This window comes from Struthio camelus, chromosome 1 (assembly GCF_040807025.1).
Source record: "Struthio camelus isolate bStrCam1 chromosome 1, bStrCam1.hap1, whole genome shotgun sequence".
NCBI classification, from domain to species: Eukaryota; Metazoa; Chordata; class Aves; order Struthioniformes; family Struthionidae; genus Struthio; species Struthio camelus.
In genome coordinates, this window is record NC_090942.1 from 84,306,649 (window position 1) to 84,377,534 (window position 70,886).

General features: G+C 44.3%; 2 protein-coding genes across 9 annotated transcripts in view; both read left to right on the forward strand.

Moving 5' to 3' along the window:
* Nucleotides 1–7,221: 7,221 nt before the first annotated feature.
* Nucleotides 7,222–45,889, forward strand: CCND2 (cyclin D2). Of its 5 annotated transcripts, none has more exons than XM_068954019.1 (6): nt 7,222–7,449; nt 8,450–8,670; nt 10,203–10,418; nt 13,138–13,297; nt 24,428–24,576; nt 45,328–45,889. In XM_068954019.1, the coding sequence occupies exons 2-6, from the start codon at nt 8,476–8,478 to the stop codon at nt 45,481–45,483; spliced, it is 876 nt and encodes a 291-aa protein (XP_068810120.1). In that variant the 5' UTR covers nt 7,222–7,449; nt 8,450–8,475; the 3' UTR covers nt 45,484–45,889. The 5 variants fall into 5 exon arrangements, with proteins under 5 accessions (XP_068810120.1, XP_068810140.1, XP_068810155.1 ...); XM_068954039.1 differs by having other exon boundaries at nt 7,436–7,645; XM_068954054.1 differs by lacking the exon at nt 7,222–7,449 and adding an exon at nt 7,769–7,897.
* A 16,448-nt stretch (nt 45,890–62,337) lies between these two features.
* TIGAR (TP53 induced glycolysis regulatory phosphatase) overlaps nt 62,338–70,886 on the forward strand; it is a 14,543-nt gene continuing 5,994 nt past the window's right edge. For all 4 annotated transcript variants that reach the window (XM_068954088.1, XM_068954065.1, XM_068954073.1 and 1 more), the window contains exons 1-3: nt 62,338–63,144; nt 64,943–64,980; nt 67,129–67,250. In XM_068954088.1, coding sequence (XP_068810189.1) covers nt 63,113–63,144; nt 64,943–64,980; nt 67,129–67,250 — 192 coding nt within the window. In that variant the 5' untranslated portion in view covers nt 62,338–63,112. The remainder of the gene's footprint in view (nt 63,145–64,942; nt 64,981–67,128; nt 67,251–70,886) is intronic.

The following is a 70,886-nucleotide window of genomic DNA, read 5'->3' on the forward strand; positions in this document are numbered from 1 at the left end:
TGAAGCAGCTGTTCTGAGGAGCGTGATTGCTGCCAATGAGCCTGTAAATAACAAAATTAAACCCAAGAAAGAAACCTTTGATGTTTGGACAGAGAAACAGCCTCTTAGGGTCAGGCCGAAGGCACTAGCCCAGTGCTTTCACTCTGACAGCAGACACTATGTAGGGAGAAATAAAAGAATGGGGCAAGAAGATTGCCCAAGAAACCCCCTGCTCAGAGTGGCCTTTGCCAAAGCACCTCCAAAGAGGTGAAAGCCCAGGTGAGAGTTTCAGCACACAGGGAAATGAGACAGTGGCACAGTAGCATTTTGCTGAGGGTACAGATTTGCAAGTACCAGGGATGAGGAAAGAGCATAGCTCACACTTAAGAGTGGACCCACGACAGGAGACAGAAGAAGAGCTCTGGAGTTTTCAGTGAAGCAGAGCAGAACCAGTGCTGGTGGTCACCTTAGCTAACATGGCCATTTAGTTCCATTTACTGATACGATCCACACCTACGGACTTTCCACACTACATCCTGAACTATGCATATGGAGTTGTGTCAGTGGACAGCATGTACCTGTCACCGCTTCTTGCTGTTTTTCAAACATTCAGGAACCTTTAAGGCAATGGACAGAAGTTGCAGCCGCACAAATTCTGACTGGACCCAAGGAGTAGATCCTTCCTCCCTGAGAGTGGTACAGTGCTGAAACGGGTGCCTAGAGAGGCTGGGGAATCTCTGTCCTCAGAGATTTTCAAAGCTCAGCTGGACAACCTGACGCAGCTTTGAAGTTGTTCCTGCAATGGATTGGGCTAGACAACTTCCAGAGGCCCCTTCCAACTAAAATCTTTCTATGAGTTAATGTTTCTTTCAGACCTGTGCATATTTATGTTCAGCAGGATAGTTTAAGTACTGCTGAAGAGCACCACACTTTTTAGGGGGCATTACGTCATGTATACAAAGTTGTACATGTCTCTGAACAGCAACTTCAGAATCAGAGAAAACAATGATTAAGAGAAAAAAGTTTCCTAGTCAAGAAGAAAAGAAACTCCTGCAGAGGCAAGGTAGCAGAGCTGCAGAGATAAGAGAAGGGGAATCCTTCTGATGTCCCTGAGGAGAAGGGGCTCTTGAGAAAGCCAGAGGAGACCACTCACCATTGTCTGGCTGCTACTGAGGTGTTTTGCCCCCATGGGGTGATGGAGGAGCTTTGGGTGCTCTCCAGGGACCAGCAGCAGTGGATTTGGCAAAAACTTACCTGTGAGAATGTCTTTTCACTTCAGCAGGAGGGCAGCTATCAATTCAGCTGCCTTCCTGTCTGAGACCCTACTCAAGGGACCCATGCCTGTGGGAGTTTTGCCCAACAGACTGAACAGCAACCTCCTTAGATTTTGGCTGTAACTCAGATGAGGCAGATATGACTTTCACCATGTCTACCAGACACTTCAGTTAGCCAAAAACTACCTGCATAAAAGCGCTAGGGGCTTAGATCTGAAGCTGGAGGATGGCATGCAGTGTGAGTACAGCTCACTGTTGCTGAAAGCATTACAAGAATAAAATACCACATTCCCAAAAGAGAAGGAGAGGAAAATTAAGCAAGTGACAGTATTGCATTCAGAGGGTCATTGATATTACATGCAGTGTTATTATTTTAGGCTGTTAATATTTTTGAAAATAATTAATTTTCCTAGGCATGGGTGTAATTGCCATTGATCAGTGAGTAAAATCTCTAAAATACTTCTCTGGGGAAAAAGCTTCTAATTCTTCACTTTTGCAAGAGGAAAATGACAAGTTAAACTGTTTAATGCAATAAAGGGCATTTAGTTAAGGTGTTTTATTTTGGTTACTTTTTTTCATTTTCTTTTTTTTTTTTTTTTTTTTTTTTTGCAATTAAACTTTCTTCATTCTGTTTGGTGTTTCACCATGTTAGGAAGACCTAAATCAATAGATTTGGGGAGAATTTCATAATCCCAGGAATGCAGAAGGGATATCCACAGTACTGTATCAATTATTTGAACCAGGATATTTGTGAAACTAGTATTTTCTTACAGATTTGATGCTTTTACAGAGGAAATAAGCAAAGCGCTGAGGGAAAACCTAGCTTTTCTTCCTTTTACAAATCCAGTTATTTTCACAATTCAAACGTGCTCTATACATCTGTATGAAACAAGACCAGCTGATCCCATAATGAGCCGTCCCATAACAGTTATTCTTGTGGCTTCCAAAAAAAAATCTCATACCGCTGCAGGTCCCTATAAAATATGTTGCCATTTGTGTGATGCTTCATTCATTTCAGCAGACTATTCAACGTGGGAACCTCTGTCAGAATAATTCTCTTAGTGCAGATTAACAGAACCATTACACTTGCCTTTAAAATACAGCTGCTTCTGGGGATAAATATCATGATTATTTAGTGCCTCCCAGCAATGAAGACAACCAAGGCATGCAGTAACCCTTCCTAGCTCCTTGCAAAAAAGTAAAGTGCTCTGAAGTGCTTCTCTGTTTATATACACCTGGGCACATGCCACACATACATTAAATTCAAAATCTTTACCTCAGTGTAAACAGATAGAAAATAAAACTAAATTAAAGTGTCACATTTGTTTTGATATGTGCAAAAACATAAGTATCTGAAGGGGGAGTGTCAAGAGGATGAGGCCAGTCTCTTCTCCGTGGTGCCCAGCGACAGGACAAGAGGCAACGGGCAGAAACTGAACCACAGGAAGTTCCACCTAAACCCGAGAAAAAACTTCTTCACTGTGAGGGTGACAGAGCACTGGAACAGGTGGCCCAGAGAGGTAGTGGAGTCTCTTTCCCTGGAGATATTCAAAACCCGTCTGGATATGATCCTGGGCAATATGCTCTAGAGGACCCTGCTTGACCAGGGAGGTTGGACTAGATGATCTCCAGAGGTCCCTTCCAACCTCAACCATTCTGTGATTCTGTGAAAAACATGTGTGTCAGATCAGGACTGAGAGACCCTAGAGAAAAGTCAGATCATTACTTTTGAAGGAAGGTATGTAACAGCAGGATGCTTCAAAAATTGGGCATCAGCTTAAGGTTTGGGAATAGAAAGTCTTTTTCAAATATCTCTGGAAAGAAAAAAAAATGCACATTTAATGTTGAAGCCATTTTGGACATAAAATCTCCAAACATCCCAGAGGGCAAGGAAATCACACAAGGGGATGCAAGAGGTTAGTAATAGTAAAGTAAATTTCAAGCAGAAAAATGCATGCTGATTTATAAGCAGAGCAAAAAAGGAAAAAAAAATATTATGTCATTGTGAGAGCCTGTCATATTATTATTATTAATGAGATATTAATTGTCTATACCTGTAATTTGTCAGAACTTGTTCAGGACCTTTCAAATATCTGCTCCGAGAGCCAACTTTTCCTCACATCACTTCTCAAAAAAGAATGATGAAGTTTATGTAAGGTTCTGCATACCAAGGGTCCGATCCTGTGCAAATGTCAAGTGCTCTCCGTTTCGGCTGATTTCCTAGCATGTGGGAGGCACCTGCTCCCTGTAAACGAATGGCAGCCTTATCTCTGAGTTCACCAAAGAGAGAATCAAGTGTGCAGCACTTGCTGGGAAGTACATGGCACCCCAGTAAGATAAGGCTGTGGCACCAAGAGAATTAAGAAAGATAGAAATTTTCGTGCCACCTGTGTAGTGAGAACAATCACAATTCCAGAGCTGTAGCTCATGCAGCAGCAATTTCTCATCAATTTCATTTGCTTTGGCTCCAGGAAAAGCTGTAAGATCTAGCCCTAATTCCGCATGTGCAAGTGTTACTGGAGATTATAGGTTCTGTATAGATTAACAGATCCCTTGGCTTTAAGGCCAGAAGATCTCACAGGGACTGTGTGTCTGATTTTTTGTCTAACACTGATCACAGAACCCCACATAGTAACTTCTTCTTCAGCTCTGCAACTTTAGTTTGCTGTGGAAAACACTTCTTAGATATTAACACCATCTAACTAAAAGATGCTGCCCTAAATGAACAATAGAGGAGTTAATAAACTTGCAGCTGAAAAGTTTATTGTCTGCCTAAATGCACCACTGCCACCTCTACCATCCTGAATCTCCCTGCGTTTCTCTGTGATTATGTTCATGTCAGCCTCTGAAGTGTCCTAGGGCTAACTGTGATGAATTTGCAAAGTCTTCCAGCACAGGACATGATTTTCAGGTGCTTGGTCATTCTCATAGCTCTTTTTTGAGCGCCTTCCAATCTCACCTAATACAGACATCTATGAGTGGAGTTGTATACTCCTTGCACAGGGCATTGCACAAACACAGGTTCTAAGTTACTTCTCTAAAGAAGTTAAAATTAAAGAATGAAAGAGGATAATGAAGAAATTTTACATAAAACAGAAAGGAGTAATTCATTAAAAACATATTAAGCAATCATCCCAAATTCTTTAGCTAATGCTGTAAGTGTTGTGCCTGCACAAAATCCCCCTCTCAAGGCAAGTACAGTTTTATTAGAGGATATATTTCACCTGCTCAGTCATTATGGTACTCAAGGTGGCTACCAATGATAAACCTCCTGCAACACAGATATTTAGAGTCAACAATTGTCAGCACAATTAGAAACAACTCATTGAAAATACATGTGCAGCATGAACTCCTTGAAAATACAGCAGTTTCTGTGGTATCCAAATCCTTTCCTAACCTTTAATTAGGAAAAACAGAGGAAAGAAAAGATATGTTTTATCACACTGTTCCTGTTCCTGTTGAATACATAGCTTGGAACCCAACTTTGAATAGCTAAAAATCAGATATTGAAAAACAAAACAAAACATCAAGATAGATTGTTTCCAGTGATTGAAGCTGGAATCATTTTCTTTTAAATCTAACATACACTGTATTATTCATGATGTTTGTTTGCTTTCAGTGCTTTCCTTAGCTTGGACAATGGAAATATGTTCATCTGTTTCTTTTTTGGCTTCCAGTCGGTTTCACTTTCAGATTCTCATGTTTCATGATCCAGTCTTCAGGTTTCAAGCACTGAAAGGGAATACTTATTTCATTTAAACAAACAAAAAAACCTGTGGCCACCAGGCTTTTAGGAAAATGCATGCACAACATGCTTAGTGGTCTGAGGTTCAAATGCAAAGCCTGATCTGAGATTGTCCCCTAAAGCATCTTCAGGATTGTTCTCTGTGATTTTCTTAAGGAAAGGAAATGAAATAAAAGGCAAGTGATGATGAATTAGGCATCTATTAAAAAATAAAAAAATTGCCCTATTTTGCAGAGCTATCTAACATCAGTAAAATATCATTGCATCTGACAGATTAAGTAATAACTGCGTGTCGCTTTAATAAATAAGAGCAGTGGCACGAGGCATCCTGACAAACTGAAGAAGGTGGGCTCCAAAAACATACCCAGGGATGGAGTTATTGCCTTCCCGGCAGCCGCGGCGGGGCTGGGATCAGGGCAGCACCCTGCAGCCGGGCCGCGCAGGGCGGCGGCAGCGCGGGGAAGCCGCGGCGCTGCTTTCCTGAGAAAATAGGTGCTCCGCGGCGCGGCAGTTCCGCGGAGCGCGCAGCTCCTCTCCGGGAACTGGCGTCCTGATGCCGGCGGAATTAAAGAGAGAAGAAAAAAAAAAACCCAAAAGCCAAAAAAAAAAAAACTACTGACGGTGTTTGATTTAATCATTTATGATTTTAGACGGCCGAAGCAGCTCATCAAAAGAAGGGGAGAGAGGGTGAAAAGTAATTTTTTTCCTTTTTTTTTTTTTTTCCCCGGAGGGAGGGTGGTATTTAACATATGGTACTCGGTAATCTCTACACGGAGGCTGTTAAAACATCTGCTCTCTCCACACGCACGCGGCACTGCCCGTGGGCACGGCGACAGCGCGAAGAGGCGGAGCGGGCGCGCGGCTTCCGCGGCCGGGGCTGGGGCCGGGGCCGGGGCCGGCGTGGGGAAACGGACACCGAGCATAAAAGCCATCGCACCGGGGAAGGGTTTTCTCACGGCGTCTCTGCAGGTCGATGGCACCTCCGCTTGCAGAATTGACGTGCTTCCATTTATTCCTTTGGAGGTTATTTCTTTTTAATAGGATCCTCCCTCCCCCTCCTCCGGCCGCAGAGAGCAAGCGGGGTGAACGGCCGGGGCCTAGGACTGTCCCCCGACGTCCGCCCCATTGCGGTCCCCCGCACGGCTGCCTCCGACACGGCGGCTCTCCGCCGCCCTCGGCCATGCCCTGCCCCAGACATCAGCCCACTTCGAAAAGTCGGTGTTGGGCAATTAAGACACCCGGTGTCCGCCCCCCCCCCCCCCGAAACCCTCGTAAATCACAATCGCGGCATTGTCGGGTTACAAAGCCAGACGGGAGCGCTTATGAATTTAAGTTTGGAGAAGGAAAACGTGCACCGACACAACACGCTCCCTGTTCACAGGAGTAGCCAGGAAGGGGAAATGAATAGTGGAAGTTAAAGAGCCTTTCATTACGGAGCACACCGCGCTGCCGCGGCTCCCGGCTCGTCGCCCTCGACGGGCGGCCAGGGGTGCCCCTCCTCTCTCCCTTCCTTCGCCGTCGTAAAAAGTGACCCATACCCGGCAAATCTCCCAGTGCCGCCTGCCGCGGGCTCGTCCCGATAAGCTCCTGCCCCGGGGGTGAGAGGGGCCACAAACGGTGCACGGGCGCTCCCCGACGGCGCCCGGCGCCCTGGCTCGCCGACGGCCAGCAGCCGCTCGCTTCGCGGAGGGGACAGGACGCGGTGCGGGGGGGGGGGAGGGAACGTATGAGGTGGGGGAATGCTGTTAGCAGCGCCTTGAGGGCTCGGCTGTCCCGGTGCGGGGCAAGTCCTGGTGGCTTTTTGATAGCGAAGTAGGGGCTGAAACGACCTGGCTAGGTGTGGGGCCGTCCCAGTCGCTGTTTGCACAGAGCCCTCGCAGCTGTACTCCGCGGAGATGCAAAGCATGGCAAAGCCGGCCCCATCGCTCCCTTCGGTTTGCTGCAGGGCTGGGGAGGGAGAGGGCGCGGTTGCCCGTTTGCTAGCGGCGCTGGCCCGGGGACCCGCCTTTCCCGGGGTCGGCGCGGCCCCCGAGGCCGGCGGTGCGGCCAGGTGAGGGGCTGCGCCCGGCCCCCCTCCACCTCCGGCTGCTTCCGACACCGGGAACCAGGCGTCCTTAAAATATAATCTGCCCGGTAACCATCAGCGCGCAGCGGCGAGAGCCCCAGAGCTATTGGCTATGCAAATCGCGGGAGGGGCGGTGGCACCCCAAACCCCGCGCCCGCGCGTTTAAGGCGGTATTGCGGCCCCGGGGACCCCCTCCGCGGCGCCGGGGCCGGGGGGGGGGGCTGCGCCCCTCGCAGGCACGGCGGGGCTATCTCCTCGCTATGCCCTGGGGCCTCCCGTGCCCGGCAGCTCCTTCCCCCGCGTGAGCCTCTCTGCATCTTAACGGGCTGCAGCAGAGACCACGCAAAGTTGTCACACTTTCCCGGCGGCTTTGCGCGGGCCAAGAGGTAGGCACGGAGTGGAGGTACGCCGCAGGGCACAGCCGAGCGGGAAGCCCTGCGCAGAAGGCAGCGGGGAACATGCCCGGCCGTTGGGGGGCCCCGGGCTCGCACCGCCGGCTTTGCGCCGTGCCCGCGGCCAGCCCCCTCCCCAAAGCGGCCGCGCAGTGAGGCAGCGCGCGGCGGCTACAGCGCACGCAGAGTGGCAAGTCACCGAGTGTGGGACAGACTCCCCTCCCTCCCCCCTTCAGTGTCTTCCCCCCTTCCCTCCCCCGCTGCGTTTCCTAGAAAGTTATATCAGTGTGACCATGCAGCGCTAAAACAGCGCGCCTGCTAGCAATACGCATATACACCGGGGGAAGCAGCGTTGCGGTTTTTGCTAGATTTCACCCTGAAAACACTGCAGAACGCAACCCGCAAGGAGCTTCGGGATCTTCGGGTTTGCTTTTAGTTCGCAGTGAGCTCTTTTCCCCCGGCTGTCCATTAAGGGAGGGGGGGGGGATGACACACGTCTTTGGCACCCCGCCGAGCCAGGACATTGCATTCGTAGCCCGCATAATCTCGAGGCGTACTGGGGGAACCCCTAGTTTCTTGCAATAAGAACGGGGAAAAAAAGATTCAGACTCGCCACCGCAGAAGGAAAGTTTGGTCGCTGTAAGAAAGAAAACGCTGTCATTTGTGTGTGTGTGTGTGTGTCCCTATACAAGGGCCTCCTGGTTCCTTGTTAGCTTATAGAGAGAGAGAAAAAAAAACGCGTTTGATGTTACGTCTGACCAGCTGCTGTTCTCCATAATAACAAGAGAGAGAACTGCCTGCCCTGGCGAGTTGCGTCACTTCGCTTCAACTTTAGGCTAGAAATCAAGAGAGGGAGAGACGAGTTTCAAGGGAGGCAGGAGCGAGCTAGAAAGCCCTGCCGTCCTCCTCCCACCCACCCACCTCCTCCTCCTTTACCCCTCTCCTTTCCCCACCCCCTTCCCCCCCCCCAAAAAAAAAAAAACTTTTCCATCAGAGAAAGAGGGAGATCTCTTTGGAAACATGGAGCTGCTGTGCTGCGAGGTGGATCCCATGAGGAGAGCGCTGCCCGACCCTAACTTGCTCTACGACGACCGCGTTTTGCACAACTTACTAACCATAGAGGAGAGGTATCTGCCCCAATGCTCCTACTTCAAGTGCGTGCAGAAGGACATCCAGCCCTTCATGAGGAGGATGGTGGCCACTTGGATGCTGGAGGTTTGTCTCTGGGGGTGCCCCTTTCCCCCTCTCTCCCCCCCGCGCCGGGACGCGGCTCCCCGGCGCCCCACGGGCTCCGCGCCCCAAGCGGCACCGTCGCTCTCTCGCGTCCTTTTCTCTTCCTTTTCGCCCCTCCGATCTCAAGGGGATAGGTGGTTTTTTTTAAATAAAAAAAAAAAACCTTATTTTCCCCTTTTCCTGCCCCTGCTGGGCTTGCCGGCGCCCTCCTGGGCGCCGTGGGGGAAGGGGCGCATCTCGCAGCCCGTGGTGGGAATAGCCCTTGCGGGGGGTCCCGCTCCTGCAAAGTGGGGTGCAGGGAGGGAGGAAGCGGGGCGGGAGGGGGGGAGGCAGCTGGAAAAGGCATTTGCAATTAAAAAGCAGAGAAATGCCACCTCCGGCTCCCGGCGGCTGCAGCGCCCGAGACTGAGGCTTTTCGTGGGAAGGGAGCTGCCCCTGGGGCAGGGCGAGGGAAAGGGGGTGATCGGTGCCCCCTGCATTTTGCCCCATAAGTACTTCAGTGCCCACGTATGCAGTGGTTAGGACGTGCCTTTTTTCGCCATGTTGCGCTGCATGCAACTCTGCTCGGAGGCGCTGAGTGTCTTCCCCCCCCCCTTCCCAAGTAGGGGCTCAGAAATGCCCCCCCCAGGCCTGCGCCCCACGCCCCTCAGCCTGGGCAACGGCTGCCAGGCAGCCCGAGGGGGTGGTGACACCCTCCCGTCACCCCAAAACTTACCCAGGGCGGCTGCGGGCCCATTTCCCTGCAGACTTGCCTGCCTTGCCCTCACCCCACCATCATCATTTGCCCCCTCGGATCTCCTCTGGGGGGGGGCTTTTTCCAGACCACCCCCCCGGAGCTGGGAAGATCAGACCCTCCGCTTGGTTTTCATGTGCGATTTGTGCTTTTTCTCGCTGGCCTCGATTTTTGGTAAATTTTTGAAATAATTTTTTTCTCGCTAAAAGGATCCAGGCTCCTCGGGCTCTCCCCACCCCACCTCGCCCTCGCTGTGTCTCCTGTCTGCCTCCTCCCCCCTCAGCGGATCGCGGGCGTAGGGCTGGGGGACACCCCCCGGGGGAATTTTTGCAATTGTCGGAAACGATGGCGGACCGCCCTGGGATGCCGCCGGGATCAAAACCGGGACCCCCGAGGCAGTTTTGATATTTTTATCGATTTTTTGAAAATATGACGAAATCAAAAAAAAAAAAAAAGAAAAATTGGGTCGCAAAAAAAAGAGTCAGAGGCTGCTCGCTTACTGTTGGATGGGGCTTTTCGGCTCTCCCACACAGTGTCTTGAATTCATTTCTTACTGAATGAACTAAAGGAATGTGAAAGCCGATTGACAGCCTTCCCAGCCTCTCCAGAGATCTCCCCCTCCCCCAAAATTTAGCTCCCCAGGAAACAAAAATAGCAGGAGCTGTAGCATAGATCCCATTATTTTTATGGGATCATTCATTTATTTATTTTTTTCTCTCGTGTCCTTCTCTCTTCCCCCTCCCCCCACCCATGCTCCCTTCCCCACGCTCCTCACTTGCAGGTTTGCGAAGAGCAGAAGTGTGAAGAAGAAGTTTTCCCTCTGGCCATGAATTACTTGGACAGATTCTTAGCTGTGGTGCCCACTCGAAAGTGCCATCTGCAACTGCTGGGGGCAGTGTGCATGTTCCTGGCCTCCAAGCTGAAAGAGACAATCCCCCTCACAGCAGAGAAACTGTGCATATATACGGACAATTCCATCAAACCCCAAGAGCTGCTGGTAAGCAGCCCCCTTCCACCTTTGGCACACCCCACCCTCTCTCCATCACCTCTTGCACTGACAGCCTTTTCCTTCTCTCTCCCCTCCTTCCACAGCAAACCATCACTTTTGCCTCTCCCCTTTAAAATAACGCTTTCCACGTTTTTATACACTCTGTGAATTGTCAAAAGCGCTAAGACACCCATGCAAGTGAAAGGGGTTGATCCAAAACTGCAGGCGCACGATTTCTTGGTGACGGTGGGAGGGGGGACTCCTCCTGTTCCTTCTGGCTTTCCCAAAACTGCCTACTGAGCAGTATGCAGCCCCTTTTCCCATGCAGCTCCTTGGCATGGGGCAGTTAAGGAAGTGCTTCTGGAGGGCTGGCTTCCCCCCCCCCCCCGCCTTCCCTCGACGTGTGGGGATTTTTCCGCGGGAGGCGGAAAGACACATAGATATATAGGTGCATCATGGGTTTCAGCGGGAGCGATGCGGGCGCGGGGCTGACGGCGCCCCGGCGGGGGTGCGCCGAGCTGGGCTGCGCGGGGCTGCGCGGCGCGGCGGCGCCACCTGGCGGCAGCCACGCGCGCCCGGCCATGACTTCACCCCTTGAAGCGCTGCCAGCGCCGCTCCCGCCCGGCAGCCGCGTTCCTGCCCGCGGCCCGGGAGAAGCCGGGCCCCGAGCGGCCTATCGCCGCCGGGGGGGGGGGAGGGGGGCCCCGAAACTCTCCCCAAAGCATGCAGGCCGAGCAGGGTCAGGGCCCATGCATCGCACAGCCCGATAAGCGGCTGGTCCGAGCGCTGCTTTAACCATCGGGAAGTTGTGGCCTTGTTCTGGCGGCTTTTGTGGATCTGGTTCCTAGTAGGTTGTCAGGCAGGCAGGTGGCATGATGGAAATTCAGCACAGTCGAACATCGCTGCAAGTGAAACGCCCTGCCTCATTGAGGAGTTCGAGATCAAATCTGACACAGTGAAAGCAGAAACAAAAACAATTGAAATCACTTGATGCAATAATTAATATTTGCAAAGCGCTTCAGTGTGCAGCACACCAGACAAATACTAAGCCTTTTGATGAGTTGTACGTTCAGTCTGTTCTCACAGATCCTAGTGAATATGCGTAGTGAGCTGAATCCCATAAGAATTTCTCCTATGAATCACTTGGCGAAGCCGGTGGGAATTCCCCATGGGGAGGGGTTGGGAGCTCGGGCCGCTGCAGAATAAAGAGCTTTGCACTGCGGACTCTGTCATGGCTGTCACAGACATTAGGGGTCCCACTGATGGGACCAACTGTTACAGGAAGCACTGTGGCCCCAGTGCAAGAAAAAACAGAAAGATACGTCTACATTTTTATGTCACATGCAATTAGACATGTTCAAGTGCTTCCCTGTATCCAGTCTTCTGGATTAAACATTTTTCTGTATTGTAGCCTACCATGTTAGTAATGTTGGGAAGATTGGTCTGTAGATAATGTAACTGTCATTCTGTAAAAACATTTTACAGTTTTGTTGGTTTTTTTTTTTTTTTTTTAAGAAAGAAACATCTGTTTTCTGGAGCCTGTTGCATATGTGAATGTGAGATTTTCAAGCTATGGAGGGCTCTGTCATAATCCAGCAGGAATGTCTGTAGGAAAGGAACTTGCTGTTAAAGTGGGCATCTATTCAGAGTAACAACTGCAGAAATGGCATTGTGGGGTTCATGTTTATGGTTTCTCAGCAACGCTGGTTGATGTCTCCTCGGCTGCAAAATTAAAGGACGTTTTTTTCAACTTGCCGGCTCTACAAACTTAGCTGGGGCTCCCCGCCACGCTGGGCTCCATCAGGCTAACGCATCATCAGGACTCAAGAATCAGGACATGGAATTTAGTTAATAGCTAGTAGTTGATGCATGAGACAGAAACGAGTCCAAGGCCGGAGCTTTGCTTGTTCTCCAGGGCGCTGTAAGGTATTCAAAACTTGTTCTAAATTCTGAAGCATGCAGATCTAGGCCTGTCTGAACCCTTTGGTAAGATCTGTTGATTAGGTACCATTTTTATATGTAATCACATTCGAGGGAATGGGCAGTCGTTACGTATGCACCCAATTTTGTGTTTGATTTCACTGGGAGCTTTAGGTGTGCAAAGAATGTGGGATCAGATTCTACATAATTTATTGGCAGATAATTTACACAGGCTACTTCTTAGTGGTGGTATGTGCATTTCCTTTCTGCAAAGCCTGTTTTGGAGTAGATTAAACACCATCAGGTTTATCTGCAGATGCTTTTGAAAACAGCTTTCAAGAGAATGTCATCAAGCTAACTTCCCCAATTTTGAAGAAAGAATGTATATCTAGGTTATTTTTGTGCGTAGTTATCCCTAGGGCTTTAAATGGCTATGAAGTAAGGACTATAGCCATTTAAAAGAAGTTACTAGGAAAGGACCACAGTGACCTTGGCAATATCTAATTGCAGGCTAAACTTTCTGGGTGGGCATTCAGCACTGGATACAAAAAAAGTTAAATCTTGGCAGGAGCTGCCAGGTCTCATTATTTTCAGTAGAGCTTGACATTTCCAGTGTTTTTAAAAAAAAAAAAAAAAGAATAAAAAAGAATAAAGTCAACAACTTCAAAGCTGTAGGGGCATACTGAAAAAAATATTTGAGCAAAACCATTTTAGTAATGATATAATTACAATCAGGGAAATGAATAAAGGTTTTTTTCAGGCTTGCTTATAGTTTTTCTTCTCTCCCCCCCCCCCCCCCCCCCCCCAGGAATGGGAGCTCGTGGTGTTGGGAAAGTTGAAGTGGAATCTTGCTGCCGTCACCCCACACGATTTCATTGAACACATTCTGAGGAAGTTGCCTCTACCTAAAGACAAGTTGCTTTTGATCCGGAAGCATGCACAAACATTTATCGCCCTTTGTGCCACAGGTATGCCAAGGTGCTTCAGGGATGCCTTATATTGTGATTAAAATGGCAAATTATTCACTGGTCATGCAAAGGCTCTTCATCTCTTCCATCCTGATCTGCTGTGGGAAGAGCTTATTCACACCAGTGCGACTCTTTGCATAGGGTGTTCTGGATCAGGCCCTGAGACGGTGTGTTAACACAAGTCTTGTAATCAGGAGCTGTAATGCACTTGCAGTCCTATTCCCATTAACATAGGTTCTATTTTTGCAGTAAAGTCAGTAAGATTGGGTTAGACTGTATGATTTTCTTCTCTGCCCATTCATTTATTTTAAAAGGTTGCAGATCGTTTATAAGGACAGATGCGGTACAGCCAAAATAACGTTGCAGCCTGTTAGCCCAAATTTTTGTTAAACAGACTCTGTCAAAGTAGAATATAAGATTACATTTGAACATGTATGTGATACCACCATATAAAGTAGAGGGAATGACAATTTTAAAAGTAATTAATTTTTTTTTAACATTTGGATTCTTTCTCTAGCTTCACTCCAAGTAAGCAGTGAAGCTAGTGTGGTTGATAAAGAACCCATTGCGGTCCCCATTTGTCCTGTGTTTGGCTGAGTACAGTCTCTGAAGATGTTGATGTGAACAATTGCTTCTAAGTGAGGCTTTTCATTTATACCTATGTGTACAATGCCATTGTTTTTTTTGCAATGACTTTTTGAAAATAAGTGTATGTTACTTTTCATTCAAAGGACTAAATATTAGACTACTTCTCTGGAGCAAGACCTGGAGCAGATAAACAGCATACAGTGTTTTACAGGGTTATTGCGAAGTAGTATACAGCTTAACATTTGAGTTCACTGCAGTTTGATATACTTAGTCCTTTGTAACAGGGATTATGTTCTGCCTCTGTGTTTGCATAGACAAAAGAAAATGGGATGCAAGTTTTGGGTATTACCAGGGTATGGATATTTACTGCTATAGCTACTCTGTTATTTGAGATGGTAGTAACTATTTTTACAAAGCAGGCTGGTTTTCGCTGTCTCTGATCGGTTTTAGTGAATGCTTGTATGGGCTTATGTTAGGGTAATAATAAGCTTTTTGCTTACCAAGATGCTAAAGCTTTCCCTTTGTTTTCCAATGTTGTGTGGCTCTTTTCAGAAAAAGTGCCACAGAACTGGATAGAAATATTGCTCAAAGTCTGCAGGATCACTGATGGTAATTCTTTAAATACTTCTGGCCTAATCAGCATTTTCCTTTAGGATTGATCTGCTACATCAGTTGTATAATGGCTTTGCCTTCTCTCTCTACCCAGGATTTATTCACACTATGCTTTTTCTTATGGAAAAGGTGGTCTTTCGCATGCCCATTCCTCTGGATCTTCACACCATCAGCCTTAAGTCTTTCCTCCCTCTCTTTTGTTGATTTTGTCTCCTAAAAAGTGTTTTGTTTATTTTGTTGTATCCCAGAGCACATTTTACAGGGTGAAACAGATTTCATTATGGCTTTAGCTTTTCAGACTTTAGTCGCCAATCCCTCGCCTTTGAAGTTTTCTGTTGTAGGACTGTGGACTGTGAAAGAGTGTCTGAAGGCTTTTCTCCACTCTTTCTCCCTGAATTCCTTGATGGTTCAAGCTCCATGCTTTACTAGTCCATTTACTGATGCCCAAAACAGCATCCCCTTTCCAACCCTCAAACAAACCATGCAATTAATTCTCTCATGTGTTCCCCCTATACAATCTCCTTTTCATGTTATATATTTCAAATGCATGAACCAGAGTCCTTTACATACAGTTTGATGAGGCAACAAGTCAGTTTCCTATCTTGCAGGTGATATGGAAAGACTTAATTGATTGCATGTGTCCTGTCTTTCAGGAAGGTCCATCATGGTGCAGGTTGTAGATTTTCTTTTCTTTCCCTGCCATTTTCCATAAACTGCTGTGGTGACATTTCCTTTTGAGGAGGGCTAACAAGCCACTGCAGCTTTGAAAGCAGAGATCTTACCCAAGCCCACATTCCCAGTTTTCTACCTCATTGCCAGTTTACTAGCAAGCTACTACCCCCATATACAACGTTATTTGCATTATAAACGTGTCATGTTATTACTACAGTATTTCCCTTTCACTGCCAGTCTTCTCAAAGTCATTCTTACTCTCCTCTGTGACAGAAAAGTCCCTTCTCATCAGACTTCCTTTCAGCTCCAGTTGTCATTTCCTTTTCTGATTTGGTGCAGAGCTCTCATCAGCTACTGAATTTCTTCTTTCCCTTTCTCCCGCAAAGCTTCTGCTCTCACCCAGCTTGGGTTAAGCCTTCTGTTTCATTTCCCATTTGCCTTTTCTCAGAAAGATGACCTTCCTTAACATATTGCTGCCTCTTCCCTTACTCTCTCCATGCATGTTTTTAGCTTGGTTTTGACTCTTTCTTTTTACCAGACCTGACCTTTCCTGGCTGGCTGATGCCCTTAGCCTTAAGCACAGCAGTGTCTCTCTTTTGCCTTCCTGATTCATCTCAGTGCGTCTTTCTCTGCTCCCAAGTGCTTTTTCTTCTTTAATATCTTATGTAAAAGCTGGTGCATCTTGAACATTCTTCCTGCAGTGTAAGTCCAGCTGCTCTAACTGCTCGGTTTTAATTTCCCAGTAGAAGCTTTATACAAGAAATTCCCACATGTTCTCTACTTTCCCAGAACTGATTGTGATCTTGGTCCTACAATAGTTTGTGTCAGCAGATGGAGAGGGAAACAGTAACGGTTCTGGGTACCAATGGGTTGTTGGGTTCTGCATGATGCTCAGGGTCATTTTGGTACTCATTTCAATTCTCCTTTCCATTTAAATGTTGAGCAAAAGGAGATGATAATTATTTCTTTTGTATATTCTTCTTAGTCATGTTTTACCATTTTGGCTCTCCCCTCTTTTTCTGTCTTCATTTTGAGCCCAGTTTCTAAAACAAGCTGCATGGATACAAATCCAGATCCTCTCCCCACTTTGTGTAATTATTAATGGTTCACACAAATATGAGTGAAATTGGAACATACCCCTCCTTCCTGCTGGTCCCATCTGATCATGCTGCTGCCAAGCAAGACAGAAGCTCACTCTGTGGATAAAAAGCTTTCTGCGCTTCCCCCGCTCTGTGTTTGTCACACTTTCTGAAGCCTCCGTGTCAGCCAGAAGGAAGCAGAGCTCCATCCTCAGCCTCTCTCTGCCTTAATGCTTCCAAAGCAGTGGCTGTGCGAACAGGGACTGTGCAATAAGAACATACAGACGGACAGCCACTGGTAGGTCCTAGTCTATCACCACATCATTTGTTTTCTCATCTGACTGATTGCTACCTATGTATACTAAAATCTTCTTCAGGAGTCTTCTGAATTTTAAAGGCACTGAAAGGCTATGGCTAGACTCCCTGTCCTAAACATACGTCTCAGTAATACCAATGCATACCTCTTTTTCAGCTTGGGAGGAGCCTCTGTTTATCTGTGAGGCCAATTCAGATGGTCCTGCTTATGCTCTCGGGCATCATGTCACTTGGCTCTCTGACCTTATCTCCATCTATTCCATTGCTTTTCGTCCTTCATTCCTCCTGCCTCGGACTCGTCTCGGTCCCTTCCCACAGCACTCCACAGTTTGGAACTGTTTTCACTGGGGTTACTTGTTTTGCTTGCACTTCTCGTTCTCCAAGCCATGGAATCGCTCCTGGAAGAGTAACAAGAAATCCAGTTACAAAGCGGTGTGCAGCACGTGCCAACACTGCAGATGAGACGAGGACAGTTCATTATTTCCTGGACTTCGGCTTGCCATTCACTTCTTCCTCTTCCAGGTTGTCTTCAGTCACAAACACCTGGCTTCTCCCTTGTGCCATGTGCTCTTGTTGGAAGCTGTATGTGCCACTGTTTTGGTACAGGATGCCCTTTTCAATTTAAGGACCTACAAATGGACAGGTTTTAGGGAGAAGAGGCTGTGCAGATCAGGTTTTCAATAAGAGGAGCTCTGCACCTCTAGACCCAAGCTCTAATGAAGAGACTAGTCACAGTGAGGTGGTTTTCAGTGTTAGATTTAAGTGGCATGCAAAACCTGGAAGCACAGTGCTTTGCCCGCTTGCAGAGATAGAAAGTAACTGTGTAGATCCTAAGCCTCAGCCCTTTGCATGGTCTCTTCTATGCTTCATCTGAGTCCCATGGCAGATGAGATGTTACCATGGTAGACACAATGGAGCATCTCACAAACCAGAGGCTTTCAAAATCTGTGTCTGCAAAGAGCCTAAGAAAGAGGAGGAAAATTTCAGCTTGAAGTCAGTTTTGTACAGTGTGCCAGACCTCTGCCCACTGTTACTGGGACATTCATCATCTACATTTGAAAGCTGAGAAGGCTTTTTTCATATTATTCCTGGGCCAAATCCTGGAATCCTTACACAGGCAGACTCCTCTGGAAGTCAATGGGGGTGTTGTCTGAGTGAAAGCTGCGAGGTGAGGCCTGTAACCCTAGTGATCTGGAGGGTAACCACGCAGAATGCTTCATTACGCCAAGAGGTATGCTCGGCCCCCAGGACTCCTGCCGGCCACTTGTGTATGAATCCTTCCCCTTTTGGCCTGTATTAGAGCCATTGGGCTCTGTCCCTGCAAAGGATAAAAGTGTGTTACATGTTTTAGCTGGGACTGGCTCTTTGCAGAGGGAAAGAGGGAAGTCCGCAGATGCTTTGCTCTGTGGATTAATCTCTCAGAAACAAAATACAGTCTGGGAAGTGGCAGTGGTTGTGTGAATATTTCTTGCATAACATTTGTCAAGAAAAAGAATAACCCACGCCATTTTATTGGCAGACAAAAGAAGGCTTGTTCTTCTTGGGGGAGGCCACTTATATCAGTGTATTCAGCTCTCCAACAAAACGAGCGAGGGTCCTGTCCTCCTGCAGTTAATGTTTCGCTCTCAACTTCCTTAGGACCAGTCTCCTACAATGTGATAACTGCACTGAGCAATTGCATAAGACACAGTAGATACCACATTGTCCCACCTGGAATCTCCCCTGCTCCCCTGTGGTTTCTACCTAGGACTAATAGCAATTGAGGTGAGGGTGTCACAGGAGCCATCAGCACACAACCAGCAGATAGGCAGGGCCTGTGGAGCATTTCCTGTGAGCAAACTTGCTCCTCAAGTTTGTAGGACTCATCAAACCCAAGAAGATGAGGTGGAAGGAAGCGAAGGAGGAGAGCCTTTGCTGATATGTAATTCCTGTGCTGTCGGACAAGCTACCCTCCTTCCCACGAGCTTCACCTTTTGTTATTTCAAGCACTAACTAAATCCTGATCCTTGATTAGGTCCCCTTACTGAAGATGTAGAACAAATAAAATTAATAATCGCTACAAATAATAGTCATTCAGAAATAGCATTTATGATCAGCTAGCAAGTATGTTGTATTGAGTGCTTGTATGCTTTCTTATGTGGACTGCTCAACATGTTTTCTTGTCTTACCTCCACTGGAAAGTTGTGCTGTAACATTAGCATTTAGGATGCTTTAGAAACATTTGTGTAAAGGCCAAATTCTTGATGCCTTACTGTAGCCTAAGAACAGAATTAGGTGTCTACCCTCCTGGCTGCCCAAAGAATAGAAGCACTTATGTCTGCATCCTATTTTGCTTGATAGCTTTTGTTTGGTCATACTTGGCACTGATATACTTTTTTTTTTTTTTTGAAGTGCTAAGGAGTCTGTTTGCTTTGCCTTTAAAAGCAGAATAATTAACCTAGGGAAAAATTGCTGTGTCTTGTAGAGATATGAGAGTAAGAGACAAAAATGGCCAACATAGTTAAAGCCAACTGCATTTGAAAAAAAAAAGCAGCACACTAACACTGGGATTGCCTTTGCATCAACACAGGCAAGAAATAAATTCACTACTTATGTTTTTTCCTTTAAATCTTTCTTTCAAATTTGTTAAAATGTAGATCCTCATAGTAAAATCATTGTACGGTTTAAGGGTTTAAGGGTGGCTGAATTTGAGCCATTATCTTTTTGTAGGCATTTAAATATTTGTTTTATAGACAGAATTGATTACCATCACGATTCTGTTCTCCTGATGGAGGTTACATTCCTTTTTTTTTTTTTCTCCTTTCTCATGAGAAATTTTGCCTTCCTCAAGGCAGCAGCTCCCAATTCTGCAATTGCAACTCTGAAAACAAACCTCTGTCAAATTCTAGAGATTAAACTTAGCTGTTAAAAAACACCCCAAAGCCTAAGAAAGCGTGAGTTCCCACCTGGCTTTGGCACACTGAGCACGTTCAGTTCGGGTATTTGTCAGTGCTGCCTTTTCCTTCCGGCAGTTTTCCTTTACTGGCTGCGAGTTAGGGCTTCCCCTTACAGGACCTCTCTGGGTTGCTGCCTCTGGTTCCCTCCTGCCTCAGACAGACTGTCAACCCTTCCTTTTCCTGGCTCTGAGGTAGCACGGTCCACTGGATCCGCCTGTGAGAGCAAGCCAGCGCAACAGCTCTGCAGCGACCCGTGGGGTCCTGGGACCTGATGCGCTGCTGTGTTGGCTGCATGTTCAGAGCAGCATCCTTGGCATATGCGCACGCCTGCCCTGGCTGCCAGTTTGAGCTCCAGTGCAGCACGTGTTCACTGCAAAAAGGACGTGGATTATCCCAGCCACCCTGGATTTCCTCAGTAGCAATACCTACTATTCCTAGAAAATAGGTAAAACAAGTTCTATTTTCTGACAACCCATTTCTGCCCTTGGTGTGTTTGTATGTTCACGTGTTCTCAGAATACGCATTGTGAGGCTGCACCCCTCTTTTTCCCTGAAACCTGTTTGTGCTTTGCCTTACAGTTGTGTAAATCACAGCGAAAGTTTAGAGTCAGAGCCTTTTCTCCAGTGCAGGCACTGGGTCCCAGTTAACCAGAGTCACACATACATCTGAAAGAAGGACTTAGCCCGTATCCTTGCTTCAGATGTCTAGTAACAAGTGCTTTTTATAAGATGCCCTCTGTAAGTCAGCGTTCATCATCTCCAACAAGAATTTAAAGTAAAAGCATCTTTTTCAAAGTCAGATGTTTAAGTCCTCTCTCTCCTCCTTTTATTTTGATTTTTGCTTAATGCCCAGGGCATGCTTTTGACTTAACTCTGGGGGCAGTTTTTGCATGGGTGAAAACTGAGTGAGGATGGTGGGATTTGGCTTGGTGTCATGGGGAGCAGAGATAGAGGACTGTAATTGAAAATAACGTTACATACAAGCTTGAATTTCTCGATGGAACGTAAAAGACCCAGAGGAGGGCTCTGCGTCCCCTCAGACCTGGCGCTTAATATTTATGCTGTCATTGCACCTTGACAAACATTTCACGTAGTTATTGCTTTGCTTGAATATGGAAATATGTTAATTACAGCCTTTATTCCACTGCCTGCTCTTTTCCTTAGCCTTTCTATTCAACCCTCTAGGTGGCCCAGCACAATGTGGCTTCTTTTCTTTGAATGAGCTCTTTCCCCACTAATAGGGTCCAGGGTGATGTGGAGAACCATGTGCACAAAATTGGTGCACCACCCCCCACCCCTTTGTGGGCATGTCAGGTTAAATTCATATCAGCAGGAGGGTCACTGCCGTGATTTTCAATAGCGCGCGATGAGGTGATGACTTCAGACAATGGCGCCACACTCTCCAGTTGGAGACACTTGCCTCACCAGTTGCAGTAGTTAATTAATATGCTAAAAATAGAAGCCAGTGATACATGAGAACATTTCTGTTCTGCCTGTTGTACAACAAAGACTGGGCATGTGTAGCTTTGATAGCCAAATTTATGGTGCTTGTTATGGAGGGAAGTTAGTTTAGAGCTAGCGGCAACGTAAGACTTTCTGGATGCTGAGCTTTAGTCACTCTGGGCCTCTGGCCATTCGCTAGCTGTCTCATTTGCATTATGAATGACATTAAGGGAACTAACAAGGTTATTGGGCATAGAAATGTTCTCATGTGACCCCACGTGGAAGTAGACCTACAGCAGTGCTAGTTGGCAGGGGCACTGTGGCTCTTTATTCGGCTTCCTAGGAAGACGGTTTCTGGGAGTACATAACGTGGAGATATAAAATAAACCATGAAACAACCGGCATTCAAATAGTGTGCAGGGCCTGATGTCAGCCCCTCGGGGGCAAGGAGGTTGAGAGGGGAGGTTGGAAATGTCCCCTTCACTCTGCCTGTTGTGCCCAGGTGGCACCAAGCGTTGGGCGCAAGGTGTATATAAGCTTGCTGTTGCTTAGGGCCTCCCTCATTAGCTGCTCCAAGCAGGATGGAGCAGCTCTGCATGTAGGTCTGCGGCATGCTTGATGGCACTCATGAGGGCCTGGGTCCACCTCATTCCCAGAGTGGCTCCATTTGTCCCTGTTGCTGGCACAAGAGGGTGAGTGAAAGGGGTTACAGGTTCACCCTCACCTGTTGCATCTTCGCTTCTGTATGGGCTCTCCAAATTCTGGCAGAATTTGAGAAAGTTTGCAGTATTTTTCTACTACAGCTTCCCCAAAACTTGAGACAAGGAGGAGTAAATTATGGAAAATCCATAGCTGCCCACAGTTTACCTGCGTAATTAGGACGCAGTTTGGTATCCTCAAAAATTGAAGGCTGGAGTCACACCACAAATTAGGGCCACATAGGTCAAGTGTAACCTGGTTCATGCCAATGCTGTCACACAGGCTTTGCACTTGCCAGGTGGAGGTCCAAGTGTGTGCCTTGTCCTCAGCATTACATGCCCACACATAGTTCAGCAAGTGTTGTGCCTCATCTGCTCCTGTCCCCATGGCATCAGCCTGGAGCGTTGTGGCAGGATGGCAGCTGGTCCCCATGGAGCTCTTCTGGGTGCCCACGTGTGCCCAGGTGAAACCCACCGCAGTGGAGGGGCCTGCGTGAACTGGTTCCAGCTGAGGAGCTAGGGCTGAATAAGTGCAATTTGTATGACAGGAGAAACATCTCTGCTAAGCTGTATTCTTCTTTAATTTGCCCCTTTCACAATTTAAAGAAGTGAGTGAAATTACTCATGATTTACTCTTGAGTAGATGAGAGTAGATTTTTGGGACACTGTCTCTTACATAAATGGTTTTTGAACATTTTTTAATTTTTTAAACATTTTTAACTCATTCCATGGGCTGGAAGAAGATTCTAGACAGTCACAAATGCACATAAATATTTACAGTTAAAAAAAATACTTTATCTGAGTCCTGGAACCATTCCAATTTTTCATATTGGACTTCATAAACAAGTGGTACAACTGTCACACTGCTGTGAAGCCACTAGATGATACCAGAACAATCTACAGAAGCAGGCCACTGCAACAGCCACCCAGAGTCAACTCCCGAGTCCCCCAGTCAACAGCAAAGAGTACGAGTTGGGACAAAACGGCATAAAACGAGGGCCGTTTTGAGCTTCTGTTTTCAAGCAGAATGCCTTGTCAAAAACAGCAATGAGTCCTACTGAAAATCCAACTGCATTTTACAGCTTGGTCTCAGGGTTTGGCCCAATAATAACTGCAGCCACAGGCAGAGGCCTTGAGGCTGCTGCAGGCTGTGAAGCGCATGTGCTGTGTATCAGGTGGGATTAATCGCTTTTTGTAGCCATTCAGGCTGGATGGGGCCAGCCCTTGGACATGTGGGTATAAATCTGCCTGAGGTAAATACGAAGGAATGATTTTGACTGTGGCAGTGTAATCCGTTCACCTCAGTAGCATCACTCTGGTTGCTTGCTGAGATCAGCCTTCTCAGAGCTGTGCCCATTACTGACCAGTGGGAGTCACGGCTGTCCTGTCAACTGGCTCATTAATGGGGCAGAATCATATAATTTCTGAGGCCATCACCTTTCCTAACTGTGCAGTGGGTTGTTACTATCACAGTAATGTGTAATTATTATCTATATAAAGATTATATCCCTTTGTCTGTCAATTGCTAGCCCTTGCCTCACCCCCAGTCAATCTGGATGAACAAGAGGACCAGGGTCCTAATCTTACCTGACTTCTCTGTTCCTGCTCAATCCTAGGGACATATTTCAATGTGGAGAGGAACGTGCTGTCTCCACAGCTATTCTGGTATCTGCCAACCCAGCATGTGGGAGACTGAGCTAAACTCTCCATGTATGTAAAGCTTCACTGGCTACGCGGAAACCAACAGGAGAGCAGGCCATGTGCTAGCTGAAGGGAGAAGGTTTGGGATCTGTAGCAGAAGGGCAGTTTCCTGTAACAATCCATTTCTGTAAATAGACTGAATATATTCATAGCAGTTTTTTCATACTAAGTATTACTTGGGCTTCCTCTTCCTTCTCCTCCAATTCCTACAAGTGGAAGAGTTTATTAATGAGTTAGTGTTGAACTAAAGGATTTGCAAATAAGTTTCATTTTAGGAAGATGTTTAAAACCAAGAAAATCTCCTGGGAAAAAAAGATATGTAAACCAGTGCCTACAGCAGTATCAACAGCCCATAAAAGGGTCTTATAAAGGTCACAGCAACATTGAATTTTTTCCTTTTTTTCTCTCTCAATCTCCACAGATGCCCGAGAAGTTTGGAAATGTATTTTCAACTTGTTTATTAAAAAATGGTAGTAATGGCAAGTGTGGTCTTCTCTATTTTTTCTGTACTTATTTAGCTATGGGCTGTAAGTGTTCTGACTTCCTAATTGCAAAGGTGTTGCACACAGAATGATAAAGATGAATTCTTAATTAAGATCTCTTTCCTGGACAGTTTTTAAAGTGCTCAAATTAATTAAGTCTGTAAAAACTGATTTGATTAAAAATCCTAGTTCAATCCTTTGTCATACCTTATTCCAGTTAGTTTCTGATTGTACATAGAGTTTTAATGTGAGCAAGGCCCAAATTTCTGACATAACACAGAGAAAATCTCCCTATTCTTCTCTATCCTTTTCTCTAAACTAAGAAAAACTATTACAAATTGTCCAGGTTTTCCTTATGCATCAGTGAGAATAAAAGAAGAAACTGCATTTCCATTTTAATTTGCAGGTCTATTACATCTCCTTTGACTACTGGTGATGAGTAGTGTGACTAATGAGCTCAGTCAGAGCAAAAAGAATGACACTTTTCCCTTTCTTCTACTTTCCCATTTTTTTATTCTTGGGTGTGGCTTTTATGTTGATCACCTCTGATGTTTTGCAGCTTTTCTGGCCTGTGCTTGGACTAATTCCCAGATCTGTTCTTGCAGATTTTAACTTTGCCATGTACCCACCATCAATGATAGCAACTGGAAGTGTGGGAGCAGCCATCTGTGGCCTTCAGCTTGATGATGGAGAAAGTTCACTCTCTGGTGACAGCCTAACAGAGCTCCTGGCCAAGATCACAAACACAGATGTGGTAAGTGTCCTGCACTGCTGTTTTTGTTTTACTTCTGAGAGCACTGTGGAGAACTGGGTCATCAAACTTGGCCTGATCCCAAAAGCCCAATCGAGCAAAGGAGTGGGGAGCTCCTTGAGCAGACAGATTGCAGGGTTGGACCCAGCACCACTGTGGCAGAGCTGTGCGTGTTCAGAACCTCGTGGCCTCTCATGAATCAGTTTTGATTGATGTTTTGCTCATCGGCTTCATGGAGGGCAGATGGAGGGAGCTCTCCTGGCTGCTTGGCCTCTGTCTGGCTGCATGGTAGGCCCTGCTCTACCTGCTGGTGGTCAGGCTGGTTGCAGAGCAAGGAGCTGCCTTTGGCATCCTGTTGGGTGGTGACGTGAACGTGCAGTCAGCACTCCTGTGTGGCACGAGCTCGACTAGTATGTAAACTAGAACAGCAGTCCTGTGTTTGCAACGGTCAGAGAAACTGGTGTTTTGACCCTTGTGGAGGTATCTTTTAAAAATCCTGGATTTAAAGGAACTCGGTAATGAGCTAATCGTTAGGCACTGGCAGACTGTGAGGCAGGTGAACCCAGGCTGTCTGTTTTTTGTGTAGGGTGTGATGCACAGGGAGAAAGATTGTAACTCCACTTTATGTGGAGAAACTGGGGTGTCAGAAAGCCATGTCATAAATAGCCGAGGTGAATGTGATGGCAGTTAAAAGTGACTGAGAAGTGAATTTGGTGGTCTGGGGTCAGCGTCTAGAGGGCACATCAGAAAAACCAGCCCCCGGCGATTCTGGTTGGCCACAGGAGCAGAAAGTTGGGAGGATGGAAAGGAGCACTGAAAGTGATGTGCCTTGCTTCCCCGGGAGGTGATCCTCAACATCTAGGCTGCTGTGTCAGTGGGGTGCTGTGGGGAGAGCTTATGCTACTGCAAATCAAAATTGCTTGGTCTATGGATAAACAGGATTTTCATCTCTCATGAAGCTGACGTGTTTTCCCATGCTGAAATTCACTCAAAAGAAAATGAGTGAGAATTTCTGAAATGCAGACCACAAATAAGATAATGCTTTTTTATCATAAAAGTAACAGTTTCCAGTATATCATCCTTAACATGTATTAACTAAAAATCCCTTTATTGCTTTTACTTTACAGAGTAAATACTCTGTGCAATTATTAGAACTGTGATAACATTGTCAAGAGAAGGTTGGGTTTTTTCTAACAAATGTTAGAATTTTGATTAAAAATAAATAGTCCAGTTTAACAAAAAGTGAAGAATTTCACTTTTTTTTTTCTTTCATTCCAACTGAGCGTGATTATAAAGTGCAGTTTTGGGGCTTCCAATTTCTTTTATTTGGAAACAAGTTTTGCACAGAAAATGAAACATTTTTAGTACTGAACACTTGTAATGTACATCAAGTAGCTGCAGAAATTTCACGTACACTCCTTTCAGTGAAAATGAATTTTTTTTACTCTGATTTGCTTTTTTGTGTCTGAAGCTTGAGTAGTGATACATAGTAATAAGTGGCAGGTTCATGCAAGAAGAAAAATTCCAAGTATAAGCTCAGTGTGCATGCCCCAACACAAGAAGTGCACAACGCTCATTTGGACAGTTGTTCCATTTAAACTGAGTAAATGAGATCCATTAAGTTTACTCCATTGACAGGGATAACAAGAACATTCAGGAATTATTGGCTGGGGGCAGATTTATCTCTGGATGTTTGTCCACTTGGACGTAACCCAATAACTTTCAAATACTGCATCCGGCCAGTTACCAGAGTGTCCAAGACATCAAGTGAACAGGTGTGAGAGGGACCTTAGAAGGCTGGGCAGAGGAAATCAAGGATTTAAGGCGAGCCTAAAGTTGTGTAAGCACAGATACGTCCTTCAGCCAAGTCCATGAATGTCCACAGAATAAGGAAAACACTTGGTGCCAGCCGTTAAGAGCTCCTTGTGTAACTATCAGCAATCTTAATTCCAAGGAGTATCTAAAAGGTGAATGTCCCACAGCTGTGCTTTCGTTGATTATTCAGCAACTCCAGGTTAAGTTCTTCATGCTTGTCTGCTTCTTATTCTCATGCTTATTTTTGCTGAGTGCACCCCCAAAACTGTTCATGCCCCTGTAGTGGATCCAGCTTAAAGAAGGGGAGGGAAGATGATTTTGTTGTAGTTTTGGAGCTGGGGAGTTGTAGTTGTAGATAATCGTTTTGTAGTTTTGGAGTTGGGAGGAATGCAGAGTGAAAGAAAAGAAAGTAATTGAAAAGTTTAGGGGGAGCTTTTGCAAGGTCAGCGCCTGCCTCTGTTGCTGTAAAGCCAAAGGGAGCATGCCACTGCTTTCAAAAATCCCTGGGCAGTCCTTTGGATGTACATTTTCTGAAGGCAGAAGCAAGTGGTGCTCAGGTACGCCCAAAACCCAAACCCGGAACAGGCACCTCAGCGTAGTTCATCGCTTTGTCCCTGCAGTGCCTGAGTCGGAGAGTTTTAAAGCTTCAGTTTTTCCATCACTAGATCATGTCCCCCAAATGGGTGAACTCCAGATAAACTTCTCATCCTATTTCCACACTATTCAGTACTTGTCAGAAGGGTGATGCTGTGGTAGCCCTTGCTGATGGATTTGATATATTGGGCAAGTTGTGACTCAGGACTGAGCAACTGGGCTCTGTCTTTCTGGAGATGCCAGGAAGTGGTGCAGGGTAGTTCTTCATCTCCTCTAGGAGTTCTCTGGTTCAGCCACCAGGATCTTCTGCTTCTTCACTCTCTCTCGGCGTGGGCAGGAGGCTTGGGTTGCAGTGACAGCAAGCAGCTGGTGATATTCAAGGGCCACAAGGTTTGCTTCATTAGGCTCTTGCAAGATACTTAGCTGTTCCTGGATTCCCAAGTAACAGGGAGGAGCGTTTTCTTCCCTCACCCACCGTTTTTGGCAGCACAGAGGTTTTGAGTGTTCCTGTCTGATATGGCCCTTGCCACGGTAATCTGTTCCTCAGTCACCTTTAGGTTGGATGATTACAATTCATTCTGCAGAGGGCTCCTTTTGGGTAACATTCAGAGACTCCGGCTAGCCTAAAATGCAGCTGCTCGCTTGTGAAATGGCTATTCCCAGCAGGGAGGTGAAACCCACAGTTTTTCCTCCTGCACCTCTTCAAATGTTTCTGTCTGGTTTATCTTTGGTGCCTTGCTGTTCCACCTGCAAAGCCCTGCTTGAGTCTGTATCCCAGCTGCTCTGGAAGCTAACTCTTCCAATGCCCAGTTTGCATACTGGGGAGGTCTGCAAAGGCTTCTGGGGACACAAGATAAGTCCCATCAGGGTGTCTTCCTGGTGGTATTTTCTTTCTCCTTGGTCTTGTAGAGCCCATATTAATTTACTTTCAGAGCACGTTGCAAGCATATTACATTACACAAGACTATGTTTGAGGGGAATATATGGCTTTTTTGCTGTCTTGGGAGTTTTCCTGGGTTCCCTTCTTTCAGCATTCATGGCTTTACATTTTAAGCTCATGTCCTTTATTATAGGAGGTACTCGAGGCTTTCTTAGGAATCCTAACACTTCCTCGTGTAAGGGTTTGTTGCAGCATCTTACAGTTTTGACAGACTATCTCTTGTGCTGGATTTTTCTATCTCGATTGTTTCAATCTGAAAAAAAAAAAATACCTGCCAGAACAGCTCAGTAGTTCCTAAGTGGCTAGCACAAAAAAGATGATGTTCTCATTGAAAAACTCTTCATGCTTTTTCTTTGAAATTTAGCAGATGGGTTTTTATGTCAGAAATATGCTTTTTGCCACCCTGATGAAAATCTTCCCAAATTTGACTGAGATTATATGCCTTTGGAAAAAAATCACTGTTCACAAATAACAAAGAACTCTTAACATTTAGTAGTCATATCCTCTCCAAGAGTCTGTCTGCACTGGGTAGAGACAATCTCTCTTCTCTTTCAGTACAAATGGCGCTTCTGGATAATTTAGTTGCTAAAAATTTTAAGTCAGTGGAGAACTTAGATGCATAAAAATTGTTCAATACATTTCCATGTGACCAAATTTGGAGGATTTTCATTGATGTGGCAGATAGCCTTAATAGAAAGTTTGTCTCCTGCAAAATTTGAAGTCCCTGCTCAACCAAAGGTCACTAGAATTTTTTACTTTAGCGAAGTAGTGTATTTTTCATTAGCCAGGTAGTTGGAAATGGTAAAAATGTTTTCGCAGATATTTTGGCTCTGTCTTTTGTGTGGAATCAGTGCCCAGGACCAGAAAGGTTCATCCCACATGTTAAAGCTTGAGAGAGAGAAGCAACTAAAACCAGAGTCTTTACAGAAGGACTGGCAGTCTTAGTAATAGATAGTAGTATCAGCCTCATCTGTAAAATATATTGTTGGAAAAAATGTACTGGCTATATTGTGTAAGAGTTAGCCCAAGGCTGAGTTAGTGAAGAGTAAAGACTATTGTAATATATTTTACACTGGGACTTAATTAAAGTTGAATGAACAACTTCAGCTCCCTCACTTCCTAATTTCTGATGCCTGAAAGCTGTTCCTGCAGTGTAACACTTAATTTGTCTTCGCTGCGCAAAGGCTCTTGTTTTCAAAGAGGAGGTTAGGAAAGAGGAAGGATCTAGAGCTCTTGGGCTTCAGTAGCAGCACGTGGTGGAGAAGAGAATTACATTTCTGCAGAAGAAAAACTTTTTGCCTCCTCATCAGCTACAGAAGTGTGCAGGGAGCGAGGGGAGAGCCCTTCCTGTCAGCTGCTCCTGGAGGCAGAGCCTGGCAGGATTTGCTACCCTGCTGCAGTAGCACGGGGTTTACATGGGTCCCCTTATGTTGCAGCCAGCCTCCCAGCTTAGTCTGTGAATAAAATTAGCTTTGCTACTCCTCAGCCCAGGAAGCCTGAGGAATGCAGGGATGTTTCCTGGATTAGCCAGCCTGGATGCTCCCAGTCTTTGAAACTACTTTTGAGTTACTCAGGAGCAAGGAGGTATCTTAAATTTGAATCAGAGAGTGAATTTTTGGGGGAAGGGGGATGTATTGTTTAACAAAGAAACAGCTGATGGGATTTTTTCATTGGCTTTCCAAAAAATGTCACTGCAAAGTTTCAGCTTCAAAGGTATGAGCATATGGAAATAGAGAATGATAATGAAATCCTGCTGCAACTCAACTGCAATGAGGTTTTCTAAACTTCTGTTGTTTGGTAATGATAATTTGAGGGTGCTAATTTGCTAGGAAATAGCCATACCTGGGCAGCATAAACCGAGAGACTGAAATCAATGGAGTTATTTTAGATTTACACTGATGTAACTGAGAGTGGCATTTGGCATGCAGTGCTGTTATGTTTTTAATGGATGTTTCATTAAGAATTAGGCCAAAAATGTGTTATTAATAAACAGTATTTAATTTAGAGCCCTGTCATTGGGTAAACAAGCAATCAATACATTAGTGTTTCTTTCAAAAACACAAGGGCTAAACACTGATGTAAATTATCCTTGTATGAATCCAAAGTAGTGCTCTAGACTTCAGAGAAGCTATTACTAGGTACCATGCCAATAGCATTTTAGCGGTAACAGTTATTTCTGATAAATAGCTGCCCTGGACCATTTGGTAGAGGTTGAATTGCAGTCTGAAGAGATGGTGACAACTGGGCCACACAAAGCTCAGTTTCATTACTCCTTCCAGCTACCAAAATAAACAGCAGGGAGCATTCCTGGGAGAAACTGAGAAGCCCAACAGCATTATAGGTAGTGAAAATAGCTCTGATGGTATATCTGAATTACCTTTTTTGATAATTAGTGCTCCAAAGAGTCAATAAGAGCTGGTCTAGCCCAGCCTCATGCAGTGCTGTAGGACGGTGGTTGTATTCTCTGCTCTGTGTTTCCCTCCCTCCCAGGAGGGTGGGGACACTTCCTTTGTTATTTCTTGAAGAGGAAAGGAGAAACTGGTGGGCAAAGAGTTAAAAAAAAAAAAAAAACCCTACTCACAGGAAGTGAACTGAGTTCCCTGTGCATCTCTTGGTGGATCATTTAAATGGCAAAATAAACAACTCAGGAAGTGAGGAATTCTCATAGCATCCCAGAGCAGTATTCCAGTGAGTGCAGTATCCTGTCTCCAGTGCGACCAGATGCTTTGGAGGAGGCCACAAGCATCCCTGCCTTTACTGTCCACAAGCTACACGATTTGAGGAGTAGCGCAATAGCTAGGGCTCATGCCTGGCTCTCTGAGGACTTGTGACCAGTGTTCTGCTTTGCCACAGGTCTGCGTTGGGCAAGTCTCTCTCTTTGCCTCCAGCTGTAAGAAGAGCAGCCGTTAGCTCAGGGTGTCCATTTGCTGGCCATGTGCCTGGGAACTATCTCTTTGGCTGTGCATGGAAGCATCGTCGTACATCACACGTGGGCCATGCGTGCTGTGACGTGGTCACTGTTTGCATCTCCCAGAGTCTGCTCCTGAGCCTGCCCTTAAGTTCTCTTGTGCCTCAGCTCTCCACCAGGAGGAGAAGTATATTAAGGAATCTGAAGAGCTCAAGAGACTACTGCAGTGGTATGTAGGTGAGGTCTTACCTTTTCCAAAGCACCTGGGACCAGAATTTTGTAGGTTAAAGTCAATGAGAATGAGATACATAATTAATTATAATTAATCCTCTGCTTTGAGCAGAGGATTGAACTAAATGACCTCCAGAGATCCCTTCCAAACCTAAATCTTTCAATGAGTCTTAGTGCACTGAAACATACAAACTACTGTCTCGTATTAAAAATACATTCAATCTTCATCATCCTTGATAAAAGATGACAAGGTTAGAGGCCAAATTATGCTGGTTGTACTTGTTTTTGTTATAAACTCTGTAGGATGAAGCAGCCAGAAGGGCTGGCCACATTCACTGTGTGCGATAAAGAGGGTTATATGCCCGCATAATGGCAGCTTCCTAGAGCTTGACTCTCAAGGCTGGAGTTAGGACCAAATGAGTGGTTCTCCAGCGTCATCATTAAGAAAAGGATTTTCAGGCAGAGCCAGCACGTAGATTGGTACATGGGTACAAGTGCCTTTTAAAAGTTTGTTCCCAGATGGGAATTGGTGTGTTCTGAGTGGTTTTAAAAATTCAAAGCATATTTAAGAGCCCGAGGTAGAAAGAAAAAAGGAACCAAGCTTTTTCTTAAAGTCGTGTCAAAACAGCTGGCTGTGAGTCCTTGAAAACAGGGAATCAGGCTGTTTTGAAGACTGGATCCATGATAAATGACATTTAAAATATCTCTATTTAAATGTGTTGCATAAATTAGTGCTGGGATTTTTTCTTTCAGGGTCTGAAAAGTCCCTGCATAAAGATACTTGCAAATTTCTGCACAGAAATGAAGGTCAGAACCACCACGCTCCAGATTTCATTTTTTTGTTGAGCTGCAATGTAAAATCATGGAAATCTATCTTGAAGGGCTAGCATTTGAACATTGTCTCTAAAGCACATACACCATTTATTCTCTCCTTTGTAGTGTTTAGGGCCTGTGGTTTTGAAACCAAGTAACAGAACTTGCTGTATCTTATCCTGCCTTATTTGTTGCAGACCACATTTTGTATGCAAGGAAACAACAGACAAAATAGCCTCCAAAGAAAGGAAGAATGAGATAGTTTCCTAAGTTGTCTTTGCCTGAGTTGGCAGCTGCTTGGGTTCATTCAGCATTTTGTTCCCCAGTGAGTGCTGTGCGTGTGTAGTAACAATGGGGTGATGCAGTTACACTGGAGGCTAATCGCTGAGTTCCGTCAAGTCCATTCATAAATGCAGCGGAGGGTGCCACGCCGCCGGAGCCAGCCAGCATGCAGAGGAAGTGAAGTGAGGCCCCCAAGTAATGAGCTCCACATCACAAACAGAGCTGTCAGATCTCCGAGGCTGCTGATGGACTGCCATCATCTGGCTGGAGCCTTGCCCCGACCTACACTGCTGCAGATGTGGGACATGCATGAGCTGACCGGAGGCACTGCTAATGGCCTGTAGAGATTCCTCTGAACACATGTTCTTTTCTCACAGAGCTCCATGCAATGTAGGCAGATTATTACAGCTTTTCTAAAATCCCATTTTTAGTAACCGACTGTGACGTATTACAGCAGGGTAAGAACAGGAGACTTTTTTTTTTTATCTGACGATTGCAAAATATTCCCATACCTGTTAGAGAGATACAATCAGCCTGAAATCACAAGTCACATTAAGCAGGGAGTATAATTCCAAGCAGGCCATCTGCACCTGGATTGCCCCACCAGTGTTTTGGCTTTACTTTCACTTTTTCCAGTTCTGAAAACATTGTTCTGTCCTATTGCTATGAGAAATGCCCGCACAAGCAACAGGAAACCAAAAAACTGACTGTTTAAGCACACAGTGGAACTGAATCTAAGAAGCCTACTGTTGAAAGTGCTGAAAAGACTGAAAACCTGCAGAGAAAAATGTGCCATCGTTCACATTCCTTAATGTTAGTCATCTTATATCTTACATTACTACAATAATGTAATAATAGTAAGTTAAGAAATTGTAGCATAGATGTGATGTTTTTTTAAAGTGAGATGTCCCTATTAGTCTATATGAAATGTCCTTTGGAACAGCAAATTGCTATTTTCTGTACTTGCAGATGGAGAAACGGAAATACAGAAGCATATCTGTAATTGATGCTATTTGTTACAGTAGCAAAAATAGATACATTTAGGAGGGAAAATATTTGTGTTTTTAAACTGCATCCATTAGATGTGAGATCACCGAGATATGATAAATGTAGTAAATGGGCATGATATTCCCACAGCTACTTTTCAGGCTCTTGTTTTGGGGAATGTCGAAGGGCAGTGTTTTGCAAATGAAGGCCCCAGTTTGGGAAAGAGTCCCCGTTTATGTCCACATTGAAGCATGTGCTTTGGAGAGGTTTGAACTGGGGCCTAAATGGGAACCAGCAGAGGAATCCAGCTGCCTTTTGTATTTAGAAGTATAGGTCACATGTCCCACACCGGATTTGATGAAAAGCCCGAGTCTTCAGTGCATAACTAATTGCTGCTTTCTTAGATCCAAGCAATGCATACATGACAGATGAAGAGTACTGTCACTTAAGGTATCTCTGGCATCCTTTCCATTTATCATATCAGATCTTGCTCCTAAAAGAAGTCCTTTTCTGATTTCCCTTTTGCAGTTTGAAGAAAGAGGAGGCGATCTTTAGAGCCGTCATCAGTGGCATGAATAGTTGTTTGTGGAGTAGCAAATGTATAGGGAAAACTGCCTTTTAACAAAAAAAATACCATAAGAATGTTTCTGTGCTGTTGGCTTTCAGAATTACACACACAGCGAAGCACCCAGAGTTTGCGTCTAGGCTTCTAAATTTTTTCAGGAATTGAAGAAACATAAAAAAGTACCAGTGGAGTTATAGCTCAGTGGTTTTGATCATTTGTATATATACGTTTATATATAACAAAAGCCCTAGTGTTGTTCTGCTGGTGATTGTAAAAGACAGCAGTGTCGTGTTTTGGTTTTTGAAAGTCCTTAAGAAATAAATGACCCACTGGTTTATTTAGCGTGGTTATCCTCAGGCTTGTCATCATACCGGGTTTCATGGCTCTCCCGTGCCGTTGGCCTGACCTCAGTGCAGCTTGGGCTGCGTTAGTGATGGCAGATATGCTGACTCACGCTGCTTGGAGTCCTTTCCTCTCTGGAGTTACCTACGTGTGCTCAGAGAGCTAGCGATTTGTTCTTTCATGGTAGAATTCAAAAATATAATGTCACTTGTCTGACGTGACTTCTCATTGGTCTGATCAAAGCTGTTTAATGGATCAGTCTTCCGCTGATGCTGGCATTATTCTGTGATTGCTGATACAAAGCTCCATGATAAAGTTAACATCTTGCCCAGGGTTATGCTATATTTATATTTAACAAAATTGAAATGGATTCTCTTTAAAGAATAGTTTTGCAGCCTTTGGTTTCTTTCTTAAATGCTGCCCATAGGAAATGTTCCCTACACACTGGCACTCTCAAACGAGTGCAGTTTCAGATGGGCAAAAGCTAGATGCCTGCAAGGTTCAGATCAGTTTCCGTGTACCCAAGCATTTCCCTAAAGCTCATCTTTGACAAAGCAAACAAACAAACATCAGGAGGCTTGCTGGGGTAAGCTTGCTTATATCTACTCCAAGGCAAGACCAAAACTGAGATGCCAAAGGGCATCTAAAAATCACGATACAGAAAGTGCTGTGTCCTAGGGCTTTTTTTTTTTTTTTTAATCCAATAGTAAAAGAGCAGAAGGGAATTTGTCATGCAGTGCTCGCTCCTGCAAGGCATACCCTGCTGCTTGCTGGAGTCAATGAACGTCGTGGCTGAGAGCACCTGGGATGGTTGCTGGCATAGACAGCTCGAAGCCGGGCAGAAGTGAGGGTACCACAACCTGTGTGGATCCAGGGGAGCATTAGCAATTCACAGCATTGCTTGGCTGTGAAATGGATCTGGTGGTTTGAGTCTGTTCTAGTGTGGTTGTCACCATTGGAATAGGTGCAATAGGTATACAGCCATAGTAGGCATCCAGTCCTAGAAGCTCCTGAATAATTTAGAATGAGGAAAGACAAAAGATTTATGACTGAGGTGGTTACCTTATTATTACACTCCATTATTGACATTTGAGAAGAGATACATTTTTCTTTCTGGAGAACATGGTGACATGGCTACTGTCTTGCAGAAGGATCTAATGCAAAGATCATTGTCATCCAAAAGGTACAGTCTGTCAGGTTCAGTGGACTTTGGACTAAGTGCCAAGGAAGATGTGTATGGCTAGGTAAAATCTATGGCAGAAACCCAAGTTAAGTTACTAGAACAGTTATAAAATGTATTTTCATCCCCCGCCACCCTTTTTTTTTTTTTTCCTAATTTACCACTCTGGTCATGATCTTACAAGATGGAAAGGATATCCTCTGTTTAACTCAGTAAATTAGGGAGAACAGAGTGCTCTGCCTGGTTGGGTTGCAAAAGGCACTGTGAGATAGTTCCACAGCTAAGAGGAGTTGGGTAAAAATCCCATTGATCACCAGTGCAAAGTGAGACCCTCATTGCTTACTTGAGTGGGATGCCTCAAGTAAAGATCATCCATGGCAAACATTTTCATAATAGCATTTTAAATATAAACGTAAAACTGGAAGTCTGGCAAGGGGGCGTAGAGTGTGTGTATGTGCTGAGGGAGCTGGCAGATGTTATTGGTAGGCCACTCTCCATCCTCTTTGAAAGGTCTTGGAGATCAGGAGAGGTGCCTGAGGACTGGAAGAAAGCCAGTGTCACCCCCGTCTTCCCAAAGGCCAAGAAGGAGGAGCCAGGAAACTACAGGCCTGTCAGCCTTCCCTCCATCCCGGGAAAGGTGATGGAACAAGCTCATCCTGGAGGTCATCACTAAGTCATCACCCATCTTGGAGGACAGGAAGGTGATCAGTAGTCAGCGTGGATTCACCAGAGGGAAATCACGCTGGACCAATCGGATAGCCTTCTCAGATGGAATGACTGGCTGGGTAGATGAGGGCAGAGCAGTGGATGTTGTCCACCTGGACTTGAGCAAGGCTTTGGACACTGTCTCCCATCACATCCTCCTAGGGAAACTCAGGAAGTGTGGGTTGGATGAGTGGACGGTGAGGTGGCTTGAGAACTGGCTGGATGGCCGAGCTCAGAGGGCTGTGGTCAGTGGCACAGAGTCTAGTTGGAGGCGTGTAGCTAGCGGTGTCCCCCAGGGGTCAGTCCTGGCTCCAGTCTTCTTCAATGTATTCCTCGATGACCTGGAGGAAGGCACAGAGTGCACCCTCAGCAAGTTGGCTGATGGTACTGGACTGGGGGGAGTGGCTGACACACCAGAAGGCTGTGCTGCCTTTCAGAGGGACCTGGGCAGGCTGGAGAGGTGGGCGGAGAGGACCCTCCTGAAGTTCAACAAAGGCAAGTGCAGGGTCCTGCCCCTAGGCAGGAATAATCCCATGCACCAGGACAGGCTGGGAGCTGACCTGCTGGAAAGCAGCTCTGCCGAGAGGACCTGGGAGTGCTCGTGGACAACAAGTTAAGCATGAGCCAGCAGTGTGCCCTTGTGGCCCAGAAGGCCAATGGTCTCCTGGGGTGCATGAGGCAGAGTGTTGCCAAGCAGGTCGAGGGAGGTGAGCCTCCCCTTCTACTCAGCCCTGGTGAGGCCTCACCTGGAGTGCTGTGTCCAGTTCTGGGCTCCCCAGTCCAAGAGAGACATGGCCCTACTGGAGAGAGTCCAGCGGAGGGCTACAAAGATGATGAGGGGACTGGAGCACCTCTCCTAGGAAGAAAGACTGCAAGAGCTGGGCCTGTTCAGCCTGGAGAAGAGAAGACTGAGAGGGGATCTCATCAATGTGTATAAGTATCATCTGAAGGGGAAGTGTCAAGAGGGTGAGGCCAATCTCTTCTCCATGGTGTGCAGTGACAGGACAAGAGGCAATGGGCAGAAACTGAACCACAGGAAGTTCCATCTGAACCTGAGGAAAAACTTCTTCACTGTGAGGGTGACAGAGCACTGGAACAGGTGGCCCAGAGAGGCTGTGGAGTCTCCTTCCCTGGAGATATTCAAAAGCCGCCTGGACATGATCCTGGGCAATATGCTCTAGAGGGCCCTGCTTGAGCAGGGGGGTTGGACTAGATGATCTCCAGAGGTCCCTTCCAAACCTTGGCTATTCTGTGATTCTGTGATTCTGTATTATAGAGGTGTTGAAAAGTTCAAGAAAATGAATTGTATATAATGTTATGCATGATCTTTCCTAGTGCTTGTGTTTTTTTCAAGATAGTCATGCATGGAAATTGATTCCTCAATTATTGGTGACTTGAATAACTCGATCCTGCCACAGTGCTGCTTATTTCTCCTTCCAGTCGTTTTCACTATCTACATTTCCATCACAGCCATGAGGTTACTCCTCATCAGAGGCAGAAAAGCATTTCGTTTCCTTCAAATGCTTTTTAAATGTGCTAGTAAAGTTACCTAGGGATGAAAAAGTTTCAGGAAAGAAAAAAGAACAACAAAAGTTAATTGCTTTCTTAGTTCTGCACATGCTGAAGTAAAAATAAAATTATGGAATGGAAAGTACCTGAACTATTTTAATCATTAAAACTACTAGACCATAAAGAAGAATGAGGAAGTTGATCCATGTGACACACACTTAAAAAACTTTTTGTAAAAACAATACCAATGCTACACCATTCTGAAGGAATAGCCCAATCCCTATATTTTAAAGTCTTAGGCCATTACTTCAGTACATTATAGTGTTCTTTTCAGGAAAATCTGTTGAAAGTAGTGGAATTTTTGTTTTTTCTTTGATCTGAATTTTAAAGCTTTAATTTTAAGCTTTTTTCTTTCTTGTCAGTAGTATATAGAGCTTGCAAAATGAAAGCCAGACAAAAAAATATGTATACCTGCAGTAAATCCACATGAAACTTTGAGGGGAAAAAAAACACTGCATCATAGGAAGGCCAGGTTATTGGCTCCAATATTGGCCTCCTTTCCTAAGATTACCATCTACTTGGTTTACTTCATACTTCTTGAAGCTAGTTGCAGACCAGGACTATGTTTCAAGTGCACAGCAAATCAGGTCTCAGGGTTTTTAATGCAAGATTAAAATCCCTTCACTCACATGCCTTATTGACCAGGTGTAAACCTCCTCTGCCAAATCCAGTTTATTTAAAAAAAAAACTGATAGGTTTATTTAGTATCTCATCTGGCATAAAACTTGTTGCTCCAGTGTGCCCACATAGTTCTGACTTGGTGTTCTGCCAGGTGTCACCTGTTGTCCTGCAGTGAGTGTGGTGAGTAAGCACCCATCATGCGATGTGAATACTTGGACAGACATACTGTTGTGCGTCTGTGCATGTTCTTCACAAAATCAGTATGGTTGGCTGAACGAGAAGGGCCCAGATCCAGGATTAATGATTGCACAGGCCCAACCTCAGGTGGACAATCCTGTAGTATCTCAGTCATCAGTACGGAAGAGTTTGGGCTAGATCTGCTGGTACATTCCCGCTTGTTTTGCTGCGTGACTGAAGTGCACTCAGGAGTCTGGCCTATATTTTTCTATTCTTACTAGATTTTGATTGTAGAGCTGGGCAACCTGCAAAATAAAATTTCACCAGTATAAGTTTCTGCTGGCCAGGTAATTTAAAACTCATGCATAGATGCTTTGTAGAGAAGACTAATTCAACAGATGAAAATCTAGTTGTAGTATTCTAACAGCAACAACTTTTTTGGAAGCTATTACATATCAAATGCAGTATGCTGGTCATTTTACTGTATTTTTTTTTAAGAACTTCAGTGGTATATTATGTTCAAAATGTGAGGGTAGAGCAGCACTAACACATGACAAAGTCAAAACACCAGCCAGTGGCTTGTGGATCCCTGTATAAAACAAAATCCATGCAAACTGTGCTAATTACAGCCTCGACTGCTTTGTTGGTTTTGTTTACAAAATGAAGTCTCTGGAAATGACCCATTTCTGTACAAGAGTACTTAGAGATTTTAGGCTCTTCATAACTTAATTGAAGCATTATAGTGATGTTAAAAAGTTTTTATAATTACAGTGCAAATGATAGTGCATAAGGGTATTTAGAAACAGACAAAGCTGGCTCCAAATGCTCGGGCCTTACATTGCATGTGTCACCACCCCTTCCTTCCCCATGCTTGGGTATAAGGAAATTGCCTCATTAAGCTCTCTAGTCTGTAGCTGCTTGTAAAAAATCTGGCTTATTTTTGGAAGGACATATTATTTTGTAATTTTGCACTATTATGCTTTAAAAGAATGCCGAATGCACTTGTACAATAAGTGCATCAGTCTATTTTGATATTCTACAAATTAGTGTCCCTGCTTTTTCCTCCGTTTCTGGGTCTGATCCTGCTCAATTCGGCCATTGATTTAAATGGGAACAGCTTCAGGATCTGCTCCAACTATTATAGCTGAGAAGTGAGAGGCCATAGGGAGATGGTGTTACAGGACTGTGCACTCTGCGTAAAATTCCCCTCACCCAGGAGCTCTGTCTGTGCCAGGTGGGCTGAACCTGCGCTTTCAGAGAAGGCTAGCTCCCAAATCACCCTCAAGGGCAGAACGAACAACCATATGGGCAGCCTATGTCCTCCACCGCAGCCAGATCCTGCTCTCCAGAGCAGAGTGAAGCCCATACCCGCACATGTTGTCTGCAGGCAGCAAAGTGAGCATGAGGTCCAGAGGCCGCTCTTTGAGCGAACATCACTATCAGGTGGAGCTACCCAAAAGCAGATCTGATCTGATTAGCTTCAGCAAGCACACTGCAGAAGGAAACAGTGCAGGGAGGGTTGCTTTGAACGGAGCTGCTCTCAAAACATTGGTTAGCTCTCATACGTTTTTCCAGAATCTGTTCAGGAGATCTTAGCGCCCATTTTCCCACGCAAGAAGCAGTTTCTACAAGCAAGAGGCAGTTTCAGTTGTGTACAGAACTGCCTGCCAGCGTAACTGCATCAGCTCCATATCCTCGAAACAACACGTTACTATTGCCATCTCACAAAGAGGGCAACACTGGTAACAGACCTAGAACTTGCCCAAGCTAATAATGAGAGATTTTCTTTATCTGAATTTCTGATCGTTTCTGTCAGTCCTGTACTTTGGAAGAAAGGCCGAAGAAATTGCCCAGCTCCCATCATTAAGCAATCAATCCCAGTATTTTTCGATACCAATACCAGTTGATAGTTGCCAGCAGGTCGAGGGAGGTGATCCTGTGCCTCTCCTCAGCCCTGGGGAGGCCTCACCTGGAGTGCTGTGTCCAGTTCTGGGCTCCCCAGTCCAAGAGAGACATGGCCCTACTGGAGAGAGTCCAGCGGAGGGCTACAAAGATGATGAGGGGACTGGAGCACCTCTCCTAGGAAGAAAGACTGCAAGAGCTGGGCCTGTTCAGCCTGGAGAAGAGAAGATTGAGAGGCGATCTCATCAACATGTACAAGTATCTGCAGGGGGAGTGTCAAGAGGATGAGGCCAGCCTCTTCTCCGTGGTGCCCAGCAACAGGACAAGAGGCAATGGGCAGAAACTGAACCACAGGAAGTTCCATCTGAACCTGAGGAAAAACTTCTTCACTGTGAGGGTGACAGAGCACTGGAACAGGTGGCCCAGAGAGGTAGTGGAGTCTCCTTCGCTGGAGATATTCAAAAGCCGCCTGGACATGATCCTGGGCAATATGCTCTAGAGGACCCTGCTTGAGCAGGGAGGTTGGACTAGATGATCTCCAGAGGTCCCATCCAACCTAAACGATTCTGTGATTCTGTGATACCAGTATCAATTCCAGGAAATCACTAAGCCCCCAATATTACAAGAGCAAGCCCCTGGCTATAAGAAACTTTTACCTGATTAACTAGAAGTACATATTGTTACCTTAAAATAACTAGATGGATTGTCAGTAGCAGCAGCAAAGTGGAAACACACAGAGAAGCTCTTCTCCTTACCTTTTGTTAAAAGGAAGGAGAAGGAAGAACCCTAGGAGGTGAAGCACGCTGGAGCATTGCTTATCTGTTCCACATCTCAGCACCAGAAAGTCTACTCTGCTCACATTTTAGTGCATCTTCAGAAACATTTCACTTGTTCACTCGCTTCTGAGGCTTCTTGCACAATTCTGAGCATGCTACGTGTTAAAACTTCACTTCTCTCCAAGAGTGGGAGTCCAGTGGACTTCAGCCCCATGCCTTCTGGTAGGAATGAAGCACAGCTGTATGGTCCAAGCAGAGATGGAGTGCCCCATGTTCTGGCTGCTAGGAAGTCCTGGGAGGTCTAATTTTAGGCGTACCCTCCTCAGTCGAACTCCATCTGTAATTAAGCAAATTCATAAACCATGTGTTTGGTAATTGCATTTTTTTGATTAACCTCCTGCTGACAAAGTTGCCACATGAGACGTTTTGCAGTGCCTGATCCTGGGAAAGGCAGCCCCTCTGGCATGGGTTGGACAGCTGGAATCCTTACCAGAATGCAGCTTGGGTCGCGTCCACCCCACAGCTTGGCCCATGTGCTGTGAAGAGCCAGTAGCGCTTAAGAGACTGGCACTTTGTATGACTGCCCGTGCGATAAAGGGCAAGCCAGTTGGACGAGCATATTCAAATATGGCCTCCCAACCTGAGTGCTGCTGTTTCTCTTGAATTGCCCTTTCTTTAATATGCCGATAATTCTTGCATCCCTGGGAATTTACTTGGCGTTTTAGGTGCTCCGTGGTTCTGAGCCCTGCAGCTGTTCACTGTGCTCTGTGAAACAAGGAGCCTACAACCACTCACCTGAATTCGGTGCTCACTACTCCCAAAGCCATCTTAAAGAACCTGTCTGTGTCCCAGCTCCCTAGCTTTAAGATGCTTTATTCATATCCTGACTCCATGCCAATGGTATGATACATGCATACTGTTCATCCTGTAATCTGGTGTCCAAAAGAGGGATATATGAGTGCAGGCACTGGCAGGGAGTTCCTGTGCACCCTGGCAGGGACCCCACTTTGGTCAGTCAGGGAACAAAATTGTATCCCTGTGTTTTAGCTACAACCTTTGCTGCTATCCTTTCTAAAATAGGAGAGACGATAGCTGTCTTCCTCCAAAGCACAGAACTTCTTGATCATAAGGGCTATGAATGAAGTTTACCAAACTTACTGACATCTATGAGTATTAGTAGTCAGAAATTTGAGACTGGTTTTAAAGCATTCTCCTTCTATTGTCCAGTGCTAAAGGCAAACTAGGCAGGAACTAGGAGAAGTGGTCTTCCGTCTGGACATGGAGAACAGCACTTCCCTTCATTTTAACTTCGGTCTTCTAATAGACTGAGGAGGCAAAAGCTACCATAAGTTTGCTTCTGTGAATCTGCCTCGTGGGTTCGATGCTGTGGAAGTTAAACACTAAGCCTTCCAGGAGCTTTTCCAAGAATGTGCAAAATGCAGTTTTCCAAGCCATGTATCTTGGCTAAAATTGGGTTGTGTTTTCTTGAGGATATCAAATTCTACAAACCTCTACACCAAATTCTAATTATGCTTCATCTTATCAAAAAAGAATCTGATTAACATTGGTAAAATTACCTGCTTTCCTTAACCTCTTTTTTGGAAACAGCAGCATTTTTTTTGTTGATTATATCCTCTTCAATAAAAAAAATCAGTCTGATACAGAGGGTAAAGAAAGGAAAAGTTTAGCCCCAGTCACTAAAACTTAAGATTAAGTTACTAACAGCCAGAAGCTTTGCATATAATGGAGCTGTACTGGGGTAGATATGGTATGGCCACAAGCTGGTGGGCTTGAACACAGCCACTTCCTCATGGGCATTCCCGCAATCCTCTGCTCTCGAGATGAAAGACAAACCCAGGGCAGGCTCACTGTGCCCACCATCTGTCATATGAACAAGACATTGCAGCACCCCTTTTCAGCATCACTGTGCCTCCTACTGTGTTTCAGCACAGTGTTGCTAGCCATGATTATTCTTCCACAGAGAGCAAACTTCTGCATATGATTGCACACAGGTAGCCCAGTTGCTCAGGTAATTTAGATGGCATCTCTTTCTAAGTTGAACAGTCTTGGCTCATCCATATTACCGTGAATATTTTTGTCTCTACTGCAGCCAGTGTCTCATCCAACCCATTTTCCCTGGGGTGAAAAACCATTCCCCATGTCCTCTCTTTGGCAGATATATCTGCAGAGAAAGGGTGTGATGCTTATTATGTTAAGCCAAACAGTTTCTCTACAAAGAGAGGATATGGCTTTACAGCTAGCATTTGCTGACCAATAGCCAAGAAAAATGAGTGTTCATAACACACCAGAACAAATTGCGTGCATCAAGAATGCAAGTGTCATCAGGGTAACAGATACTCCACATTTGACGTGTTTGCTCAGCCTGGCTAGGATGACAGATTAAACCTACGTATGTGCATATTTCACACTCTCCTAAATAACATGGCATTGCACGGAGAAGATGGGTGTTGCCAGTCAGAGCCAAGCTTCCTTGAGTTGTACTCCCAGGCCATGTGCTGTCCCGGGCCTGGCACCACTGCCAGTGTGACACCCTGGAGCCCAGTGCACAACTATTTGACAGCTTCCCTGCCTGGACATGGGAACAGTGATAGCAGCTCGAATTGCCCTGCCAGGTGCTGCAAGCTCTGTGGTTAAAACACTCTGTTGTAAAGTGTACTACCAAAAACTGCATTTCTCTGCTGCCTGAGCTCTTTGGGAGGAGACTCGGTTGTTAGTGAGCTCCTACATAGACCAAGGCTTCAGTGAGTTCACGGTATTAGTACCTTTTCCAGTATTTTAGAAGGACTCCTCAGGGCTGCGTTTGGAAAAATCCATTTATAGTAGTAGTACCACCTGCCTACATACCCTGTATCGTTTTGATTCCCTCTCACAATCTCAGCATACTAGAGAGAATTAATACTGTGTTTATAATATCATGGCCTGTGTTTTACTTTTAAATTTCTTCTGTAACTAGATTTTTTTTCAGTTTTTTCTTGCCTTTCTATTAACCACATTATTTGATCTTCTAGTGTATTACAAGAATATGGAACATCCTGTAATATGTTAAGGGTCTTGTTCTTTGTCACTGTAGCTGGCTTAAGTGCAGAGAATCTGTCCCATTTGCTTGTGTATTTATGCTTCATAATTGTTACAGGACTCCTAATGCATAGGGCTTCCAAATTTGTGTTGCTGTACTTTGCATTTGTCTTTCTCCAAGTCCTATAAGGAATAATTTGTAATATACTAGTCTCTGAGGTCCGGTTGTGCATTTTTGACTTATATCGTTTTCTAGTACCTGTCTTTGCTTTAGTATCTTGTATGAATTATTTCTAACTGTTTTTCCTGGGGCTGTTTAAGCAGCTCAGAATTAAGGTGTGGGAGTACACCCTACGCCTTTTCCCCCTGTGCTGCTGAAATCTTTTTTCTTCTTTGGAAAGCGCTCAAGGAACGGGTTTGTGGCTATACGTCTGGGACTGTGTGGCTAGGTCCTTCTTCATGGACAAGGATCTGGTTCCATTTTGCAGAGCCCAGTTACAGAGCAGTGTGATTTGCACTGTATTAATGTTTGATTGCCTTTTTCAGAGCCTGGGTACAGAATTTTCATTCGGGGACTCAACATAGAGATGACTCTTTTTTGCTTCTTCAGAAAAGACTCTTTAAGGGATGTGCCGACATGATTAATTAATGTTCTAAGATATGTTTGGAAACAATACTTTTCAACACTAAGTATTTTTTTTTTATTCTGGACCTTTTCTTCTTGCATGAGCTTTCACAGATAAAGAAACCTTTCTTTTGATCTTATCTGAGGGTGCCAAATACAGGATTGATAACGCAGTCACAAAGCACTTTTTTGGGGAGCTCAAACCTCCTTCTTCACCTGAATGTGCTGAATTTGCATGATGGTAAAACTGAAGTGCCCCCGTTTGTGTTACGTTGATATAACACCTGCTGATAACTTCAGGAGAAAAACGCAGCATTTTTTTATAGCGAAGACAAATTCAAAACACTTAACACTGCATAGGAGAATGCAAAAATTCCTGTACCCTGTCCTTCATTGTACACAACAGTGCTGAGGAACACTCTTGAGTTCCTGCTCAGCAAGAGAACACAAATGAGCAAGGAGAGGTAAAATATTAAGATTTGGAGGTTATGATAAACGTGGAATTTGCATTTCTTCAACCCGAGGGAATTTGTAAACAGTAATTACTGTCAAGAATTACAGGTCATTTTTTGTCACAGCAGACGCTTCTCCGGAATGTCTGATTTCTACTCGTCTTCCAACTTTTACTAGCTCAATAATAAAAAAAAAAAGTATCCACTAACATTAATTTGCTTTCTGTTCTCTAGGACTGCCTTAAAGCTTGTCAAGAACAGATTGAATCGGTGCTAGTAAGCAACCTTAGGCAAGTCCGGCAGCAGCAACAGCAAAGCAATCCTTCTAAGACGGTGGATGAACTGGACCAGGCCAGCACTCCCACAGATGTGAGAGATATCAACCTGTGAGGACATCAGCACAGAAAAGTCACGCTTGCTCCTCCAGCCCTTTTATTTTTGTTATTTAGAGTGAAATCTTTTCTTTTTTTTTTTTTAATCTGCTCCCACATAGAACGTATTTAAAGCTCTTTTAGGTAAAGAAAAAACAAAAACTGAATAATGAAAAAAACGCATTTGGTGCCTGTGATGTTCTACAGAAGGGAATCCCACAATATATTTGGTAATTGCTATTTGATTATGTATCAGTGATATTAAATGCTTATAAAAGCATACAAAGTAGCTAGATAAATGTAAGCCTGCATTTGTGGGAACAAAGTAGAGTATACTTGTCTGTGTATTATGACCTAGTGCATACACCCCTTTTTTAGAATTAAGAAAGGAATTGTGTGTGCGATTTTATGGCTTGACTAGATTGCAAAGCAATAGAATGAGGGGTTAGGGCAAAGTGGGAAAAGATCCCTGAAGCAATTGAACCGTTTTGAATGCAGAAGAGATTTGCTGATCTGTCACCTCTGTTATTAGTCAGAAGTGTTTGTTGGATCTCTGTATGTTAGTTTTGTTTACTCTCGCTGTCTGTGGTAGCTGCTACCTAAGAAAGAAGATGCTTTATTTTGCCAGCCAGAAGAGCAGGTGTTTTTTTTTTTTTTAATTCCTCTCTCCCCTCTGACTTTTTCTGCTTTTCCTTCAGAAATGGTTCATTCTAAACAGAGCAGCATCTTTGGCATAAGGGCAATCTCACTTACCCAATTGTGGGCCAAGCCAAAGTACCGAATGTTGGCGTTAGATGGGGGAAATGCACCAATTAATTCCGACCAGTCAGCCAGTCAGACCACCTCCAGCCTTTGGATTGCAAGATGCAGTGGATCATCTGTGAAAAGCATTACATTCATTTACAGCACCAATGCTTCACGTCAATATTAACTTTTGGCAGCTCCTTAGCTGTCATAAAGACAGTTAAATGATGCTCTGTCCATCTTCCTTTTTAACATATCCTCACTGTGTTAAAGAAGATGAGATTTGGTTTGATCCCTCTTCTCGCTATCCAGCTTCCCCCTGCCACACACCCACACACCCCCCACACACTCTTTTTCAGCATTTCATTAACTTTATTGGTCCACAGCGAGCGTTATTATAAACCATTTCATTCGAAAAGCACTTTGAAAATTGTTCCTAAGGGATTAAATGAGATGGTTTATGACAATTTTGCCAAGCAAAAAAAAAAAAAAAAAAGAAAGAAAAAAAAAAGAAAAAAAGAAAAAGTCACAAAAGCAAAGCATATAGCTTTTTATAGTCAATATTTTCCAGTATCTGGTGTACTTCGTTAGTTGTGGTGTTGCTGGAAAAACCAACACCTGCTTCAGATGACATTCCTGTCATGACATTCCGGATAAAAGCCTGACGATTTGTATTGTTCAGTGTCACAGAAGGATCTTAATACCACCTGCATGCTTATCTATGGACAATGAAAGAAAATTGCTGGTGCAAAAGACACAAATGGTAGCCATCAAGGTGTGTGACTTGGAATTTTATTACAAAGGTGTATTCAGTGTACTTGAATTTATTTTTCTGCTCCGTCTATAAAGAAGAGGCATTTAGATGGCAAAGGAGTTGGAGCAATTTTTTTTTTTTTGCACAATTGTATTAACAGTTTGCAAATATACAGTATGAAGCTGTTGGTTGAAATGTTAATGTTTGCATTTTTTAAGACAAAAATCCAGAAAGAACATGCTACTTTGAAGAATATTTTATGAATGGACTCAGCCGTATTTGGCTAGATGAGGGTAGAAAATGGAGTAAGAGTTTAAGGTTTTGTTGTTTTTTGGTTTTTTGGGGGTTTTGGTTTTTTTTTTTTTTTTGCGCTGCTAAGAAGCTATGATTTGTTTCATTCTTATTCACATTAACAGTACTTAGCTGTATTGTTTCACTGAGTGTGCTGCTATTTTATAAACATTTTTATAATATATTATTTTACTGCTTAAATTTCAAATCCTGAAGTAGATGGTTAAGTGGAGATATGATGAGTTCTTTGATTTACTGGAAATGCCCTGTACAGTTTTTTTCTAATAGCGTGTTCATGATTTTTTTATTTTATTTTATTTTTTCCTTTTTTCTTTCTTTTTTTTTTTTCCTTCCTGATCACATCCTGCAAAGACGGTATATTTACCTCAGGTTTACTGGACAAAACAAAATGGTTCCTATTTTCACAATACCTCACAACGTGACAGTTTTTTCCGCTGGGAGCCTCAATGGAATGGTCAATGCAAAAGGCAACTTGGAGCCTGTGCTTTGGTGAGCAGAGCATGGTCACTCCAGTTGCGTTGGGGAAAAATTGTAGAAAGCAGGGGCATTGGCTCCCTTTTGGTCTTAGGTATCCTTTTCATAGTGGAAAAAATACATTAATCCAAGGACCTGTCCAGGAGAAATTTCTGTATACTTAGGCCTTGATCTTGGAAGCATTTACAACGTGATTCTTCACTGCCTCCCCTGCACGTGGTTCTGTGTACCTACCCTGGATACAAAACGCCCCCTCTGGTAGCATTTCACCTCCACTTTCACCAGCTGCCAAATGACTACTCAGTATGCTAGGCAGTGGGAAAGGCTACTTTACTGCCTAGGGTCATGCTTGTAATGCTTGCTACAGCAAGTAATCCGAGGGCTGACTGTAGCCTGCCAGCATTGCCTGGCTCCCCCGGAGCTGGCCAGGAGACAGGATCCCCTTCCAAAGAGGGGTTGGATACTCTTCTCCTGGTATTCCTATTTGCTCCAAAAGAGGGGGTAACAGCAGCAGTCATGTATGTGCCATAGCATAGGCTCCTCAGTTCATCAGCACGGATGTCACTGAGCACTTCATAGTGGCGGAGACAAAACTGGCCCCTCTTCCGCATCTGTGCTGCAAGGTATGCGGCTGCCTTTGTGCCTCCCACAGTCTTACCTGCTCTGCAGTTGTTACGTAGGCCTCAGAGCGGCCTGCAGGATTACTTGCAGTAATGAGCATAAACAGTGTTTGCAAAATCAGGCCTTTAGAAATAGTCCTGCAACCCCTAGTATGAAGATCAGGTCTAGCAGTCCTATCTCAGTGGCTAGGTGCCAAACCTCTTCCTGTCCTCCAAATAGAAACCTAAATAATATTGCTGAGCTGTTTGAACCATAGCTTTTACATGCTTTAATGCTGTATGTGAAACAAAGAACAACATCTTATTAGGTTAATATCAAATACTCTTAAAGAAATTTGAAAACTGAAGTGCTCTTTCCACAAACTGCTTCACTGATTGTGGGTAGTTCTGCCAAGGCATTAGAGCTTGAGATGCTGCAGATCTCCAAAACGGTGAAAGAATTGATCAGATTGCAATGTTTTGAAAAAATCGTAACAGTTTTGTTCTCAGTGATTATTTTTCACCTTGATCATTCATACTGAGAACATGTGAAATTTAGAAAATTTCTCTCTCTCTTGGATGGAAAATAGTTATCTTGTGGAAGTATCTTGTTAAGCAAGACTCAAACCACATACCATATATGTATGAGATAATATTTTCTGACAGATAGATAATTCCTTGACAGCCTTTGTATGCAAGAGGTTTTTACATTAATACATGTTGCTTTATAGGGAAGCATACCTGACAAGTTCACAGATTGTGGACTAAATTCTGTGCTTGCTTCCTTAAAACGTTACTGGTTTTAGTGTTGCTCTACATAGAAAGTTTAAGTTAGCACAGTACATATTAAATATAAAAGGTCTGCATCACTCTATTCAGGCTTGGAGCACTGCAGACACTATATCTCAACACCACTAAGCAGCTGTAGCATTGGAATTACAAGGAGCATATAAGTCAGCATGTTTGGGTATAGGTGGAAGTAGTATTTATATTGGTGTCTGCTTCACGCCTGTCACTAAGGTAAGGTGCAATTCTGAACGACCTAAGTTTAGGAGCTGAAGTTAGACAGGATAAACAGTCCCTACGGTCAGCTCTGCTGGACTATGACCAAGACAGCCAGCTTTTAATGATAACAAAAAGTGTCGTGGGATCTTTAATACTCTCAGCAATCAGTACCTGGGGTTCTTGTCTCATTCAAAAGACAGCATAGTCAGAGGACTAACACACTTACCATTTTGTCACCCTTGAGTTTATTTGGACTCGAGAGGGAAGACCACCACCTGACAAACCATTATATCACTTCCTGCAGTATTTTAGTTCTCTGTGGAGATTTCCTCAGGAAGGCTTCTGTTTGCAGTTTCATTCCTACAGACAAGTCTCCATCCATTCAAGTTCCATAGATTTCACTGGAAGCTGGTGTAAGCATTGAGGTTTGTTCTTCTAGTTATGATTACGGCAGTGAGGAATGAGTGTGAAAATTGTGTTGGAAGTCTCAATGCCTTTTGCAATACCTATACATGGTAGGGAGATCTGTGCACCATCTCAAGTTCTGCACAGGTCACAGTGAGTGTTAACAGTGTTCTCAGTTGCAGTGATATTTAAAAAATGCTAATGATCTAGTAAAACCAGAAGTGTACTGTATTTAAAGTATGTAAAACCTATAACTTAAACAGTTTCACAGTAGCATTCAAAATAAAAATATGGTATGTTAATACAGCACCCATTTTATCTGGCATTTAAAAAAAACCCTAACACCATTATTGCAAATGGGGTGTGAATTTTTTCCCCAAATTATAGAAATTATAAAATTTCCTACTGATGAATGAAAAAAGTACGTTTCTGAGTATACCTTTGCATGTGCCAAGTGGCTGGCACAATTTTTGAAAGCATTTCTCTCTTGGCTTCCTGTTGATGGTACTTTGATGATCTTCCCCTTCCTCCCTCCCTCCCTCCCGTTACTGTAGAGTAGGAGCATCTCATAATCGATGTATTTATATTCCCAAAATGCTTCTGAAAGAGAAAAATACTTTTAATCCCATTTTAATGCTGATGATTTATGCTTGAATAATCAGACAGCTCTGAAGTACTCAGCAAACCACCTGGTCACTGGATTTTTTCCACTATGTTTATTACCATGTTCTCATGTACCTCAGAAATCACTCTCGGTTGCACAGTTTCTGTTCTCAAAACTTTTTTTTTTTTGCTTTAACGAGTGTGATGCCATATCAAGTCAATGTTATTCTCTCACAATGTGCTCTTTAAGAGGTGTGGACGTTTATATGGTCAGGGGATGCTAGAAAGTGAGGTAGTAGACATGATCAGTGTAAACAGAAGTATTTAGAACGTATGTGAGATTGTTTTTGATGGATAAGACTGAAACAGTGTAGTCTCAATTACCTTATAAAAGGTCTTCTCTGTTCAGTGTTGTCATTTTTATTAATAACTTGTTGCTTTGACTAGTTTAAAGATGGTTTTAAGAAAAGTGTTTTGGCGGGATTAGGTATGCTGTATGGACAATAAACTCACCTTGACCTAAATTTGCCTTTCTTGTTTTTATTCATTCAATGTGAAGATCGTGCAGAAGGAGATGTTATTCTAAAGCCTCTTATGTAGATAGATCATGTTACAGGCATACAAAATGTGAACTGTTGAATGTTGCAGTCGTAGAACAAGTGTTCTTTTAAAAGATAGCTCATTGCTGCCTAATTCTGGCATATTTCTTTTATGAAATGGTCCAATGATATTTAAAAACAACAAAGTCCTTAAAAAGGAAAGTTGCTGGATTAAAATATTTTGTGGAAATTAAACAGAACTGATGAAAAAGTCCTCTTAAGTGTACAGAGTGGACATTTTCACTATTTAAATTTTATTTAAATCACTGTTATTCATTGTATTTAAAAAAATTACAAAAACTAGCATATTGCAAAATTGTTTGGTTTTTTTATAAACGTGGACTAAAAGTAAGTAAAAGGAGAGGGTTTGTGGTGAAGCCACTGGGAAGACATGAGCCTCCGTGCAGTGAATCTCCTACCTTAGCAACGACCCTCTCCCTCTTCCACTTTCATCATGTTTCATGCTTGTGGGTACTTACTGTAAGTTGACCAACCTCACCCCTGACTTGCTCGGCCTGAACTCAGAGTCTCTTCTCCACAACACTGTATAAAGAGACCCTGCGAAGACTGCCTGATCTCTGGTGTGTCCTTTACACTGCTGATTCACAGAACAAACAGCAGACCAAGTTCTCTGCTGTTCTAAAATAGTACTGTTCATCTGTGTTCTTCTTTCTACTTAATTTCAGGCTTTTGGGAGCCCTTGGAGAGAACAAAGATGCAACAAAGAATGAAGAGATGTTTGGGTAGACACACTGGAGAAAAAGTAACACCAGCATAAAATTAATAGTATGACAAGCAGAAAGAGAGAAATTAAAGGGGGGAGAAAAGGCAACAGTCAATGAGCAGGAAGAAGAAAACTTACTCAAAGGAAAAACATGTTGCTAAAATGAAGAAATGAGCAAAAGTGAAGAAACAGATATGAACAAATAGAAGAAGAAATAATGGATTGGGTACGAAACATGATCTAAATCATGAGGTTATGAGTGAGGAGATACAGATCTTTCCAGTCATTATCACACAAAGTTGGGAGCTGTGGCTTCAGGCTAAGTCTCTTAAAACTTCCTTGCAAAGTGACCTGTGGGCCTCTCATTTAACAGGTTATCTGCACCAAAGATACAGATTTTAAAACATAATGAATCTTTGTGTTCCTCTGGCAGCCACATTAGTGACATTTCCAGCAATCTCTAGCACTTTCTATGCATAACTTAGAGCTTCAGAACTGGAACATGTGAGGATTGTTCTTATACCTTCCATTTGTGGTTTAAAGCTCAAAGAGATATTCTCTGACCTGACTTCAGGTCTTGACAGATTTTTTTCTCACTACAGTGAGAAAAAAATAGCCCTCCTGAAACTTCAAGGATATACTCTGCAGTTTTGTGTGTCAAAGCATTTTACTGAATCTAGACTTAGCAGAAAAGAAATTTTGTGTTGCAATTTAAATAAATGTATGTTTTCAAATTTAGTTAATGGATTTAGTTAACTAAATTTAGTTTAACTAATATTACAATTCATTGGACACAAGCCTGTTCTCTTCCTTTTAAAAAAGGTGGCTGAATGCTTAAAAGCCACATACAATAGGGTTAAGTTCCATTTTTATTGGGCCTGTGAAACCATCTTGTATTGTTGTTTTCTTACCATCTGCAAACAATTTCTGCCCATCATGATTCTATACTTTATATAAGGATAGTCTGAGGATTTTAAGGAGGGACAACATAGCAAAATCATGCTTTAAAACTGTTGTGTGCTGGACTGATTGTTTTTATGTTTAAGAGGATTGCAGAGGCAGATACCAGAAGAAACTCAGTATCTCAGTGTTTACAATCTCAGTGTATGCATTAGATTATGTTTTAGTTTATATTTCCCAGAAGCTTTCTGTAGAGACTAGAAATGTAGGCTATCTTTCAAGCAAGTTTTCCTTTGTATTTCAAAGAGGGCATCCTTAATATTTGCTTCAGGAGTCTTTTCAGAGACTTCTATTGCAATGGGTATATTTTTTAACTTTTCTGTGAACTATGTCTTCGTTATCTGCTGCTCTAAAGAAACAAAAAAGCCCTACAAATCTAAGGCAATCTGTACAAGCAGAATGAGGTTCTCTGTCTACTGAAGACAGCAGGAGTTCCAGTGCTGACTTTTAATAGGTCAAGATTTTCCCACCAGCCCTAGCTCATTCTTGCCTTGAACTGTAAATTACCATTTACATCAATAAATGCAAAGCTGATGTAAAAGCAGTTAGAATTTCTTGTAAAGACGAAGGTGAACAAGCTACTTTGGAAAGCCAAGTCATTTCCTTTTTTCAGTAGGATAAGTTAGGATCTAGCTGTTAAGTATTGTGAGGGGATTAGAGGTGTGGAGTCCCTCTTTCTCAATATGACGTTAACCCTTGAGCATTACAATGGTGCTTTATCCTCTTATAATCAACACACAGGACAGTCTAGGTCACTGAACCCAGCTGTCTGCAGGCATAGACCATCAGCCATTCACATCCTCTCTAGAAAGATGCACAGAACATCTCTACACTGCTTACATTACAAGCATTTTCAGACATGCTCTAACTACAATGTCCCATGGGTAAAAAGCAGGAGTCATGAAGGGCACCTTGCATTTAATACCAAGCACCTGGATTGCTTAATGGCAACCTAGATAATAAGACAAAAAATATGCATTTTAATCTTACATTTCACAGAGAAGAAACTGAGCCTGAGAAAGAATATAGTCTTGCTCATGCCGATGACTGTATTGTTAATATACTTTTGCACCACTCTACAGTTGCTTGCAAGCATAACATTGTATTGCATTCAGTTTTTACAGAATAACATTAGTGCAATCTTTGCACTGCTTTGCAAATTGAAGCCAACCAGCTGGCACTAAAGGAAAGAGGCTATGCTCTAGTTCTTTGCACCCCACAGTACACTGAATCATTTCTCCCAATTAAGGGAAAGTTTATTTTAAAAGGACTTTGGGGATCCCTTCAGACCTTTAGAGAAAGCTGGCTGTACTATATTTACTTTGTACCTCTTTGTAATATTACAAAGAAAAACTCTCATTTTTCTTAAGATCATAATGATATGTTAAAAGAGGTCTCAAAAGTGACTTGCATTTCAGCTGTGCACAGCTGCAGGAGCACAGATACCACAATATTTTTACACCAGAAAGAATAAGAGTGTATGGCAGCTGACATTACTACTGTTACTGCCAGGTGAAGGAAATTTGTAACATTTCTATAGGCAAAATAGGTACCTTGAAATTCAAAAACTGTGGGAATCTTATTACTGACATCTGTTAGCTAACAGGGATAAATTTAGCCCAAAGGGCAGTGTGGGATTCTGGTGCACTGTGTTTTTTTCCTGTGAGAAAAGGTGTCCAATAGGGAAGGCTAGGCCTCTGCAGCAAGCATGTTAAATCAAGACCTGTTAAGTTTACACATTAAAGTCAATAAAGTTGAGATATGTATGCTTGGGCAAGAGCTCTGTATGTGGTATGAGGGGCTGTTCTGAGTTTTGCTGCAACCTGCTCTAGTGGGATAAAAGACTCCATGCAAAATAAGTGAAAGAAAAGGGGAAAACTTTTCTTTCCCTAAAATTCTCTCCTCTTGTGGAAGTGATTTGGTGAGGGCTACATATTGCTAATGATTTTTCGCTGAAGAAGCTGGGATGCTGCTTGAGCTATTGCAAAATGTAGCATGCAGAAACTGCAAGAAGAATTAGGGTGGACTGGTGAAGGAGAGAAAAAAAGGCCAGCAGACTGGCCACATCAGGAGCTGCGGTTACTCAGGTTACTCAGTAATGCTTCTAGGAGCAAAAACATTGGTTCATGTAGCAAGAAACTTACCAGCATCCCCTGAGAACAATAGGTCAGCTAGCTGATGGTTAAGCTTTTCAAAACTTGAACAAACCTGTGCGTGGGACATAACCTGCTGGAGGATTAGGAATGAGTTCAGGACTGTTACCAAATATCCTTGAAGGGAAGGAGTTTTGCTTAGTTCATTCCACTTCCCCAGGTTACTCTTTTTCAACCTCTTTGCCTCCCCAGGAACTTACTTATTTCATTCTGTTTGGCTCTGCTTCTTACAAATAGTGAAGAATTGCTCTTTCTGCAGTGTCCAGAAATAGTTTCCCAAATATAGGGATTAAGATTTGGCCTAACATCATATAAATTTGCAGTAGAAATGCATAAAATCTGGATGTGATTCTCTTTGATGGCTAGCAGCACCAGAGCAAGAGATTACATATGTAATTAAGTGAAATACAAAGCTTGAATGGGAAATTACTGAATTACACTGTGGAATCTGAGGGTGCACATTTCATGTGGACCACTAGAGGACAGTAATGTAACTTGACAACTGCAGCTATTCTGGGAGCTCCTTGAGGAGCCACATGGAGTTTGATATCCTTCAGAAAGATAAAATGCTTAAGTGAATCTTTTCACTTATCCTGAAACTCACCTAAATGCCTCCATCAACCAGAATGGAGGCACCCATGACCTGAAGTTTTACACTTTGGGGTTTGTGCAAAAAGGTCTCAAGTGCTGTTGCAAAAGCCCTGGAGGTTTTTTTTCAGTGGATAGTGACATGGGGCTGGCTCTGCTCCCTGTTTGCAGCTGGTGCATCACAATGAAAGATGACTTAAAAATAATTAAACACTTTCATAAATATTATTTTTCCATGAAAGCAATGAATGTAAGTTGCCACAAAAGTATTACACAACCATATCTGCAGATTGTCAAATTTGAGGACAACTGTCCATGGCACAATCTCTGTACTAGAATTTGATCAACTGACGAATTTCATAGTGGCAACACATTCTCAAGAAGCATATTAGGTAGGGAGAGGTGGTGGGGAGGAGGAAAGGGGAGGAAGGGAGGAAAGAATTTGGAAAAAATTCAGCCTAAGTTTCTGCTGGGCTGGTGTGTTTCTAAGAGCTGGAAGCAATGTCAGATCCTGAATTGACAAGTGGTCTGTAGAGAATACGGCCCATCTTATGATTTCAGTTTTACACTTCTAATTGTTAACTGTTGTTTCATACAGACTAGACTAACTGTCCCTGGACTGCTGGTATTGTCTGATGTTAGTGATACGCAATCCACATATGATGATGACTTTACTAGTTGGTCAGCGCTATTCAAGTTTCAAAACTTCTTTTGAGGAAAATTTTAAATTTCTAGCACTACAAAAGACTTGTTTTCTAAGAGGACCTCTCCAAAATATTTATTCCTCCTTGAATGAGCTTCTTGTCTTTTATACTCTATAACCATTTGTTTCAGTGGCTTATTCAAAAAATAGGCTCATCAATACAGACTGACATGATGTGCTACAGCAGCAGATCAGTGAAATTACTGAAGAAGAAATGAAAAATAAGAACAGTGAAATATTCAGGAAAAAATATACCCATATTACGAGAATGAAGGAGAAGACAGGAGCAAAGATAAAGAAATAAATATAATGGAAATAGAACACACAATCTGGTAGTCATACTATGAAGTTGTAAGTCAGAAGATACAGGCCCTTCAAGCTCTTTTGCTCACAAAACTGAATTGTGTGACATCAGGCAAAGTCTCTTAAAACTTCTTTGCCCGAAGAAGCAGGCTGTCGCTTTGGCAGAGTGACCTGTATCAAAAGATACACTTACAGCATTACAGGTGCTAACAGTGTTAACTCACATTTGTTCCTTGTACTCTTAAAATATGCTTGAAACACAGTTAGGGGCTTACCATCATAGCAAAACACAGTTGTTTTTAATGGTGATACAGAAGAAATAGGTTAGAGCTGAGTCATTTGGCACTGGATCATTTAGAAGCTAGACATGCCATTATTTTCTCCATTTGAAAATGTCAGTTCTGAAATCTGTGGAGGAGAAACCTTACAGAAATATAAAGTTGTACCACGCTGTCAAAGGATGATAAAAAGGGAATGAAATAGACTCATTATTGTATTTAAAATTTATCGTGTATATTAAACTGCTATAAAATGAAGGAATTATGTTTTAATTTTGATTTAGAATTTTCATCTGTTAAAACATAAATCAAGTTCAAAAGTTAGACCAGGTCTCCGGGCAACCCAACAGCATTTCTCAAATAACTGATTTTTGGATGGTATTTATTCCATCCTGTTGTGAAATCTGAAAGGAAACATGGCTCAGCTATCTGATCAAATAATATTTTGTTTAATTAATCATCTGAAATCTGTAAAGCTTTATCTAGACCAGCCTTCTGAGGGGACAGGATGATTTGAAACTGTTTTTTCTGTTACTTTGTCCATTTTACCAGCAGTGTTAAACAGCAATGGGATCATTACTCTCATTGTCTATTAGACATCACTATTAGCAAAATGATTAAAGAATTAATTTTAAATGCCATTTTCTTAGTTCTTTAGTGCTATTATTATTTATAACTCACTCGATGATTTTGCTCACCCTTAAGTGACCTTTCCATTTCTCTTCCTGTTTCTTGCATCCATAAAATACATATTACCCGTTATGCTATTCTACTTCAGTAATAGAGCCATGAATCATTCAATTTTTTATGACTACTTTTCTGTCGTTCATTTCAAAGCATTAATATGTCTGGCTAGTAAGACCTTTCCTGAGCTGAATATTCTATTTCTGTTAAGAAAACATATTCCACATTGCACGCTTGCAGTTTGCTGAGATGTATGTGCATTTTTTCATGAACTGTTTAAAAACAGGAGATGGGGAAGGAACAGCAAAATGATTTCTATTTGTATAAGATTTCTGTTCTTTTACTTTGTTTATTCTCACTAGGGAAAGTGACAGCCTGAACATCAGACCCTAACAACTGAAGGAAGAATTCCTCAGTTCACCCACACAGCAAGTAATGCATAGGCAACAGGAGTATGAACAAAAAAAATGCAGATATCTCCTGTATCTGCCCACAAATGCTGTCAGTTGGCCCCAGAAAGAATACAGCTAGGGAAAAGAATAGAGCTGATTTAGTTTATTTAGTGCAGATGTTGGCTTTATTCCTGAGTGTCCAAATATTAGTGATATGTCTTTTTGTTTGCAGGGGGGGGCAATCAGTAGGCGGGCATGTTCAGTTCAGTTTTTCTTTTTCTCCCTCCCCCTATTCCTCTTCTCTATTACTTCTCAAAAGTGACAGTAACTGCTGAGCAAAATCTTCAATTTTAAAAACAAATATTCTAAATATAGTTTTTTGGGGTTGATTGGTGCAATGCACACACCTGCATTAGATGATGTATTTGCAGCCACATAAAGCTAGATTTCCCCAAGCACATATACTTCCGCCAAACACGTTTTCAAGCTGCATCTGTCCCACACTTTCTGCCAAATACGAAGATAATGAATCCATGTGCTGCAGCCTCAAACATATTTAATGTGGAAAAAGTCATCCTTTAGGAAAGCAGGCAAGTAACTGTGCATCAGAGCATCTGCTTGTCATTGTGATGAGCTTTTGGAATGGATGCAACAAGGTTTTGATGAGAAGGAAGTTCTTACACAAAGTGTTTTTGCAGCTGAAGTAAGCACTTGACAGTAAACAAACGGGAGCTTTCTTTGTAAAATGAACTGCACACTTTTATACTGCAAAAGAATTTTCCCCAAGTATTACTAACCATTTTTTTCCAAGTGTACCAATGAAAGCTTTGTAAACATGGTAAGTTATGTGTATCACAGAATCACTTCATGGTGGAGGTTGGAAGGGACCTCTGGAGATCATCTAGTCCAACCCCCCTGCTCAAGCAGGGTCCTCTAGAGCACATCCTGCCCAGGATCGCCTCCAGGCAGGTTTTGAACACCTCCAGTGAAGGAGACTCCACAACCTCTCTGGGCAACCTGTTCCAGTGTTCAGTCATCCTCACAGGAAAGAAGTTTTTCCTCAGGTTCAGATGCAGCTTCCTGTGTTTCAGTTTCTGCCCGTTGCCTCTTGTCCTGTCACTGGGCACCACACAAAAAGTGTCAGGCCCCATCCTCTTGACATCCTCCCTTTAGATATTGGTATACGTTGATGAGATCACCTCTCAGTCTTCTCTTCTCCAGGATGAACAGGCCCAGCTCTCTCAGCCTTTCCTCATATGAGAGATGCTCCAGTTCCCTCATCACCTTTGTAGCCCTCCACTGGACTTCCTCCAGTAGTGCCATGTCTCTCTTGTACCGGGGACCCCAGAATTGGACCCAGTACTCCAGGTGTGGCCTCATGTCATGGGAGGCCTGGGAGGGAGCCAACCACAGAGCATCCTGACGCTCTGGTCCCCACAGCACTCCACACTACAAGAAAGGTTTGGGGTGGCGGTATAGGTGTCCCTGTCACTTATGAATGGGTTCACAATTAACGGCCAGAAACAAGCAACAAATCTTAATATGTATCACTGGTAGTAGTAACAATTAAAAACTAGCAATAATAACAACAATAGTAGCAATATACCATTAATTAATTAATCAGTAACCATACACTGAACTCCCCACACACCACAGAACAGGAACAATTACAGTATTTGCAGATACATACATGGGCTCAAACTGGTAAGGGTAAAGGTACCTTTACACCTTTTCCCGGTGGTTACGCCGGGAGGGGAAGGGGAAGGAGGAGGAAGGGACAAGCAGGCCACGCCAGGGTGGGGAATGCTGCTTCAAGCCCGAGGATTAACTAAGCAGGCCGCACCAGGTGCAGCGTGCCACCGCCACGCGTGATCTACGAGTGAGCAGGCCACAGCCAAGCCGGTGTGCCGCTTCGGTTACTGCTCCCTGGAGTGGGGAGGGGAGTACTCACGTGTCCGCTGGTGTTAGTAGCGATGGGGGGATGCCTAGCTGCCCGACCCAGCGTCCCAGATCAGGGGGCACAGCGGCACTTGCTGTCCTGCAGCCTGCCGGGGCGGAGATCTTCCTTTGGGTTGGGGGCAGGGAGGGAGGAAGGGAGCCTTGGAAGAAGGCCGCCGAGGCTGCTTCTTCCCCAGCCGCTGGGTGATTTCAGCTCTCGGCAGCTTCTTCACCGCTGCTGCTTCAGTGAATTCAGCTCTCTTCGCTGCCGCAGAAGCCGCCGCTGGGCTCGCGTGTGACCCTTTTATCCCTAGCCCACTTTGGGACCGCAGGCAAGCAATTGGTCAAATTTGTCTAGACCCCCCTCTCTTAGTGGTCCGGCTTCAATCCCTAATTGTAGTGCGGACCTGTTTGCAGATGGCCGTGTAGACTCGCCTTCCTTCTGGCATATTCTGCTTGATTGACAGGTACGGGCTTCTAGGGCACGTGTTAGCCCTCCACCAATGATTCTAAATTGTGGCAGTGGGAGATTTCTGCAGGCTAACTGGGGTCACGAAAAGGACAGGGTGATTGGCACCTCATACCCATTGTTCAGTAAAACCCATTTTCCTAACTTTTCCCCTAAACCAAACCTCTCCATGACACCTCACCAGGGCTGAGGAGAGGGGCAGGATCACCTCCCTCGACCTGCTTGGCAACACTCTGCCTCATGCACCCCAGGAGACCATTGGCCTTCTGGGCCACAAGGGCACACTGCTGCCTCATGCTTAACTTGTTGTCCACCAAGACTCCCAGGTCCTTCTTGGCAGAGCTGCTTTCCAGCAGGTCAGCTCCCAGCCTGTACTGGTGCATGGGATTATTCCTGCCTAGGGGCAGGACCCTGCACTTGCCTTTGTTGAACTTCAGGAGGGTCCTCTCCGCCCACCTCTCCAGCCTGCCCAGGTCCCTCTGAAAGGCAGCACAGCCTTCTGGTGTGTCAGCCACTCCCCCCAGTCCAGTACCATCAGCCAACTTGCTGAGGGTGCACTCTGTGCCTTCCTCCAGGTCATCGAGGAATACATTGAAGAAGACTGGAGCCAGGACTGACCCCTGGGGGACACCGCTAGCTACACGCCTCCAACTAGACTCTGTGCCACTGACCACAGCCCTCTGAGCTCGGCCATCCAGCCAGTTCTCAATCCACCTCACCGTCCACTCATCCAACCCACACTTCCTGAGTTTCCCTAGGAGGATGTGATGGGAGACAGTGTCCAAAGCTTGCTCAAGTCCAGGTGGACAACATCCACTGTTCTACCCTCATCTACCCAGCCAGTCATTCCATCTGAGAAGGCTATCCGATTGGTCCAGCGTGATTTCCCTCTGGTGAATCCATGCTGACTGCTCCTGATCACCTTCTTGTCCTCCACATGCTTAGGGAGGACCTCCAGGAGGAGCTGTTCCATCACCTTGCCAGGGATGGAGGGGAGGCTGACAGGCCTGTAGTTCCCTTGGTCCTCCTTCTTGCCCTTTTGGAAGACTGGCGTGACATTGGCTTTCTTCCAGTCCTCAGGCACCTCTCCTGATCTCCAGGACCTTTCCAAGAGGATGGAGAGTGGCCTAGCGATAACATCTGCCAGCTCCCTCAGCACTCGCGGATGCATCCCGTCGGGGCCCATGGATTTGTGGATGTCAAGTTTGGACAAAAGATCTCTAACCTGATCCTCCTCAACCAAGGGAGAGTCTTCCTTTCTCCAGACTTCCTCTCTTGTCTCCAAGGCCTGGAATTCCTGAGGACTGGCCTTAGCAGTGAAGACTGAAGCAAAGTCATCATTCAGCAACTCTGCCTTCTCTGTATCCTTCGTTACCAGGGTACCCACTCCATTCAGCAGTGGGTCTACATTTCCCCTAGTCTTTCTTTTGCTATTGGTGTATTTGACAAAGGCCTTCTTGTTGTCCTTGACATCTCTTGCCAGATTTATTCCAACTGGGCCTTAGCCTTCCTTGTCGCATCCCTGCACACTCTGACAACGTCCCCATATTCCTCCCAAGTGGCCTGTCCCCTTTGCCGCATTCTGTGTACTTCCTTCTTCTGTTGGAGTTTTGTCAGGAGTTCCTTGCTCATCCAGGCAGGTCTCCTGCCCGCTTTGCTCGACTTCTTACTCAGAGGGATGCACCTGTCGAGCCTGGAGGAGGGTGATGCTTGAATATTAACCATCTCTCCTGGACCCCTCTTCCTTCTAGGGCCCTACCCCATGAGATTCCTCCGAGGAGGTCCCTGAAGGGGCCAAAGTTAGCTCTCCTGAAGTCCAGGGTTGCGATCCTACTTATTGCCCTGCTTCCTCCTCGCAGGATCCTGAACTCCACCATCTCACGGTCACTGCAGCCAAGGCTGCCCCCAACCTTCACAGCTCCAACTAGACCCTCTCTGTTCGTTAGTACAAGGTGCAGCCGCACACCTCTCCTCTTTGGCTTCTCCACCACCTGTGTCCAGAAATCATCATCTATGCTTTGCAGGAACCTCTTTGACTGTTTGTGCCGAGCTGTGCTGTCTTCCCAGCAGATGTCAGGGTGGTTGAAGTCCCCCATGAGAACCAGGGCCTGTGATCGTGAGGCTACTTCCAGCTGTCTGTAGAAGGCCTCATCGACAACGACCTCCTGATCAGGTGGCCTGTAGCAAACACCTACAAGAGCGTCACCCATGTTAGCCTGTTTAATCCTTACCCATAAGCTCTCAACCTGCTCTTCATCCACCCCGAGGCAGAGCTCCATACATTCCAGTTGCTCCCTCACATAAAGAGCAACTCCACCACCTCGCCTTCCTTATACCTTATAAAACACAGAATGCTGAAGAGATGACACAAGGATCTGTTTCACTGGAGCGCCTTTACCCGGTGTACCTAGGCACCTGTTGCAGCAGCGCCTGACCCCTTCCCTTTCCATGCTGCTGTAAGCCTTGCACACACTTGGCCACCGAGAGGGTGGAAGAGAGATGGCAAGTCCGTACAGAGGAGGATGCCCTCTAACAGGGCTCTTTTGCATTGAGCTAGGCATCAAGCTGTGGTCACGCAGTTGTTTTAAACTAGCATAAATCGAAGGGCATGTGAGGGCTAGTGAGTAAGGTGGTCCCAACTGTTTCTCTTCCCCCTCCTCCCGGGGCGACTGCACAGCATCAGGGAGGTTGGGCAGGACCGAGCGGCCAGGATGGGGGTAGGGGAGCGCGCGCAAGGGCCGGGCACGCGCGCGGACGCCGGAGACCCGCGGGGCGGGCGGAGGAGGCTGACGTCACCTGGCGCTGGGGGGGCCAATAGGCGAGCGGAGACGGTGGGAGGGGGTGGGACCGTCGCAGTGCAGGCACGCGGGTCCGGCGCGTGCGCGTGCGGGTGAATGAGAGCGACTCGGTCCGCGGGCGCCTCTCTGCGCGGCGCGGGGCGGGCGGGAGGGCAGTGGCGCCATGGCATGCTTCGGGCTGACCATCGTACGGCAGTGAGTACCGCGGGCGCCCCGGAAACCCTCCTTCAGCCTGCCCCTTCCCGTGGGAGCGTCCTGTGACACCGGGGGGGAGCCGTTGCCCTTCCCCCGCTTGCCCCACCCCTGCCGGTTGGGGGCTGGCCCCGGCCGGTGACGTCAGCGGGGCCTGCGGGCGCCCGCGGCCCGGGGAAGCCGCTGGGGCGGCGGCGGCGGAGCTGGGCGCGGGGGCTCCCCGGAGCGCCGGCTGCCCTGGGCGTAGCGACGGCTTCCGCGCTGTGAAAAGCTGCGGCTGGAAACGTCGCTCCCGAGCCGTGCCCGGGCGGGAGGGAGCCCGGGGGCCGTGGCTGCTCTCCGTGGCGCCGAGGCTCGAGAGGTCCGGCTCCAGCAGCGGGGCCTGTGTCGCTTACAGGGGCCCGAGCCGAGTGGGAAGAGTTTCTGTTAGATGCTTCTCTCTTAACTCTCAAAATGGAAAAAATCTGAATGCGTGAGGAGGGGCTAGCAGTGATCTCATCCCTGCACGGGACACAACCTTTGCGGGAGTTTCTGCAGGTTGTGTTATCTCCGCTGAAGGTTTTCATTTCAAAAGTAATCCAGCTGGATCAAGAACACGTTCAGAGATCTTCCTGCTCAAGCAGGAAGCGTAAAGCGCTTTGTAAAGCGCTCACCTCTTAATAGTGATCTAAAGGCACACAGTTCTTCTGAAAGTCAAATGTGGTATATGATGATGCCATGTTACTTTCACAGCTATCATCAATAGCTAAAATAAATGTTTGACTCTTCCATCAAATGTGATAACTTAAACTGTGCTTGTGTATGTTAGTCAATATTAGTGCTGCTTGGAAAACTGCACTTTCCTGCCTTCACCTCAATTGATTACCTGCAGGATAGACTCCATCCAGGCTGCTATGTTTTCTTCAGGAAGATAGAAGTAGCTGTTAAAGACATGGGCAGAGCCTGGAGAGTAAATTGCTGCTTGCTATTCAGGAAGGAGTTTAAAACCTTCTGAAGTACGGTGTTTTCTCTTTCTGTGATCAGTTTTCTAATTGGGGCTCATCTTGCGGACTTCTGTCCAGCAGTGTTGATAGCTCTCCATTTAAAAAGCAAGCAGCAAGTTTGGCCTTTGTACTGCAGAAACTCAAGGAGGTGACACTTGACTCATGAGCAGTCTCAGTGAAGTCAATATTTTTAACTTTATTCTTGTCAAGTTTAGTTCTTAAATTTTCCCTTATTAGATACATCTGCAAATTTTTAGTTGCTCTTCTCCTGAGGTACTCTCAATTATGATTTTCAAGATAGAGTATTTTAATTCCCAAAGAAAGTGGTGTTTATTCTAGTAGTTTTTTTTACAGCTCTGTTTTCTTAAGCTGTGCTAGTTTAAGGTTTGCAATCTGTTTTGCTGCTATATCTTTAATCTCTTATATTGGCTTCCTTTTAAAGCACAGAGGACTCTAGATTCTTCCTATTTCTTCCCTCCCTCCAACACAGATGAATTTTTCTAATAGATCATTTTTACTTCATTTACTATTAATTTAAGCAATTACTTCCTTTTGTTTCAGATTCATTTGTGTTAGTAAATATTGAAGGCATGATAGGGGTTGACAGCTTGAAAATGCTTTTGTTTTCTTGTGAGGTCTTCAAATGTGTCTTTTTGAAAAGAGGCTACGCTGTACTCTCATCTCATTTTTCATATTCCAACTCTACCATCTCCTGTTTGCATCTACTATAATCATCTTTTTGAACCTGGACTAAAATTATGATGAGTGAAGTGTGTGTGTTTTTTTGTTTGGTTTTTTTTTTCTGTAATCTCTTTCAGCGGGGAAACAAGATACAACAAAGACAAGATACTGCAAGGTTAGTATCAGTCGTGCTACTAGCTTGTTGGAGGGATGAAGTTATGATTCCCTGCAAAATAAGAAACCCCATAATCAACTGTTGACATGTTAAATAGTATTACTGAATAATAACATATACCTTAAGAGACCTTATTTGCAAGCCAGGACATTAGCTTGATAACTGTAGTAACTATAATGCTTCTAATAAGTCAGTCTCCTCAAAATGTCTAGAAGTAGTGGTGTATTTCTGGTACTGTCAGGAGAATTAGAAGACTTCCTTTTTCCAAATAGGGGAAAAAAAGCTATCTCTCATCAAATAAAACTATAGCAGCACCTATTGGTAAGGATGCCAGAATAACACACACCACTGTGTTAAGGCTCAGTGGTTTGTATCAAGCCTGGGAAAAGGGGTTCCAGGATTCAGATGAGAAGTGGGAGAGGTGCAGCTCTGGCAAAGAACAAGCCAGGTACGTGTATGAACAATGACCGGAGTTGCTAAGGAGCTGCAGAGGGATGAATGAGGGTCATGTTGTAAAAGAGGCTGTTGCTGTGAGAAGGTAATCCTTCCCTTGCAAAAAAGCATAAAGTAGAGCAAGGAAGCGTGAAAAGTGAAGGTTGTTTACATGCTTGAATTAATCAATCCCAGCTTGTTCTATAAAGGCTGTCTGTAGACAAAACATTTAAACCAGGCTTTTCTGTAGCAACTACTGACTTTGTACACTCAGAACTAAAAAAATCTGAGTTGTTTGGGTGTCTGCTGTAGGAAGACTGAGGCTCACAGCTGCAAGGAACCTGATGAGATTGTGCTCCAAATAAAATAAATTGTATGCAGTGCTACAGGCTGTGAGGAAGTATCATGCTTCTAGATTTTCCTACCTCTGTTTTGACGTTACAACCTACAGTTCTTGCAACATGGCCTTTGTGTTCATAATAAATGGAATTAAGTTTCATGTTCCTAAAAGTACTAATAGTGTCTTTGTAATTGCTAGTTCTGTGTATTGGATGATATGTAGTAGGCTTCTACTACATATCTTCCCCCTCTTCTCGTCCCCCGCCAAGTTCTGGACTTCTGGTGTCCTATCTTACGCTAAAGTAAGCTTATAAATAATCAATTGTGTATTTTCTTGGTGAAAATTATATTTTTGCCATTGTTTGGATAGGATACTGTCTGCTTTGACTTCCTACAGAAGTAAAATATATGATAAAAATGTAAACAAAGCAACTTGGTACAGGTTTGTCACTCTGCCACAATTCTAGGTTCTCTTACAGATTCTCTGAAGCTATGACAGGACCAAACTTTTATGTCATTAAAGTTGGATTGCCATAGTGCTCCATCTCAGCCTTGCCCTCGAGCTCTGTGGCGAGTTAGTTCCAGTCTACTCTGGCTGAAAACAATGTTTTGCAGGGTTACTTTTCAGCTAGATTTGCTCCATGAGCATGCTTGCTTTACAACTGCATGAGTATTAGTGTCAATGTAAGAAGTAGAGGAAGAGACCGTAACAGACTATGTTTACATCAAATATAAAATTGTTATGAAACAAAGAGTTTGTGCTGCATTTCCCCGTTACATAGAATCCCTTCTTGTTGCCTCATTCCTTTAAGGTATTGTCAATGTTAGGCAGTGGGGAGGAACAAGCGTTTCATATTTGTTAGGGTTTGACTCTCCTGATGTGCATGTTTCTTCCTGTGTGCATTTTAATATAAACAACAATATCTCAGTTGTATTGTCTGTTTTTGTTTGTTTGTTTACTTTTCTTATTACAATCAACAAATTTCTTTGAGTTTGATTTTCAGCTGTAAGACTCCTTTTGCAGGATGCTAACTAGAGACTAATCTAAAAGGGACAAGTGATTTAAAATGACTACTCATATGTAGAAAATGTAGGGGTCTGTTTTGTGTTTAACTTTCTGATGTACACACATTAATATAAATAGCAGCAATAATAATCTTTCTGTTTTCCTAGCCTGTGCTCCCTATTTTCACTCAATTTGTGTGATAAAGCTGAGAGAAGACCAAAGGAGCAGTCATTTTTTCTAATATTTGGGTGTACTGAAGGAGAAGGATTCTGTTACTGCTGAGCAGATTTTTCTGTTGCTGTCATGCTCACTCAACTGGTATATTATCTAAAATTTGCATGTCTTAATGTTCATGGGTTTTTATTTCGCAGGTCAAGGAGTGGATGAGCCCCTCTCTGATACTGGTTTCAGACAAGCAGATGCTGCTGGTGTATTTCTCCGTAATGTCAAGTTTACTCATATCTTTTCAAGTGACCTCCTTCGAGCAAAGCAGGCAAGTGCTTCTTGAGGTGACTGGATGTAAATATTAACTTCAGTATTTTGCATGTATTTGCTATTGATGGTGCAAAAATATTATGGTGAAGGAGAGCCAAAAGCAATTTTGATGGATTTAAAACTAAATTTGGACTTAGGTGGAATTCAAGAAGACCTCTGTGAGTAAGCAAACTTTAAAGCAAACAGTTAAGTTAGGACATGATGAAGGCTGACTTGCTTTTTTGGATGTCATGCAATGTTAGTCTTGGGGATTTGCCGTTATTTTACATATGTGTAGGTTCTTGCTAAAATTTGTAGTGAAGACTCAGAGCTGACATAGGCTGTCACAGGAGGCCCAGGAGGGGTGGCTGAGCCAACCACAGAGCATCCTGACGCTCTGGTCCCCACAGCACTCCACGCTACAAGAAAGGTTTGGGGTGGCGGTATAGGTGTCCCTGTCACTTATGAATGGGTTCACAATTAACGGCCAGAAACAAGCAACAAATCTTAATATGTATCACTGGTAGTAGTAACAATTAAAAACTAGCAATAATAACAACAATAGTAGCAATATACCATTAATTAATTAATCAGTAACCATACACTGAACTCCCCACACACCACAGAACAGGAACAATTACAGTATTTGCAGATACATACATGGGCTCAAACTGGTAAGGGTAAAGGTACCTTTACACCTTTTCCCGGTGGTTACGCCGGGAGGGGAAGGGGAAGGAGGAGGAAGGGACAAGCAGGCCACGCCAGGGTGGGGAATGCTGCTTCAAGCCCGAGGATTAACTAAGCAGGCCGCACCAGGTGCAGCGTGCCACCGCCACGCGTGATCTACGAGTGAGCAGGCCACAGCCAAGCCGGTGTGCCGCTTCGGTTACTGCTCCCTGGAGTGGGGAGGGGAGTACTCACGTGTCCGCTGGTGTTAGTAGCGATGGGGGGATGCCTAGCTGCCCGACCCAGCGTCCCAGATCAGGGGGCACAGCGGCACTTGCTGTCCTGCAGCCTGCCGGGGCGGAGATCTTCCTTTGGGTTGGGGGCAGGGAGGGAGGAAGGGAGCCTTGGAAGAAGGCCGCCGAGGCTGCTTCTTCCCCAGCCGCTTGGGTGATTTCAGCTCTCGGCAGCTTCTTCACCGCTGCTGCTTCAGTGAATTCAGCTCTCTTCGCTGCCGCAGAAGCCGCCGCTGGGCTCGCGTGTGACCCTTTTATCCCTAGCCCACTTTGGGACCGCAGGCAAGCAATTGGTCAAATTTGTCTAGACCCCCCTCTCTTAGTGGTCCGGCTTCAATCCCTAATTGTAGTGCGGACCTGTTTGCAGATGGCCGTGTAGACTCGCCTTCCTTCTGGCATATTCTGCTTGATTGACAGGTACGGGCTTCTAGGGCACGTGTTAGCCCTCCACCAATGATTCTAAATTGTGGCAGTGGGAGATTTCTGCAGGCTAACTGGGGTCACGAAAAGGACAGGGTGATTGGCACCTCATACCCATTGTTCAGTAAAACCCATTTTCCTAACTTTTCCCCTAAACCAAACCTCTCCATGACGTAGGCCTAAGTCAGTTTTTCTTTGAAAACTCAAAACAAATTGGCTGTGATATAGCTGTACCATCCTGTTCATTGTGGCTGCATGCTGTGTTCTTCTGAAGAATGCAGGCCAACATAAGCAAGATCGAGTTTTGCTGTAAAGACAGTACAAGGATCAGTGAACATGTGGAGAAGGCAGATTTTGTCAGGGCTGAATGTAATAGCATGCCCTTTCACCTTGATGCACTGTTTTAATAATTTAATTGAAGGGGCAACAGTGCACCTTACTGAGTAGGGTTACATGTGGTTTTGTGTGCAAGATTACAAAATGATCCAAGAGTTTGGGAAACAAAACTATTAAATGGAGAGGCATAGATCAGCTGTTTTAGGAAGGTCATATCTCCTGTGGAAGCCCTATCCTTAATTCTTCTCTTCTGTTACTGATGCTGTGGTTTCAAGAGACTTATAAGGCCTCCCATGACTGAAACTGTGAGGAAATTCGATAGCCCTACTTGCTTCTTGCTTTTTTTCTCAGTTGTGCTGCTACAAAAGTCTGTGAAGCCTTCTTGTAAACCAGATTATCAAAATTTAGGTTAAAACCTCTTTAGTTTTAACACATTATCTTGCTGATCTGTATTGCAGCATGGTCCCATAAACTGTTGTAGCAACACAATTTAGGCCAAAAGTGAACTAGAAAAGGAGGGAGAGCAGAGGATACACAATCTATAAGCAAGCCTGTCTTCTGTGGACAGTGTCTTACGGTTCTGAGTCTTGCAATGCAGTAATAATAAAGGAAGTGACTTGTCAGGCAGTTAAGTGTGTGAATGGCAGTAATTATATTTTACAAGTTTAATACTGTTTTTTAATGTTCTTAAGACTTTGTGCTATGTGCCTGCTTCAGGGAAACTTTGAAATGCTCAGCTATTTGAGAGTAAGGTTGGGTTTTTGGGGTTTTTTGTTTGTTTGTTTGTTCTCCCCTCTATATTAGAAACAGCCTTTTCCCTGAGAAGCACATGCACTCTCGTGATGCAGTCAGACCTGAACTTGTCCTTTGCGTAAAGGAAAGGTGTTTTGCCATTCTTTTGACAAGCGATCCAAACTTTGCTGAAGTTTTTCCAAATATGTGTAAAGTTTCAGTTTGCACTTGCTTAGATACTCCCTTTTTTGGCAGCTACAAATCTATGAAGGGTGTCCTTTACTACACTATCACTTCATAGCTCAAGTATGAGAGGAATGTATGAGTTCCTTTGCAAAAGAGAAAACAAAAGTTGTTAAAGAAATTGTTAGCGGTGAAGTTCAGTTTTTCTTGCAGCGTCCCTTCCATCTGCTGTAGTCAGTGTGTGCACTGGTTCCTGAAACCAAGAGAGGGAGATGGTCCTCTGGCTACTGCCTATGGCTTGCAGCTAAGCATTCAAGTCTGTGCAGGTCAGGAGAAAATGGAGATTATGTGAAGAGAATTGGATTAGCTGGGCAAAAATTCCGAGAGGTGAAGGAGATGCAAAGTGAGCATGTATAGCAAATAAAGAGATGGGCTAGACGGGGGAGCCTGTTTGAGAGAATAAGCCTCAAAGGGGAGGGGTTGAAGACTAGCTCCAAAACTCAGCAGTGTAGAAGAGCACAGACAGACCTGGATTGGAAAAATAAAAGACAACTTGTCAAACAAGTTGGGATTTGATGTGAACAGAGCATAACTCTTAACATCAAAATCTGCAGGGGAAAATGAGACTTATGTGATGGTTGTGCCAGTGGGACAGGAACTCTGTGGTAGAGAAGTTAGGTTCAGGACTAGAACAGGTTGGGCCCTGAAAAAAGTAAGAGAGAAACTCTGTACCTTTTCCATGTGCAAAATGGTGTTAATATGCCTTCTGTTACTGTAGTATTGTGAAAATTCAGCACTGCTTCTGCAGCGTGCTGATATTCTAGTAGCAAATAGCATAGGAAAGGCTAGAGGAACTTCATCTCTTCCCTCAGAGCAGGTTTTGGGCATTATTTTGCATAATAAATGGGGCATGGGCCTTGATGTTCAATTTTTAAAAATCAGGTATGAACTGAAGTGCTCGTTTAGTGAATGTCGTTTGTACTGAACGAGATCTTAGTCCTGCAGAAACTGCAGGATCTTGTTTG

What these genes read in the sequence shown, in the direction of transcription:
- CCND2 (XM_068954019.1), top strand. Translation starts at nt 8,476, where the DNA reads ATGGAGCTGCTGTGCTGCGAGGTGGATCCCATGAGGAGAGCGCTGCCC. An exon ending in TCAAACCCCAAGAGCTGCTG is followed by an intron (nt 10,419 to 13,137) that starts GTAAGCAGCCCC and finishes CCCCCCCCCCAG; the next exon opens with GAATGGGAGCTCGTGGTGTT. An exon ending in AGATCACAAACACAGATGTG is followed by an intron (nt 24,577 to 45,327) that starts GTAAGTGTCCTG and finishes TCTGTTCTCTAG; the next exon opens with GACTGCCTTAAAGCTTGTCA.